The sequence below is a fragment of the Heptranchias perlo genome, chromosome 15 (assembly GCF_035084215.1).
Source record: "Heptranchias perlo isolate sHepPer1 chromosome 15, sHepPer1.hap1, whole genome shotgun sequence".
Taxonomy (NCBI): Eukaryota; Metazoa; Chordata; class Chondrichthyes; order Hexanchiformes; family Hexanchidae; genus Heptranchias; species Heptranchias perlo.
The window spans coordinates 16,493,265-16,565,353 of record NC_090339.1 but is presented as its reverse complement, the minus strand read 5'-3'; positions in this window follow the sequence as shown (position 1 = coordinate 16,565,353).

Below are 72,089 nucleotides of genomic sequence, written 5' to 3'. Positions count from 1 at the left end.
TGTGTCACTGCAGAGTGGGTGTAGATGTATTTGCAGGGCTCATCTGCGCAGACGACTGAGAGACACCAGGGATGTCCCCGGTTGCAGCCTGGAAGGCTGTGGAGGTGCCCTCACGGGCACCGAAACACAGGGGGCGTCGGCCCAAAGCATCTACCAGGTCAGGGCATGAACAGGAGCAACCTGCCACCACCTTTGCTGGAGCTACAGGGGTAGCACCAGGGTGTTTGTCTATTTGTTATATTTTTATTTCCAGTCTTTGAATGGCAACACGAAATAAAGTCACTTTTTCTCACCAATGCTGCCACTTCTTGTCCATAATTCTGCGGCTTGTGCAATATGTCCCTTCCGTGCGCCTCAGCATCATGACGACCACCCCGTCCCACCCATTGGGCATAATACAGTGGGTGCAGGTGTACAGGCACCACCCTTCTGTGGAGGGAGCCTGTATGGACCCTCGTCTGCGCACGTTATGACATGTGAACGCCTCACACAGTGTGATGTTAGGAGAACCGTTGGCATATGAGTGCCTCCCTGGACTGACGAGCACGCAGGTGAGCCGGTGTTCGGCCCATGGGTCATTCCTCCTCCTCTCGCTCGTACTCCTCCTCTTCCTCCTCCCCCTCCTCCTCCTCCTCATTGTCGTCCTCAATGTGGGTGGCGGGTGTGCATGGGGCCTCCTCCAGCGGCACCCCTCTCTGTAGTGCCATGTTGTGCAGGGCACAGCAGACAACTATGATTCGTCCCACTCTGAATGGCGTGTATTGGAGCGCTTCCCCGGAACGATCAAGGCACCTGAAGCGCATCTTGAGCAGCCCTATGGCCTGCTCAATTGTAGACCTGGTAGCAATGTGGCTGTCGTTATATCGACGTTGTGGCTCGGTAATGGGGTTCCTCAGAGGTGTCATAAGCCACGTGTGCAGGGGATATCCCTTGTCGCCGAGGAGCCAGCCGTTGCCGGTGTTGGGTGCGTGGAAGAGGGGCGGGACGGTGGACTCCCTGAGGACGAAGGCATCGTGGCAGCTGCCAGGGTATCTGGCGCACACGTGTAGGAATCTCTGGCGGTGGTCACAAATGCGCTGGGCGTTCATGGAGTGATACCCTTTCCTGTTGATGAACAGCCCTGGCTCATGCGGAGGTGCCCGTATTGCTATGTGGGTGCAATCGATTACACCCTGCACCCGTGGGAAGCCAGCCACATCATAGAATCCCACCACCCTCTCCGTCTGGCTGCGCTCATCCATGGCGAAGTTGATGTAGGTCGAGGCCCTGCGGAACAGCCCATCGGTGACCTGCCTTATGCACTTGTGTGCAGACGACTGAGAGACCCCGGTGATGTCCCCCATGGCATCCTGGAAGGATCCGGAGGCGAAGAAGTTGAGGACAGTGGTGACTTTGACGGCGACGGGTAAGAAGATGCTGCTTGGTCCATCCGGGAGCAGCTCGTCATTAAGGAGGCTGCAGATGTCGGCGACTACCTGGCGAGTGACTCTGAGCCTCCGTATGCACTGCTCCTCGGAGAGGTCCATGAAGCTGATCCTCGGTCTGTAGACCCTCTGCGGAGGGTAGTGCCTCCTGCGACGCATCTCTCTCTGCAGTTGCCCTCCCTCCTGCTGTGCAGGTTGTTGTGCCGCAGCAACGTGTTGGAGGGGCTCCACGTCGCTGAGGCGGACGGCGTGGACTGCGAGGCTGCTGGGGCTGGTCATCCTGTTCGTCCTCCGAGGATGTCGAAGCAGCCCCCATCTGGCAGGTGTTGGTCTGAGGGGTTGTGCACGGTAGGTAGGTGTTTCCTCGCACTGGGGCTGCGGTTCCACGTCGGGGTTCCCTCTGGCTTGGAGGGGGGTGGTGGAGGGCAGGCGTTGCCCTATGTGACGGAGTGGCCTCCTGCGTGGGTGAGGGGTCTCCCCCCCCGCTGTGGAGTGCACCTTGGCAGCTGCCACAGGCTGCTGGCTGCAACACGTCCGTTTGGAGTGAGACTGTTTCCCCCAGTGTGTGAAACAGTCTCGGTTGAAGGTAAAATCCCGCCCTTCCGAATAAGACAGCTGAATCAGGTCATTTAATGACCTCAACAAGCAAGGTAAATACACTCAAGTGGCATCCCGCTGGCTTTAATTGCCTGCAGGATTCCCACCAGCGGGGTCTGCGCACGCAGCCCCGCACGTCAGCGTGGAACCCGGCAGTGGCTGGGATCGAGGCGCGATCCGGTCACGCACCTGGATATCGCGATTTTCGACGTTCCCCTGCCGGGAACGCACCCGGAACCCGCTGGTAAAATCGAGCCCCTGATCTTAATTAATTTTCCCCCAGTAAAACCCTGATCTTAATTAATTTTCCTCCAGTAAAGCTCTGATCTTAATTAATTTTCCCCCTGTAAAGCCCTTATCTTAATTAATTTTCCCCCAGTAAATTCCTGATCTTAATAAATTTTCCCCCAGTAAAGTCCTGATCTTAATTAATTTTCCCCCAGTAAAGCCTTGATTTTAATTAATTTTCCCCCAGTAAAACCCTGATCGTAATTAATTTTCCTCCAGTAAAGCTCTGATCTTAATTAATTTTCCCCCAGTAAAACCCTGATCGTAATTAATTTTCCTCCAGTAAAGCTCTGATCTTAATTAATTTTCCCCCAGTAAAGCCCTGATCTTAATTAATTTTCCCCCAGTAAAGCCTTGATTTTAATTAATTTTCCCCCAGTAAAACCCTGATCGTAATTAATTTTCCTCCAGTAAAGCCCTGATCTTAATTACTTTTCCCCCAGTGAAGCTCTGATCTTTAATTATTTTCCCAGTGAAGCCCTGATCATTTATCAATTTCTCCAGTGAAGCCCTGATCTTTAATTAATTTCCCCAGTGAAGCCTGTCCTTTTATGAATTTTCCCAGTGAAGCCCTATGCTTAATTAGTTTCCCCAGTGAAACTTTAATATTTAATTATTTTTCCCAGTGAAGCCCTAATCTTTAATTATTTTCTCTAATGAAGCCTTGCTTTTTAATTAATTTCCCCATTGAAGGCCGGTCTTTAATTATTTTCCCCAGGGAAGCTTTGATCTTTAATTAATTTTCCCAGTGAAACTGTGATCTTTATTACTTTCCCCAGTGAAACCGTGATCTTTATTATTATTCCCAGTGAAGCCTTGATTTTTATTTATTTTCCCCAGTGAAGCCCAATCTTTTATTAATTTCCCCAATGAAGCCCTGATCTTCATTAATTTTTCCAATGAGGCCCTGATTTTTAATTCATTTCCCCAGTGAAGCTGGATCTTTAATTAATTTCCCACCAGTGAAGCCCTGATCTTTAATTCTTTTCTCCCAGTGAAGCATCAATCTTTAGTTAATTAATTTTCTGCTGTGAAGCCGTCATTTTGAATTAATTTTGATGTCTGAAACCCAGATGCTTATTTAATTAACGCTGTTGATTTGTAAGGGCCCTTTCAATTTATTAATCCTACAGCTTTATTTAGTTAATTGCGGCAACTTTCTCCCCAACTTATTTAATTAATTTATTCCCATCATTATCAACTTTCCTTAATTTTTTAATATATTTGTTCTGATTCTCCCCTTTCTGTGTAAAGCTGCTTTAAATTCATGAAGCAATCATCTTCATTTAATTCATTTTTATCAGTTCCATATTGATTTTTGACTACCTTGTCCTCTTCCTCTCCACTGACTTCTCCCCCTCCACCTCCCCATCTCTTCCCCCCCCATAAAACCATCAATTTCTTCCTCCCACCCCCCCCCCCAAATTACTTCAATTCTACGCTCCGAACCGTCAACTCCACCAACACCCCCCCCAACTCCCCCCCCAGCAGACCTTCAACTCTCCTTCTCTGGCCATTTCATTATACTCTGCGTCTTTGCTTCCCCCACTGTCTAACTCTGCTCTACCTCCTTCTTTCCCCAACCCTCCCACTTCACTCCACCTTCCCTTTCTTGACCCATCCTGCTGTGCCCTCATCCTCTACCCTATACTCATCTTCTATCTTTGCAGTCCTACCTCAGTCCCGATTAAATTTATTTTCCGTGATTTGCCATCTTGTGCTTTTAGCCTCCAAAAATAATGAGTATACTCAATATAACTTGGAATGCCTCCACGACACGCTGGCTGTGTTGGTGCATGCTGACTATTGTAATTGCACAGATATAGAATGAAAACTACAGCTCCATGATAAGTCACTCTTGTCTCACATACATGCACTGGAGGTGCCTACCCACTTGAAAGATCTTTTTCTACCTAGTTGTCATCTGACGTGGTTCGTTGTGAAGCACTTTGGTTGTTGTCGATTCAAAACAGCAGTGTGAGAACTACAACACCAATGATCCATCTCTCTCTCTCTCTCTCTTTTGTATGCAGAGAAATTTTCAACAGAAGCAGGAAATCCAGGTGAAATTTCCAACTTTGGGACAGAAACAGGCTGAAATCCAAGGCTGAAGAGAGAGGAGCAGGCCCAGAGGGGGGAAACATCTTGTAGGTACTTCTAACATCGATTGACCAATTTTATGGGTCAGTTTAGGGAGGTTTTATCAGTATTTAGCAATTTGTTACATTATGTTATTTAAAGCTGTATATAATGACTAAACAGGGAAGAAACAATTTTTGGGTCTGCCTTAGATATTCTCTCGGGTTCATTGCAACTGGGCACTCGTGCAAATGGATCCTCTTATTACATGAAAAAGATGTTGTAACCTTCGATTATGGCGAGTGGAGACTGGAGCTTCAGCTCTGACAACCAGCGGGATACTCACTTCCAGTCAGTGCAGGTGGCCCACCCCCTCATTGTGTGGGTTGTGGGAGTCCATAAAAGCCTCCCACCCTATTGGACTAACCACCCTATCAGCTGGTATAAAGATGGTTACGGTCATGGAAGGAGCACTCTGTGGACTGTTAATCAGCCCGTGAATCCTTCCACTACTTTATACTATTCTCCAAGGGAAGAGTGTAAAGAGGTGAACAACTATTTATAAGAATAATAAATTGTGCATTCCATGGTATAATGTCCCGTGCCTTCAGCTGCCTAGGTCCTAAACTCCGGAATTCCCTCCATAATCCTCCTTTAAGATGTTCCTTAAAACCTAACTCTTTGACCAAGCTTTTGGTCACCTGTCCTGATATCTGCTTATGTGACTCGGTGTCAAATTTCATTTGTTGGTGCTTGACCCATTTATTCACTTCTTTTTTATAAAGATTACGGGAAAGAAAGAAAGACAGAGAGACGTGCATTTATATAGAGCCTTTCACGACCTAAGGTCGTCCTAAAGTGCTTTACAGCCAATATAGTAATTTTGAAGTGTAGTCACTGTTACAATGTAGGAAATGTGGCAGCCGATTTTGCACGCAGCAATCTCCCACAAACAGCAATAAAGTAGATGACCAGATCATCTGTTTTTAGGTGTCAGTTGAGTGATAAATGTTGGCCTGTACACCCGGGAGAACTCCCACGTTCTTCAAATAGTGCCGTGGGATCTTTTACGTCCACCTGAGAGGGCAGACATTTTAACCTCTCATCCGAAAGACGGCACCTCTGACAGTGCTGCACTGGAGCGTCAGCCTGGATTATGTGCTCAAGTCTCTGGAGCTTGAACCCACAACCTTCTGACTCAGAGGTGAGCGTGCTACCACTGAGCCAAGGCTAGAAAAATATGGCTCCTGGGAGCTTATATTGTCTAGCTCTGCATTTACATTGACTGTAGTATATCAAGTGAACTCTGTTTTAAATATCAATACAGTGTTGGTGCAAACATCCAAACATTATACATTCTACAGTATCCTTGAATATTTAATTAAAGATGGCTGATTATTGTTTTATGAGAATAAACTGTTCGATCTTTAATTTTCTACAACATGCACACTGAAATATTTTATGCTACCAAAACTAATAACACAAACAACCTAGTAACATCAAATATTAAAGGACTTTTCTTCAGTGTGATCAAAAATAGAAGTGAAATCTGACATACCCTGCACTACTGACAAACTGGTTTGGGAGAAGTAAATAAAAAGCCTTCAAGCCTTTGGGGGTAAGGATTGTAGACAATTGAGCCTAGAAATTACTGTGAGTGAGATTAGTGGATGAACACAAATGTTCCTGTGTGACAGTCCTCTGTCCGCTATTTAATAGAGGTATTAACCCGTTTAAAATAAATGGGTTAATGCCTGTGTTACGACGGCTAATTGCTGGGTCTGATTGTCTATACGCACACTGTTACCGAATTGGCTTTTTTTTTAAGCAGATGTAACGAAGTAACAAAATCAGTTTTAAAATGTCTTACGAACAGATGAACATACAAAAATGGCAGGCAGGAAAAGACAACATCAGCCAGACTGAGAGGGCAGTGGGCTTCAACTCCCTTGCTGGCTTCCCAAAGGTGGAGGGCGCAATTGATTGCACACGTGTAGCAATCCGAGGACCTCCAGATGAGACAGGACTGTTCATCAACCAAAAGGGATATCACTCCATCAATGGGCAGCTGGTTTGCGACCTTGGGAAGAGGTTTCTGCAGGTGTGTGACAAATTCCCTGGCAGCTGCCATGATTCCTTCATTTTGCGCGTCCGACATACCGGCCCTCTTCCACGCACAAGTCATCTAACGGGCTGGTTCCTTGGAGACAAGGGATACCCCTTGCAGACATGGCTCATGACACCTATGAGAAACCCTACCAATGAGGCACAGCAGCATTACAACCAGAGCCACATCACCACCAGGTCTGTCATTGAACAAGCCATAGGGATGCTGAAGATGCGTTTCAGGTGCCTGGATAGATCTGGGGAGCCCTTCAGTACTCACTGGTGAGGGTGTGCAAAATAATAGTCTTGCACAACATCACTCAACAGAGAGGGTTACAGGTGGAGGAGGTCGAATGCGCTCATGAAACATCGTCATTTGCCGGCAACATTGAAGAAGAAGGAGGAGGAGGAGGACGAAGATGGGGAAACCCATCAGCAGACCAGTGGCGCACATGGCTGCTCGTGATGCCAGGGCGACCCTCATATCTAATAGTTTCTCATAATGAAATCTGAAAAATGAAGACAGTGAACGACTTAGACCACCTGGAACAACCACGACCATCATCAGCCCCTCCGCAGCCCCCCCCTTCTTTGCACAAAACAGTCCTTCAATCATGCATACACCCATGGCACATGCGCCCAATGGGTGGCATCAAGTATTGCAATTCATGATGAAGCAAATGAAAGGTCGCTTTCACAGAAGGGACTCAAGAATGGACAAGACATGGCAGTGGTGGTGAGAATCATAACATTTAATGTGCTTGTAAGAGAAAACAAATGTAAATGAAAAACATGACATTGCGTCAGATACCATTGTACATACCCTTGGTGATTACAAAACCTTCACTTTCCTCTTCTTAGCGTTTCTACGTGGTGCATCCCCTGTGGCTTCAGCAGAAGTAGTGGCAAGTTGCTCAGGTCCCTGCCCTGACTGCTAAGATGCTCTCAGCCTACGCTCTCAGGGTTTTGGAGCCCGTGAGGGCCGCACCAAAGACTGTTCCACCTGCACTAGTACAGAGGCAGACTCAGCCATCGGGAGAGGAGGCAGCTTTGCGGGTACTGATTGAAGGGGAAGGGCAATGGGTGAGACATGGGAGCACTTTGAGTGAAGTCCCCACTTCCATGTCCCCTTTTGCCATCATCCCTCTCCTAAGCCAGGGCCACATCACTCCTACCACTCTGCTGGATAACATCTTGGAGCAGATCTGTGATGCATTCGAAGGCCACGGCAAAAGCATCTGTGTGCCAGTTTACGGCGGCAGACATACTGGCATCCAGAGTCCACGTGGCCATTGATATAGTCTGAATGGACTCATTTGTGAGCCGTGCTTGAAGCTCAATGGAGGCGGCCATTCTGTCCACTGCAGACATTCCCACACTTACCTGCATCACCATTCCACTAATGCTGGAGGTGGACTCCTCCATCCTCTCCGCTATTGTGGAGAGTGTGTGTGGCACGTCTTCCAGTACCTCGCAAAGGTACAGCTGTACCTCTATCATTCTCAGTCTCAACGACAGCCCCCAAGGTTCAGCATCTGCGTACGGCTGAGCAGAGCTCGGAGATGAGTGTGCCCTCCGATGCAAACTCTCCACAGCTGCCCCTCCCACCAGTGTCTGCTCATGAACACTTGTGAGTGGTGAACCACCAGGAGACATACTCAACTATCTGCTTAACAGGACCCACCAAAATACGAGTATCTGCGCTGGTGCATGGCTCGATATGATGTGATGGTGCGCCCTCAGAGGCATGGATTTCCTCTGAGGAATCGCCCTCTTCCATGGTGCCTGCCTCGTCATCAATCCTTGAAAGCTCAGGAAGAGAATATAAAGCAATGTTAAGAATCATCGCAGAAGTTAGTTTGTAATGAGCGTGCTGAGGTGTGCAACAGGTCAATCATTGATAACATTAATTCATGATGTGTGTGAAGGATGTTAAAGTTCTGTCACCAGCTGTTTGCAGTTGCCAGTCTCGCCATCTCCCTCGGCCAGGCATACAACCATGCAGCTGAGCTTCAAGGCCTCATCCTCCGCCTTTTCCAGGGGCACTATTTGTGGAGGCCCCCCTCCAGTCCTACTCCTCTCCCATGCATTTTGCGCTCTCTTCTCCTACAAGGGGAGAAAGAACAGACCTGTGAGTGAGTGAGGGCGATGTGGTCACCCAATGGATGCATTGCTTTGGGTGAGGCTGACAATGAAAGAGATGCATCAGAGGGTGGGTATCAGACAGATTGATCACATTGCATCAGGATTGGGGTGAGTGGCAGTGGTGGGTTCACAAATGGGGAGGTGAGGAAGTGCACAGAAAGTGAAGGTAAATTGATAATGAGACTTAAGTGGGTGTGAGGAGTAATGTGATGGAGTAGGCTTGGCAAGACAGAGTGAGGGGGGGTAATGTACACCACAGGATGTAAGTGAATCAGTAACTGTACTCACTTTTCCTGATCTGGTTAAAGCGCTTCCTGCATTGCACCCATGTCCTTGCCACCGTGCTCCCGCTGCTCAGCTCCTCTGCCACCTCCAGCCAGGCCTTCTTGGTGGCAAAGGCAGGGCGCTTCCTCCGACCACCTGGGTACAGTATGTCCCTCCTGCTCCTCACACCGGCCAGTAGCAACTCAAAAGAAGAGTCATTAAAGCAGGGTGCTGTCTTGCTCCTTTGCTCCTTTGGTGTTTCATCTCCGCACATTCCTCCTTTCTCCCTCAAAATCCATGGTTGCAATAGCCCTTTAAATACTCCAGTTCCCAGCATGGCAGTCGGGTGCGCAGTACACCCGCTGCGCAGCCTGGAGACACAAAACCTGGAAGTTACATTAAGGGCCTTCAATTGAGTCACGATCACTTGAGCCGACGCACAGAAAATATTTCCGGGTTCCCCACACGATGATTCACACTCCGCAGGACTCCAGTCGCCATGTTAAAATTATGCCCCACGTTTTAGTAAATTAAATTTTTTCCAATCTCTGTTAATATACCAATATGAAGATATACTTGATGGCTCACTAGCTTAATAACACATCATGGGATCCATTTTGGAGGAAATGGTTCCAGATTATTGATGTAAAAGACCGAGGATTTTTAAAAATTTATGTCTGGTTCATTCCCTTGAGAGATTAAAATATATTAGAAATAAAGTACAAACCGTGCTTACAGGTCACTGTAAAGCTAATGGCTTCTGAAATATTTTGGAGATAAATAAGAGTTATGTATTTTACTTCTGCATGATTTTAATGTCTGAGCTTTCTGCCAACCAGGAAGAGTTATCATTCAGGATTTAGCTTTCAAGGGTTTAAGGAACAGAGCACAGTAATTTTTTTTGCAGCACTGGCTGCCGATCTTAATTACCTACAAATGAGTTGTCAGCTAGGAAAGGTGACACTTATTTCATGTTAAACAGCTAAAGCAACATTGGCATGAGCTTCAGGCTCGAGCCTCATTGAACCTAGAATCCATATGAACATAGACTGAAATCAACCTTGCAGAATCCAATCCTTTTTCTTTCAGCTAGAAGTACACTTGAATAATGCAACATATAGAAGCAAGAATACTAACTACCCACCTCTGTAGTTCAACTTATTCACTAACAACGCTGCCATTTGGAATCATTCCTGTTACAGTCCCTGGTCCTGAGAAGGTGCCACATTGCGCAATTAATCCGGCTGTGCAGAGGAGGTATGAGTTGTAGCAATCAACATCACGATGGTAGAATGTGATGGGTACGCTGAAGGCAAATTATAAATTCAACTGTAGTTACAACAATTGTGTATGGAATATCCACCTCAGTACTGTTATTACACAATGAGAACTTGCATTTCTAGAAAGAACTTGCATTTATAAAACGCCTTTCATGACCTCAGGATGTCCCAAAGTGCTTCACGGCCAATGAAGTACTTTTGAAGTGTAGTCACTGTTGTAATGTAGAAACGCAGCAGCCAATTAACGCTCAGCAAGGTCGCACAAACAGTAATGAGACAATAGTGATGTTGCTTGAGGGATATTGACCAGAACACTGGAGAGAACTCCCCTGCTCTTCTTCGAATAGAGCCACGAGATCTTTTACATCCTCCTGAGAGGTTTAATGTCTCATCTCCAACAGGTGGGAGGGGCAAAAGCACAGTCGAAGACAGGGTTTTGAAGTGGCTATTAAAAACAGGGAGGGAGGCGGAGATATCGAAGGATAGAGTTTCCCAGTGCAGGAGTACAGCAGCTGAAAACATATTCACCAGTGGTGGGGTTGAAGTAGCAGGGAACAGGGAATGACCCAGTCAGAAGAGCAGTGTGTGTGTCAGGGTGGGGGGGGGGGGGGTGGGGTGGAAAGGGGGGAGATGAATGGATGGATTTCCAGAGTAGGATGAGGTGTGGCCTTGGATGGATTTGAAACCAAGGGACTGTCAATTTGGTGGAGTAGGGAGACCGAGTAGAACTTGGAAAGGAATGAATGATGGGAGTATGGGTGAGGATGCAGACCGCAGTGTTCTGAAAGAGTTGTCACTTGTGGACGTGACCAGGCACACATGGATTATTCCTGCCCTGGAAATGTTATTTTACATAAAACAATCAAGGTCCAGGTGAGTCCACTGTTTTATGGAAAATATAAAACTGGGTAAGGATACTAATATAAGAAGTAATTTTATAAGTCTGCACTGCCTTCAGGGAGTTTTACCCGATAGCAGCTAATATCGCACATGCTCTGCCCATTGATTTCAAACCATTACAGATGGAAATTGATCGTATCAAGTCCCGTTCACCCATCACCCCTGTGTTCGCTGACCTACGTTGGTTTGTGGTCTGGCAATGCCTCGATTTTAATATTCTCATCCTCTTGTTCAAATCCCTCTATGGCCTCGCCCCTCCCCATCTCTCTAACCTCCTCCAACCCTACAACCCTCCAAGAACTCTGTGTTCCTCCACTATTGTCAGCCATGCCTTTAGCCATCTAGGCCCTAAGCTCTGGAATTCCCTGTGAAAACTCTCCGCCTCTCCACCTGTCTCATCCTTTAGGACCCTCCTTAAAACCTCTTTGACCAAGCTTTTAGTCACTTATCCTAATATCTCCTTCTTTAACTCTAGATATTTCATTGTATAGTATCGCAATATAGAAACTGAACACTCACTGAAAAGCAATAGGAGTTTCAACTTAATTGTTTTTCTTTTATTTTCTGATACACCAAGTTTTCTTTGTACAAATATTCAAAGACTATTATTTATGAAGTTTTAGTGATGCACTGTTACTTTGTTTTCCCTCCAGAAATGACATTGAAAAAACTGGGCCACCCTCAAGTATGAGACAAATGTTTGGAAAGATTTGTTCCGTCTCCTACCATCTACTTGATTATAGTAATCAAGTCGCCTTTTCGAGTAGCGCAATTGTCAGATGCCATAGTGAGCTCCCGTAGAGATAAAATAAAAGGTAACAAACCTTTTTATTTTTCGGCATTGGCGCCGTATATCTGAAGGATGAAAACTCAGGTTAACACACTTCAATCTGTTTGACATTGAGAAAAAAAGTCTGTGAAAAACTTTCACACATATATATTTATGTCCACTAGTCGATTTCTCGTGTTATTCATAGACAAAAGTATTAAGCATCATTTAAAAATATGTTTACTTATATAAAATTATATGTATCTTAGTAATTGTTGGTATGTATTTAAATATGTGCTTACCCCTTAACAGCATAAATTGTGATTAAATCCCTTCTGTGTATTTTATTAACGTAATCAACATGTTCATGGCATGGACCAGTTGGGCCGAATGGCCTGTTTCTGTGCTACACTTTCTATGTAATGTTAAAAAAGTAAGGAAGGGAAGAGAATTAGCGGTGAAGCCCAGGGCACGTGCGAGGCCAGGAGCTGGAGCAAAGCTCGAGGCTGGAGTGGGGAGCAGCAACACGCCAGAGTTAGTGGGAGATCTGGAGCTAAAGGCAAGGGGATGTCGGTACGAAGAGCAGCTTACATTGAAAGAGAGAGTGTGAGAGATAGAGAGAGAGAGAGAGAGAGTGAGAGTTCGTGATAGCAGCAAAGCTTACATGGGGTGCAAGGGTGCATTGAGTATGCCTGTAAATTGGAAGAGTAGGCTTGGGGATAGGAGGAAACTAGCTTTGGAGTTGAGGCGTGGAGGAAATGACGAAGTATGTGACTGGGGGCTGCTGTAGGATTAGAGGGAGCAGGGAAGTCCAGGGCCCAGAACTATATAAAGGCTTCTGTCAATTTTGTTGCAACAGGCTCATGGTACAATTGCACTCTTCGCACCTGCACTGCGATGAAGGCTGAGCTATTCAATGATTTGTGGGCATTGCTGTGTAGTTGGTTCGCTCATAATAGCTGGGTTGGTAGGATGTACACAAGGTCAGGGATGCTCACAAGATAATTACAGATGGGGAGGCCATTCGGCCCATCTCACTCTCATCCATCCTGAATGACCCCTCATTGTTGCATCCAATTGCTTCTTACACTATTGCAAGGTTTTCACTTCCACTACTCTATTGATGTATCAATCACTCTTGTGTGAAGAAAAGCTTCCTGATATCAGTCTTTAATTTGCCTTTTACTAGTTTAAATCTGTGACCCTTTGTTCTACTCTCACAGTTTAATTTAAAGTAATTTTCTAGATTACCTCTTTGATGTTTCATTTCAAGACTGAAGAGGTCAAGTTTCTTGTCTTTCCTTTTCACTGAGATCTCTAAGACCTAGGGTCTGGAGATCAACCTCATGGCTCTTTCCTGGGCTAAAAAGTGGCAGGTGGAATTCAATGTCAGTAAGTGTGAGGTGATACATTTTGGTTAAAAAAAGGGCAGTAATTATACTCCGAATGGAAGTAGACTCAGTGCTGTGAAAGGGCAGAGGGATTTGAGGGCACAGGTTCACAAGTCATTAAAGGCAGGGCACAGGTTCACAAGTCATTAAAGGCAGGGTACAGGTTCACAAGTCATTAAAGGCAGGGCACAGGTTCACAAGTCATTAAAGGCAGGGTACAGGTTCACAAGTCATTAAAGGCAGGGTACAGGTTCACAAGTCATTAAAGGCAGGGTACAGGTTCACAAGTCATTAAAGGCAGGGCACAGGTTCACAAGTCATTAAAGGCAGGGTACAGGTTCACAAGTCATTAAAGGCAGGGTACAGGTTCACAAGTCATTAAAGGCAGGGTACAGGTTCACAAGTCATTAAAGGCAGGGTACAGGTTCACAAGTCATTAAAGGCAGGGTACAGGTTCACAAGTCATTAAAGGCAGGGTACAGGTTCACAAGTCATTAAAGGCAGGGCACAGGTTCACAAGTCATTAAAGGCAGGGTACAGGTTCACAAGTCATTAAAGGCAGGGTACAGGTTCACAAGTCATTAAAGGCAGGGTACAGGTTCACAAGTCATTAAAGGCAGGGCACAGGTTCACAAGTCATTAAAGGCAGGGTACAGGTTCACAAGTCATTAAAGGCAGGGTACAGGTTCACAAGTCATTAAAGGCAGGGTACAGGTTCACAAGTCATTAAAGGCAGTACCTCAGGTTTATAAGGCTGTAAAAATAATAGAATTCTGTGTTTTATTTCAAGAGGTATAGAATATAAAAGTCAAGAAGTAATGATGAGCCTATATAAAACCTTAAGACCTCAGTCAGAGTACTGTGAGCAGAATTGGGCTCCATGCTATAGGAAGGATTTACAGAGAATACAAGGCATGTTCACTAGGATGTTGCCTGGTATAGGGAAATATAAATACAAAGAAAGATTTGAAAAGTTGAGCTTTTTTGCATTAGAACAATGCAGATTATGAGCCTATATAATAGAATTTTAATTTTAATTATGGAAGAATGGGATAGGATGGGTAGAAACGGACTGTTTCCAGTTGTTGAGGGGTCTGGTACGATAAACCATTGATATAAGATTAAATGTAAGAGATTTAGAACAGAAAGCAAGAGAAACTTCTTTAAACGGAGTAGTGGGGCTGTGTAATTCACTTTCAGGCTTAGTAGTTGAAGCAGAAACTGTCAACATTCAAGATTATATCGGATAGATAAATGAAGTAAAAGGGTTAAAAAAATATGGGAACAGGGTGGGTAAATGTTATTAGGACTAAACGTGGAGGATAATGATGTCATGGACTGATTGGGCCAAAAAATCTATTTCCACGTTGTAACTTCCATCTATTTCCACTCTCTGCCTCCGAGACTTGAATGTCTTCCTTGTGTTTCGATTTGGACACCATACTCAAGGTGTGGTCTGACCAGAGCACTGTACAGTTTGATCATAACTTCCTTGCACTTGTATTCTACTGTTTTGCCTATAGTTCAACATTCTATTGGCTTTGTTGATTGCCGCTCTGCATTGATTGGCCATTATGAGCACCAATCTATTAGATTTCGAGGTCTTTTTCAACTTCACCCTTGGCTATTTCAATATCATTCGTACAGTATGTACACTGCCCATTTTTCCTTACAATGTGCAGTACTTTACATTTATCTGTATTAAACTTCATCTGCCATTGATTTGTGCCTTTACATATTTTTTCCCGCTCATTCTGCAATTTTTTGAGCTGCCTCCTCCGATTCCACGGATCCTTCAAGTTTGGTATCATCTGCAAATTTGACCAGTTTGCACTGGGTTTGAAGGCAGTGGAAAGAAAAATCAGGCGGGGTTTATAATGGGCAGCCAGTTCGATATCATCCATTTCACACCATCGCCCAAAGTTAAAATGACCCTCTGTCACTTATAATGCTATCAATCAGATCGTCGATGGAGATGAGAAAAAGAGTGGAGCCAGGTATACTTTCCTGAGGGCCATGTTCCTAGGTCTTGTGGTGAACACCCAGTTTTCACAACCTATGTTTGTGTCCTCTCAGGAAATTAACTAACCATCTCGACAGCTCACTGATTACCAACGGAAACCCAGGTTCTTAATAATAGCGTGTGACATTCCACTACTGATGAACCTAGTAATGCACGTTGAAGGTTACGGCTAACTCAGCATTACCATTTCCACTTTAAATGCATGAGACTGACTACAGCCTTTAAGGCTTTTGTAGGCCAATGAAATTCCATTTTTTTTGAAGCTGACAGGAGGCAGTAGGTAAGCAAAAGATTTTAACGTTCTTTTCAAAGTTGGAAAAGGGGGTTAAACAGATAATTAAGCAGGGGAAAATAAAAGTTAAATTAATGAAGATCTGAAAGAGAAAGGGGAAGATGAGAGAATAGAGGGAACAGGGGGCAACCAGGCAGGCAGAAGTAAAGGATTATTGTTTCTTAAAACTCATGGGACAAATTTTAACATCCTGGCGGGATCTCAGCAGGGGGGTTCAATGCACGTTAGTGGTGAGTCACCACATACAAATGAGCATGAGCAGACACTGGTAGCAGGGGCAGCTGTGGAGAGTCCGTGTCAGTGGGCACACGGTGATGTTGAACCCTGGGGGCCATCCTTGAAAAGGAGAATGATAGAGGTACAGACTCACCTTTGCAATGTACTGGGAGACTTGTCACGCTCAGTTTCCACATTAGCGGAGAGGATGGAGGAGTTCAATTCCAGCATTAGTGGACTGGCGGTGCAGGTAAGTGCGGGAATGTCTGCGATGGAGGGAATGGCAGCCTCCATTGAGCGTCATACACGGCTCACAAATTAGTCCATTCAGGCCCTGACAATGGTCGTGTGGACTCAGGGTGAACAACATTCTGCTGCCTTAAACAGGCAGGCAGATACGTTAGCACTGGCCTTACAAAGCATCACACATGTCCTCCAAGCATGTCTGCCACTGTAAGCTGGCACACAGATTCTTTTGCTGTGGCCTTAAAATGCATCACAGATGCGCTTCAAGCTGTTGTCCAGCAGGGTGGTAGGAGTGATGTGGCCCTGGACCAGGAGAGGGATGATGGTGAAAGAGGACATGGAAGTGGGGACGCCACTCAAAGTGCTCCCATATCTCACCCGTTGCCCCCCCCCCACCCCCTCCCCGCCCTCAACCAGTAGCCACAATGCTGCCTCCTCTCCAGATGGCCGAGTCTGCCACTGCACAGCTGGAGGAGGAGCAGTCTTTGGAGGGGCCCTCATGGACTTCAAAACCCAGAGGGTGCAGGCCAAAAGCATCTAAGCAGTCCGGGCATGAATCTGAGCAATCTGACACTACTTCTGCTGAAGCCACAGGGGATACACCATGTAGAACTAGTAGGAAGAAGAAGTCAATGGTTATGTAATCACCAAGTGTATGTACAAGGGTGCCTGATGGAATGTCATGTTTTTCATTTATATTTTATTTTGTTAAATGTTCATTCAATTTTATAATTCTCACCACCACTGCCACATCTTGTCCATTCTTGAGTCCCTTTTGTGAAAGCACCCTTTCATGTGCTTCATCATGAACAGCAAGACTTGATGCCACCCATTGGGCATGTTTTCAATGGGTGTGTGTGTCGTTGTAGGACTGTTTTGTGCAACTTAGGGGGAGGTGTGGGGGGGGGTGCAGCTGTTGGTGTTGGTGGCGGTGATGGTGGTTGTTACAGGTGGTCTGAGTACTTCACTATCATCACTTTGCAGATCTCCTTATGAGAATCTATCAAATATGAGTGACTCCCTGGCATCACGAGCAGCCAGGTGAGCCATTGCTCTGACAATGAGTTGCCCATCATCCTCCTTCTCCTCGACTTCTTCAATGTTGATGGCAGATGTGGGTGCTTCATGAGCGCATGGGGCCTCATGCATCTGTGACCTTCTCTGTTGAGCGATGTTGTGCAGGATGCAACACATGACCATTATTCTACACACCCTCGCCGGTGAGTACTGAAGGGCTCCCCAGATCGATCCAGGCACCTGAAACGCATCTTCAACATTCCTATGGCTTGTTCAATGGCAGACCTGGTGGTAAGGTGACTGTTGTTGTACCGCTGCTGTGCCTCGTTGGTGGGGTTTCCCACTGGTGTCAGGAGCCATGTCTGCAGGGGGTATCCCTTGTGTCCAAGGAGACAGCCCTTAACATAAGAACATAAGAACAGAAGAAATAGGAGCAGGAGTAGGCCAATCGGCCCCTCGAGCCTGCTCCGCCATTCAATAAGATCATGGCTGATCTGATCCTAACCTCAAATCTAAATTCATGTCCGATTTCCTGCCCGCTCCCCGTAACCCCTAATTCCCTTTACTTCTAGGAAACTGTCTATTTCTGTTTTAAATTTATTTAATGATGTAGCTTCCACAGCTTCCTGGGGCAGCAAATTCCAAAGACCTACCACCCTCTGAGTGAAGAAGTTTCTCCTCATCTCAGTTTTGAAAGAGCAGTCCCTTATTCTAAGATTATGCCCCCTAGTTCCAGTTTCACCCATCCTTGGGAACATCCTTACCGCATCCACCTGATCAAGCCCCTTCACAATCTTATATGTTTCAATAAGATCGCCTCTCATTCTTCTGAACTCCAATGAGTAGAGTCCCAATCTACTCAACCTCTCCTCATATGTCCACCCCCTCATCCCCGGGATTAACCGAGTGAACCTTCTTTGTACTGCCTCGAGAGCAAGTATGTCTTTTCTTAAGTATGGACACCAAAACTGTATGCAGTATTCCAGGTGCGGTCTCACCAATACCTTATATAACTGCAGCAATACCTCCCTGTTTTTATATTCTATCCCCCTAGCAATAAAAGCCAACATTCCGTTGGCCCTCCCGATCACCTGCTGCACCTGCAAACCAACCTTTTGATTTTCTTGCACTAGGACCCCCAGATCCCTTTGTACTGCAGTACTTTCCAGTTTCTCGCCATTAAGATAATAACTTGCTCTCCGATTTTTCCTGCCAAAGTGCATAACCTCACATTTTCCAATATTGTATTGCATCTGCCAAATCTCCGCCCACTCACCCAGCCTGTCTATATCCCCTTGTAGGTTTTTTATGTCCTCCTCACTCTCTACTTTCCCTCCCATCTTTGTATCATCTGCAAACTTTGATATGATACACTCAGTCCCCTCCTCCAAATCGTTAATATAGATTGTAAAGAGTTGGGGACCCAGCACCGACCCCTGCGGAACACCACTGGCTACAGGTTGCCAGTCCGAGAATGTACCATTTATCCCAACTCTCTGCTTCCTGTTAGATAACCAATCCTCCACCCATGCCAGAATATTACCCCCAATCCAGTGATTCTTTATCTTGAGCAATAATCTTTTATGTGGCACCTTGTCGAATGCCTTCTGGAAGTCCAAATACACTACGTCCACTGGTTCCCCTTTATCCACCCTGTACGTTATATCCTCAAAGAACTCAAGCAAATTTGTCAGACATGACTTCCCCTTTGTAAAGCCATGCTGACTTTGTCCTATTAAATTATGTTTATCCAAATGTTCTGCTACTGTCTCCTTAATAATAGACTCCAAAATTTTACCCACCACAGATGTTAAGCTAACTGGTCTATAATTTCCAGCCTTCTGCCTACTACCCTTTTTAAATAATGGTGTTACATTGGCAGTTTTCCAAACTGCCGGGACCTTTGCCGAGTCCAGAGAATTTTGGAAAATTATTACCAAAGCATCCACAATCCCTACTGCCACTTCCCTCAAGACCCTAGGATGTAAGCCATCAGGCCCAGGGGATTTATCCGCCTTGAGTCCCATTAATTTAATGAGTACCAATTCCTTAGTGATTTTAATCGTATTTAGCTCCTCCCCACCTCGAGCCCCCTGTATGTCCAGTGTTGGGATATTCTTAGTGTCCTCTACCGTAAAGACTGAAACAAAATATTTGTTCAGCATTTTTGCCATCTCCATGTTTCCCACCATTAATTTCCCGGTCTCATCCTCTAAAGGACCTACGTTTGCCTCAGCCACCCTTTTTCTTTTTATATAACTGTAGAAACTCTTGCTATCTGTTTTTATATTTTTTGCTAATTTATTTTCATAATCTATCTTCCCTTTCTTAATCAATCCTTTCGTTACTTTTTGCTGTCTTTTGAAGACTTCCCAATCTTCTATCCTCCCACTAAGTTTGGCTACCTTATATGTCCTTGTTTTTAGTCGGATACTATCCTTAATTTCTTTACTTAGCCACGGATGGCTGTCATTTCTTTTACACCCTTTTTCCCTCAGTGGAATATATATTTCTTGAAATTTGTAAAATAACTCCTTAAATGAACACCACTGCTCATGTACCGTCTTACCCTTTAAACTATTTTCCCAGTCCACTTTAATCAATTCCGCTCTCATACCATCATAGTCTCCTTTATTCAAGCTCAGTACGCTTGTTTGAGAACCAACCTTCTCACCCTCTAATTGGATATGGAATGTAACCATGTTATGGTCACTCAGTCCAAGGGGATCCTTAACTAGGACATTATTAATTAATCCTGGCTCATTACACAGGACCAGGTTGCATGCCCCCTTATAGGTTCAGTTTCATACTGCTCAAGAAATCCATCCCTAATACACTCAATAAACTCTTCCTCAAGGCTACCCTGCCCAATTTGATTTGTCCAGTTAATATGATAGTTAAAATCCCCCATAATTATAGCTGTTCCCTTATTACATGCCCCGACTATTTCCTGATTAATACTTCTTCCAGCAGAGTTGCAACTATTAGGAGGCCTATATACTACGCCCATGAGTGTTTTTTACCCCTTATTATTCCTTATCTCTACCCAAACTGTTTCATTATCCTGATCCTTTGTCCCAATATCTTTTCTATGTATTACAGTGATTCCTTCCTTTATTAACATCTTCAGCCAGAAGTGCCGAGTGGAAAATCCATCTCAGCCTCCTCCCGATATCCCCACCATCACGGAAGCCAGTCTTCGGCCAATTCGATTCACTCCACGTGATATCAAGAAACGGCTGAGTGCACTGGACACAGCAAAGGCTATGGGCCCCGACAACATCCCAGCTGTCGTGCTGAAGACTTGTGCTCCAGAACTAGCTGCGCCTCTAGCCAAGCTGTTCCAGTACAGCTACAACACTGGCATCCACCCGACAATGTGGAAAATTGCCCAGGTATGTCCTGTCCACAAAAAGCAGGACAAATCCAATCCGGCCAATTACCGCCCCATCAGTCTACTCTCAATCATCAGCAAAGTGATGGAAGGTGTCGTCGACAGTGCTATCAAGCGGCACTTACTCACCAATAACCTGCTCACCGATGCTCAGTTTGGGTTCCGCCAGGACCACAGGCTCCAGACCTCATTACAGCCTTGGTCCAAACATGGACAAAAGAGCTGAATTCCAGAGGTGAGGTGAGAGTGACTGCCCTTGACATCAAGGCAGCATTTGACCGAGTGTGGCACCAAGGAGCCCTAGTAAAATTGAAGTCAATGGGAATCAGGGGGAAAGCTCTCCAGTGGCTGGAGTCATACCTAGCACAAAGGAAGATGGTAGTGGTTGTTGGAGGCCAAGCATCTCAGCCCCAGGGCATTGCTGCAGGAGTTCCTCAGGGCAGTGTCCTAGGCCCAACCATCTTCAGCTGCTTCATCAATGACCTTCCCTCCATCATAAGGTCAGAAATGGGGGTGTTCGCTGATGACTGCACAGTGTTCAGTTCCATTCGCAACCCCTCAGATAATGAAGCAGTCCGAGCCCGCATGCAGCAAGACCTGGACAACATCCAGGCTTGGGCTGATAAGTGGCAAGTAACATTCGCACCAGATAAGTGCCAGGCAATGACCATCTCCAACAAGAGAGAGTCTAACCACCTCCCCTTGACATTCAACGGCATTACCATCGCCGAATCCCCCACCATCAACATCCTGGGGTCACCATTGACCAGAAACTTAACTGGACCAGCCATATAAATACTGTGGCTACGAGAGCAGGTCAGAGGCTGGGTATTCTGCGGCGAGTGACTCACCTCCTGACTCCCCAAAGCCTTTCCACCATCTACAAGGCACAAGTCAGGAGTGTGATGGAATACTCTCCACTTGCCTGGATGAGTGCAGCTCCAACAACACTCAAGAAGCTCGACACCATCCAAGATAAAGCAGGCCGCTTGATTGGCACCCCATCCACCACCCTAAACATAAACTCCCTTCACCACCGGCGCACTGTGGCTGCAGTGTGCATCATCCACAGGATGCACTGCAGCAACTCGCCAAGGCTTCTTCGACAGCACCTCCCAAACCCGCGACCTCTACCACCTAGAAGGACAAGGGCAGCAGGCGCATGGGAACAACACCACCTGCACGTTCCCCTCCAAGTCACACACCATCCCGACTTGGAAATATATCGCCGTTCCTTCATTGTCGCTGGGTCAAAATCCTGGAACTCCCTTCCGAACAGCACTGTGGGAGAACCGTCACCACACGGACTGCAGTGGTTCAAGAAGGCGGCTCACCACCACCTTCTCAAGGGCAATTAGGGATGGGCAATAAATGCCGGCCTTGCCAGCGACGCCCACATCCCGTGAACGAATAATAAAAAAAAAACATAGCCACCCCACCTCCCCTTCCTTCCTGCCTGTCCTTCCTGATTGTTAAATACCCTGGCATATTTAATTCCCAGTCGTTGTCACCCTGCAGCCATGTTTCTGTAATGGCTACAAGATCATACCCATACGTCGTTATTTGTGCCGTTAACTTGTCCATTTTGTTATGATTGCTATGTACATTCAGATAAACAACTTTCAAATATGTTTTGTGACACTTAGTTCCTGCTTTTTCCTTTTTTAACACTTTACCTTTTACTCCATACCTTCTGTCCCTTCCTGATACGCTTTCCTCTGTCTCCCTGCTCAGGTTCCCAACCCCCTGCCACAGCTTTGATGCTGGGTTAATCGCCTTACGCCTTCTAGTTTTTATTTTATCTATCGTGCCTCAAGTATACTGTCTTTCCGCTGCTCTACGCTTTTCCCTTTCACTTGTTCTTGAACAACTGTTTGTACTATTTGTATTGTAGATTTCCCCTGGGTCTTCCCCTCTCTTGCTGCTCTCAACTTTATTCCCTTCTGACTCCCCGCTCAGGTTCCCATCCCCCTGCCACTCTAGTTTAAACCTTCCCCAACAGCAATAGCAAACACCCCCGCGAGGACATTTGTCCCGGTCCTGCTCGGGTGTAACCCGTCATGCTTGTACAGGTCCCACCTTCCCCAGAACCGGTCCCAATGTCCCAGGAATCTAAATCCCTCCCTCCTACACCATCCCTGCAGCCACGCATTCATCCTGTCTATTCTCCTGTTTCTATACTCACGAGCACGTGGCACCGGTAGTAATCCTGAGATCACTACCTTTGAAGTCCTGCTTTTTAATTTATCTCCTAACTCCTTAAATTCACCTTGCAGGACCTCATCCCTTTTTTTACCTATGTCATTGGTACCAATATGGACCACGACTACTGGCTGTTCACCCTCCCCCTCCAGAATGCCCTGCAGCCGCTCCGTGACATCCTTGACCCTAGCACCAGGGAGGCAACATATCATCCTGGAGTCACGTTTGCGGCCGCAGAAATGCCTATCTGTTCCCCTTACAATTGAATCCCCTATCACTATAGCCCTGCCACTCTTCTTCCTCCCCTCCTGTGCAGCAGAGCCACCCGTGGTGCCCCGAACCTGGCTCTTGCTGCTTTCCCCTGATAAGCCATCTCCCCCAACAGTATCCAAAGCAGAATATCTGTTTGAGAGGGAGATGGCCCCAGGGGACTCCGGCTCTACCTGCCTAGTCCTTTTACTCTGCCTGGCGGTCACCCATTTCCTTTCTGCCTGCGTATTCTTTACCTGTGGTGTGACCACCTCACTGAACGTGCTATCCACGATAGTCTCTGCATCGCGGATGCTCCACAGTGAGTCCACCTGCAGCTCCAGCTCCAAAAGACAGTTAGCCAGTAGCTGCAGCTGGACACACTTCCTGCACACATGGTCGCCAGGGACACTGGTAGTGTCCATGACTTCCCACATAGTGCAGGAGGAGCATATCACAGGTGCGAGCTGTGCTGCCATGACTTGCCTTGGACTCCTAGACTCTCTGCCCGCTCTCGGCCTCCCCTTTTATACTCTGCTCACCTCTCGGACTCTCCTGCCTCACCTGTGATGTCGCACAGTAGTTGTCTCTTGGTGCTGGTCTGCTGCTGCTTTTATTCCACAATCTCAGTCTTCTACGCTCAGGTCCACTGCCGCTCTGCGGGAAAAGTTAGGAAAAAGCAAGGCAAAGCAGCACCTCCTTCCCCCACTTCACCGAACTCCCACACTTACCGAACTCTCAGCACACTGTGTATCCGCACACCGTGCAGTTCGCATTGACAGGCCCCTGTATTTCTACAGTTGAGACTCAGATGAGTCAGGCCTGCCCCACCTTCAAGTACCAGTTGAATCTAGCTAACCAATTAACTTGCTACAGCAGCTCTCTGCTGAAGCCTGACAGAAACTTAAAAATTTAAACTTTTAAATTGACCTTAAACAGTTGAATCAATATGCACTAGATTTAAAGAGATTAACCCTTAAACTCCCACACTTACCGAACTCTCAGCACACTGTGTATCCGCACACCGTGCAGTTCGCATTGACAGGCCCCTGTATTGTCTGTTTTGTGCGTGGAAGAGGGCCGGGATGTTGGATTCACGCAGAATGAAGGAATCATGGCAGCTGCCAGGGAATTTGTCACCCACCTGCAGAAACCTCTTCCAGTGGTCGCAAAGCAGCTGCGCATTGATGAAGTGATATCCCTTTGGTTGATGAACAGTCCTGGCTCATGTGCAAGTCCATGGATTGCTACATGTTTGCGATCAATTGTGCCTTGTGCTCGTGGGAAGCCAGCCAGAGAGTGTAAACCCATTGCCCTCTCAGTCTGGCTGATATCGTCAATGGGGAAGTTGACATAGTTGGATGCCCTGGCAAAAAAGCCATCTGTGACCTGTCATATACACTTATGGTCAAATGACTGAGCAATCCTGGTGATGTCACCGGTGGCACCCTGGAAGGATCTGGAACTGAAGAAGTTGAGAACAGTGGTGATTTTAACTGCGACGGGCAATACTTGCCCACCAGGCCCAGCCGGGAGCAGCTCTGCATGAAGAAGCGCGCAGATTTCTGTGACCACCTGCCGACTCAGTCTGAGCCTTCATAGGCAGTGCTGCTCAGAGACGTCCAGGAAGCTCAACCTCTGCCTGTAGACTCTCTCATGTGGGTAGTGCCTCCTACAACCTCAACCCCTCCGTTAGTCCCCTCGCTGCTCTTCTGCAGGTCCTTGTGGCGCACCCCTGTCTTGTGGAGCTGCAACACCCAAAACTGCACACGTGCCTGGCATGGATCGTGATGTGCCTCCTCCTCATGATGTATTGTTGAATAAATCCTTTGTGCCCCCTATCCTGATGGTGTCAGTTTGAGGGGGTCCAAAATGTAGGTAAATATGCCTGAACACTAGAATTGTGAGTGTGAACAATGAAATCTCAGTAAACACAAAGAACTCCCAGCCAAAGGTTTGTCTGAGAGAACTGATTGCCCTGCTGCAAAAACTCAGCTTTTATTCACGTGTCAATTACTGGTTTAAATGTTCAAATGGCTGCCGGCTGTAACTCGCCTCTGTTTCCATGGCATCTTTCAGATGTCTACGACACGTCAAGGTAGAGTTAAAATCGTTTGTCTGCCTCAATACACTAAAATTTAATCTCCTTAACTACTTCAATTACCTTAATTGCACCTTTAAATATCAGCCCTCCGGCTTTAATTGCCAGCGGGTCTTTTAGGTTCCAAAAGCGTGCGCACCCAGATGCGTCTGGGTCAAACGCGGAAATCGGTGAGTTGGACCTGGGCTTCATTCCCAGTCCCAAATTCAACAATTTCTACTGCCTCTCCCCACTCCCAACCCACCCATTCTTCGGGGTTAAAATTTAAAGTAATAATAATAAAGCTACTCCTGTTTGACTTGCTGTTATTACTGTAATCAGTGTTTGTTTCAGCATCACTGATGAACTGAAAATTTAAGGAAGCTCAAGGAAATAGTCTTTCCTTGGATTTGCGAGCAGTCTAAGATTAAGGGATGAATTAACATTTAAGGCCTGTCGTGATCTTGCATCACCTTTTAAAGTGCTGATGGCCCATTTTAACTATGGTTTCATTCCTTCTCTGTATGAGTGCGTAGTCAAAAATCTGGGCACATATCTTCTGTTACATTTGAAAGATCAATGATTATTAAAACCTCTAGGGGATCTCCCATGACATTGCTTATGGGCATCAAACAGGAGCAATAGGCAAAGTGCATGCTTCAGGAAAAGAAATTGGAGATTTTTAATAACATGAGCGGGATTGGCCAGGGCCAGCACTTCACTGGGTACGGACATCGCACATGAGCAGAAGCGTGACATGTTATGTGGAAGGAAAAGGGACTTCAGTTTTTCAACCACAAAACTGAGCATCTGGCTTTCCATACAGATATTCTGCATTGTGTTTCGCAGCTCTTTTATTTTTTATTCTCACAAGCATGTCTTTCTTTCTTTCTCTCTCCCTCCATCAGGTACAAGAATGGTTGTGATTAAAACTTGTTTTATTCAGCGACACAGGTGGTTTAAGTGAGGCCAGGCCAACATTAACAGCTAGAATATTAGATTTTCATTTTTGTAGGCAAAAATCATAATACAAAAAGCTAAATTTACCTGACCTGTAAAATTAAACTAAAGCACACCAATCACATTACAGCTCCCTATTTTAACCAACAGTTCTGCTTTGGTCATTAATATTTTGTCTCACCCTTTCCTTTACATTTCCTTCATGAATATAGGTATAAAATGCTTTGTTTTCAGCATAAATATGTTTCCTTTCAAAAGATTTTTAGTGACTAATCATAGTAGCTGCTTTTCTACAAAATCACTTATTCAGACAAATCATTGAGCAAATGATTAATATATAGACGGAGAAATATAGGGGCTGAAGTTTGTCTTGGACACCAGCTCAAAATGGCAACATTTTACTTGTCACGTACACAGAAATGGCAGAGCCCAGGAGAAAGTGGGGCCCAGAACCACCCAGGCACAAAGCAGCCAGAGAAAGGGAACAGTCAGTGAGAAGGAGTGAGCCCAGAATCACCCACAACAAGCATGATGTGGACCAGGGGCTGAGAGATGCACTACACAGGGGGATCAGCAATGGGACCGGTCCCTGGCAACCATGTGATCAATAACACATTAACAATCACTTGGTTACAATGGACCAGTGAGATACCAAAAGGGCCTACATGCAACGCAGGACAAACAGACAAACAATTCTATTTTGAAATACGGACACATGGAAAAGATGGACAGAGAAAGATCAACTAGTCCATCAAGTCTGTCCCGTTCAGTCGTGTTGCAACTAAGCAATATGACCATCAATGCTCCCCGCTCACCAGCAGCTCTGTAATCTCCTGGGAGAGGCATAAAAAAAGTTATGTAGAGTTCCCAATGGAAGCACATAGTTTAGGATGCAGAAGTTATGAAAATTACTTTTCATTTAACAAGTGATCAACAGCAAAAAATAAATGAACATTCTTCATAGTTAGAAGAAGAAGAACTAGCTATAGCTGGGAAGCTACTTTGGGAGGAGCCACCAACACCAGAATCCTTCCTAAGGCCAAAATTTGAGAAAGGTTGCACATCAAACAAAGTGGCACTCAAGGCAGCCCCAACAGTCCCAGTGAGCTTGATCACAGAAGCCTCAAACAAAGTCTTAATGGCAATAATGCTAAGCTACACAATGGAGGGTTGTAGCTGGCCCAGTGTAATTGGAAGAGAAAGCCAACATGCTCAGCTAACTGTGCCCAGCCAACATGCTTTGATGTGAGAATGTAATGCCATTATAAATCTGGCTAAAGACACTCTGCAAAATGACACGGTGATGGGAAGGGTTTGGAAGGAGTAATCTATCATTGCTCTGGCTGGCATATCAGTTTTCAAGCCCCATTGAAGATCATACACGTGCGGTTTTCTTCTGTTATGCTGTGCGGTGGCCTATAAGATTGGATGAATGCCAGTGGTGTCATCCCTTCCTTTCTTGCACTTATTTTTCCCTCCTCAACTTCATCCTGTTCATCAGATATGACAATGATGGCTATTCACAGGTTGTCAGAGTAATAATGAAAGCAAATGAATTATCTATATTGATTCAGAATAAGATGTTTGAGTTATAGGCAGCAGGAAATTCTGATGTTACAAGGATTAGAGAGATGTGGCTCACTCCAAAAGTTGGAAATGCGTTCGTGAAGGAATTTAAATGGCAGGAGAAGAGGAGACTATATGTTCAAGAGAATTTGGAAATTAAAGAAAGTAAATTGATAGTCCAAGATGAAATAGTCTGGCTTGTGTTAACAAGTGAGCGGATGGCAGGATTAACAATAAGGGTGTGCTACAGATCCCTTGGGCAGATAGGGGTGATGACAACCCATTATATGATAAGATATGAAAGATTGCAATAATAAGTGCAATAAAGATGTTGCAATAATGATTCAATCCTTCAATCCATGGGGATCGGGTGGGAAAGTGGAGTTGAGGTCGAAGATCAGCCATGATCTTATTGAATGGCGGAGCAGGCTCAAGGGGCTGTCTGGCCTACTCCTGCTCCTATTTCTTATGTCCTTATGTTCATTTAGTCCTATTGTATAGAATTTTTGATCCAACAATACAGTTTACACATAAAATCTGATCCTGACATAGATCTTTAATTTGTTTGGTTGATGATAATTAACGTTAAAAGTAGCCAATTAACTGTTAAATGTCACAGGAGCACGTTTTTAGAAGCTTACTTGTTTTTATATGAATTGCTTGTTCATTATTTCCTATTGTTCACAGTGTACTGCTGAATGAATGCGCTGCAGAAGAAAAATTTGGCTAATCCAACCTCTGTTTATAGAAATTCCAGTCCAAGCATCACCTTGATTCAAGAAGCCAATTATGCATTCCTGTCACAGTGTTGGCAGGACCTTGATACATCACACACATTGTGCAAAAGTAGCTTCAACACTTCATAGTAATGATTAGAATCGCACTGATTGGTTGATGCAGGGGTTACGTGCTGAATTTGTGGACAGGATATCTGAATGAGTCAGCAGCTCCTAATGAGCTGCTGCTACCAATTAAAGCTGAGCTGCATGATAATTTGCTGATAGCAGTTTAGGATAGAAACAAGGGGGTACAAGAACAGGACTGCTCCATTTGAGAATGGGGCTTGAAAGTGTTACTCCAAAAGGTGCTGCAAAAGAGGATTGCCCTGTTTGCAGCTGGGAGGTATGCTCTGATCAGGAATATAGTTCAAAATACCTGGGGAAAGGCAACCAAGCAGCCCCCCCACCTTTACAGATCATGAAAGCAAGGACGCAAAAGGTTTTCTAGCCTTGTGAAGGTAGCCAAGATAAGAGTACCTACTTCTTCCATTTCTGACGAAAGGTCATCGACCTGAAACGTTAACTCTGTTTCTTTCTCCACAGATGCTGCCTCACATGCTGAGTATTTCCAGCATTTTCTGTTTTTATTCCTACTTTTAGTACATGGTTTTAACATGAATAAAAAGAAAGAAAGAACTTGCATTTATATAGTGCCTTTCATGACCAAAGGACTTTACAGCCAATGCAGCAGATTTAGTGTTCAAGTCTCTGGAGTGGGACTTGCACCCACAAACTTCTGACTCAGAGGCTGACACCTTAAAATACCAACAGGAATACCAATAGGAATACCTGAGTACCAACAGGAGTTCATTCTCACCTTGGGGGCTACTTCACAGAGACACCAGGCAAAGCACTCAAGAAACTGTTCAGCTCTTTCTCACATGCACATCCATGCCCATGTTGCTGGCACAGGAATATACTACTAATGTCACACATAAATCTTGCAAGTTAGGATCACAAAGTATAGCGCCAAAAACTAGAGACTTGCATGTTGCATGTTCATGAAATCACACAAGGTGGTATATTGACCGGGAACTTGGCCAACACTCTCTCTGCTTTTCTAAATCACAACAAATGTACATTTTAGGTTTAATTATACAGATGTGCACTAGCGATGGGGAGCATTCTGTCTATTGTGGATGGAAAATCATGGGCAACATGCCTGCAATTTCTCTATATACGCACTCGGTGAGCGAGGCTCCTTGCTGCTAGCGCACATTTGTAAAATTGTCCCTTACAGGAAAAGATTGTACATAACAGACAGGAACAAATGAAGACCAGAAGGCAATCTAACAACTATTGCTCATTGACTTCCTTTGAAGAGAGGATTCTGCGGCTGATGGTCATTGAGGGAGGGTAACAAGGGAGGCCAGAGGCCGTGCCAAGCTAAGGCCTAGAGTCACTCTCCTGCATTTTCTCATTCACTTATTGATAGACAAGCATACATGACACCTCAGCGACATAAGACACAATTGGGGGCAACATTTATCTTCAGAGAGGGCGGAAAACTGGCGGTATCGGATCGGTGGGGCCAGGCAAGTTGCCCAAGTATTTCTTCCAATGTATGGGCATTGATTGATACCCTGCCTTCAGGTGGGAGCTAAGGGAGAAGCAAAGGGCCTTCATGACATACTAAATGCCCTGATGGCTGAGAATATGAAGCAGTGCATTTCCAATATCACTGCAGTCATGCGTGAGGGAGTTAGTCAAATTCACAACACTGTGACTGCCACCATCAAGACTTTCAGCCACTTACAAGAGTGTTTCACTGCCCCGATTTGACAGGCTGGGGAATCGGCCAGAGAGACTTTTTTTTTAATTCGTTCATGGGATGTGGGCATCGCTGGCAAGGCAGCATTCATTGCCCATCCCTAATTGCCCTTGAGAAGGTGGTGGTGAGCCGCCTTCTTGAACCGTTGCAGTCCGTGTGGTGCAGTGCTGCAGGTCCAGCAGTGCTGTTAGGTAGGGAGTTCCAGTATTTTGACCCAGTGACGAAGAAGGAACGATGATATATTTCAAAGTCGGGATGGTGTGTGACTTGAAGGGGAACGTGCAGGTGGTGTTGTTCCCATGTGCCTGCTGCCCTTGTCCTTCTAGGTGGTAGAGGTCGCGGGTTTGGGAGGTGCTGTCGAAGAAGCCTTGGCGAGTTGCTGCAGTGCATCCTGTAGATGGTACACACTACAACCACGGTGCACTGATGGTGAAGGGAGTGAACGTTTAGGGTGGTGGATGGGATGCCAATCAAGCGGGCTGCTTTGTCCTGGATGGTGTCGAGTTTCTTGAGTGTTGTTGGAGCTGCACTCATCCAGGCAAGTGGAGAGTATTCCATCACACTCCTGACTTGTGCCTGACTTGTGCCTTGGCTATGATAGAGGGCTTCACCCACATCAGAGACAATATACTGACTCATGCAGATCAATGGTCATCCAGTTGGCATGCTCATCACCTGTAGCGTGATAGGAGAAACTGCAGATGAGGCAGCTTCCTTTCAGGATGTTTGACATCCATCCAATCCAGTCAGCCTCCTCAAATGAACTAGCAGACAGTCACTGGCAGCCGCTGCATTGTTGAATGTGGCTCCAACTGTTAAGGACCCTGCACCCGGCAGTTTAATGCTCCCTCCACCCCTCAACAATATCCAACAGCAGCTTGCCAGCATCAATGCTCGACCCACTCAGAGAGTACTTAGACCTAACACTAGATTATGCACCTTATAGAGTCATCAAGGGAAGCTCAATGCGAGTAATGAGCGGGTTTGTTGGGAAAAGACAGGGAAAAGTAATAAGAGATGGGAGAGTCTGAGAAATGGCAGTTCAATAGAGTGTAAAGTGCTGCATGTTCTTTGGAGAGAAGCGGAGGCGGGGGGGGGGGGGGGGGGGGTCAATGTTTGTGACTTAATTGCAATGACAAAGTTGTTCAGGGGCTAGGCATCTCGATTACTGGAATTAGTTCTTAATCTCACAGTCCCGCACCAATCTGCTGGCCTCACATCAGCTCCTGTTGGGTTGGTTTCCTGCTCTTCCTCACTTTCTATCTGTCGACTGGCAGCCCTCATGAGCCTTCTCTTCGTCCCGCTGCTGGCTTCCTCTTCACTACATTGCAAAATTGCTCAGCACGCAGCGGATGGTGGCGAATTTGGAATCCGTGGCTGGACCGCAGAGGAAGAGAATTATTGGATTAGCATCTCTACAGTGTGCTTACCAGTACTTTTGCTGGTGACGTGGGCCTCATTGTATTGTGCTCTGTTGCTGTGTGGTAGCTTCTAAGTATGGTCCTTGACCTTGAATGCAAAGTGTCGCCATTCAATTCATTCTCTCAGGACTTTCAAAGAATGCAGGCACCATAGACTGTTGTACAATGAAAGAATCGAATGAGCTCTCTGGGTAATGGCCATGAAACTACAGCATCATGTTTCTGTGTAAGATACCATTTGAACGTTTATGGAGTGGAATCTCCTCCTGTTCATACAGTGAATACAGGCCTCTTTTGACATCATTGTATAGGAGTGGAGCAGTCTATAAATACATATTCTTGGGTATTATTAAGTGCATACATATCACCTGAGATTGTACCCGAAGATTTTACCCGCTTACGAAATCATGCTTCATATCAAATTCATGCAGCAGAATGGGAATGTGACAAAGATTATATGTATATATATATATATCTTTCTCGTTTTGGCTTGGCGGCTGCCCCTTCTAAATCCAGTCACAATGCACGAGGGGGTCAATTATGGTGTTGAGCGCTGATTGTGCAGGCGGTGCGTCCACCCTGCCTGTCTGATGGTGTTGGCAGGAGGCCCAATCCAGTTTTGTGGTCGGGTTTCTGTCTAAATGTAAACAGCAAGCTGTTGGCACTGATCACACTCCATATAGGCAGCTCATGATTGGGAGTGCAGGAAATCTGACTCAGTTGCTTTAAAGGCAGCCTCCTCCTCTTAAAGGGGAGGTGTATTTTCAATGCTGGTTATTGGCAACCAATTTTCAGAATCTGCTGGAAAAGTGACTTTGACTAGGGCCCCCAGATTTTCTGATAGTGATGTGGAGGTGCCATTTGAGCCAGTGAGTAGCAGGCTCTTTCCTTTTCATGGGCACCAGGTGCCCAGGCAAGTTTGCCAACAACAATGGAGAGAGGTGGCAGAGCACATCAATGCCATAAGCATTGTACCCAGAACCTGGCAGCACTGCAGGAAGAAATTTAACAACCTCACCAGAACTGCAAAGGTAAGACTTCCCAACTCTATCACTCTCTGCATAGCTCTGCACCACCTTACTTTAGTGGCAGCACTAGCAATCCTTCCCTTCCCCCGCTTCCCATGCCTCTCCTCCAATCACAACCAACACTTTACTGCCGAGGTCACAGGAGGCATTACCCACGTGAGAGGGGGTAGAGGCAAAGGCTGAGCTTCCTGGACCTCTCTGAGGAGCAGTGCCTACGCAGGCTCAGAGTGAGTTGGTAGGCAGTCGCAGACATCTGCAGGCTCCTTCATGCAGAGCTGCTCTAGGCTGGGCCTGGTGGCCACACATTGCCCGTCGCAGTTAAAGTCACCACTGCCCTCAATTTCATCATCTCCGGATCCTTCCAGGTCACCACCAGTGACATCACCAGGATATCTCAGTCATTTGCACATAAGTGTATCTGACAGGTCACGGATGGCTTGTTTGCCAGGGCATCTGACTATGTCAACTTCCCCCGCGACAACATAGGAACATAGGAACATAGGAACAGGAGTAGGCCATTCAGCCCCTCATGCCTGCTCCACCATTTGATAAGATCATGGCTGATCTGTGATCTAACCCCATATACCTGCCTTTGGCCCATATCCCTTAATAACTTTGGTTGCCAAAAAGCTATCTATCTCAGATTTAAATTTAGCAATTGAGCTAGTATCAATTGCGGAAGAGAGTTCCAAACTTCTACAACCCAGGTTGCCAGGTTGCTCAGATTCATGCCCTGACTGCTTAGATGCTTTCGGCCAAGACCTCTGGGTTTTTGGAACCCATGAGAATCCCGTCAAAGACTGCTCCACCTGCACCTGTGCAGGGGCAGACTTGGCCACATGGAGGGGAGGCAGCATTCCGGGTACTGGTTGAGAGGGGGGTAACAGGTGAGACGTGGGTGCGCTTTGAGTGGCGGTCCAACTTCCATGTCCCCTTTCGCCATCATCCCTCTTCCAGGCTGGTGCAACATCACTCCCACCACTCTGCTGGACAGCAGGCTGGTGAGGAGGTGTGGCACTTCCTAAGGCCACGGATGAAGTTTCTGTCAGCCTGTTTAAGGCGGCAGACATGTTGGCATCCAGAATCTCACGGCCATTATCATGGCCTGCATGGACTCATTTGTGAGCCGTGCTTGAAGCTCAATGGAGGCTGTCACTCTCTCCATAGCAGACATTCCCACACTTACCTGAGCCACCAATCCACTAGCGATGGAGTTGGACTCCTCCATCCTATCCGGTATTGTGGAGAATGTGCGTGATACCTTTTCCATTACCTCGTAAATGTGGAGCTGTACCTCGATCATTCTCACTTTCAGCATCGGTGTTCAACTGATCAGAGCTTCCCCACACGTCATGTCCACAGCTGCCCCTGCCACCAGTGTCAGCTTGTGTTCACTTGTGAGTGGTGAATCACCAGGTGACAGCCCAACTATCTGTCTAACAGGACCCACCGAAGTTCCAGTATCTGCGCTGGTGCATGGCTGGATGTGATGTGACGGTGCACCCTCAGAGGAATTGAGCTCCTCTGAGGAATCACCTTCTTCCATGGCGCTTGCCATGTCATCAATCCATGAAATCCCAGGAAGAGAACAGAAAGCCATATTAAAAAATCATTGCTGAAATTACAATGTTTCCAATGACCATACTGAGGTGTGGAACAAGTCAATCATTGTTAACATCAATTCATGATGTGTGTGAAGGATGTTAAAGTTTTGTCACCATCCAGTCTCACCATCTCTGACGCCCAGGCACACAACCGTGCGACTTATGTCCATCGCCTCCTCATCCGCATCTGCCAGGGGTACTATTTGTGGAGGCCCCTCCAGTCCTACTCCCCTCCCATGCATTTTATGCTCTCTTCTCTTACAAGGGGAGAAAGAACAGACATGTGAGTGAGTGAAGGTGATGTGTTCACCCGATGGATGCATTGCTTTGGGTGAGGCTAACAATGAGAGTGAGTATCAGACAGATTGATCACATTGCATCAGGATTGGGGTGAGTGGCAGTGGTGGGTTCACAAATGGGGAGGTGAGGAAGTGCACAGAAAGTGAAGGTAAGTTGATAATGAGACTTAAGTGAGTGTGAGGAGTGATGTGGTAGAGTAGGCTTGGCAAGACAGAGTGCGGGGGAGGGGGGGGTCTTGTACACCACAGAACGTAAGTGAATCAGTTACTGTACTCACTTTTCCGGACCTGTTTAGGTCATTAAATCGCTTCCCGCATTGCACCCAGGAACTGGGCACCGTGCTTGTGCTGCTCAGCTCCTCTGCCACCTCCAGCCAGGCCTTCTTGGTGGCAGAAGCAGGGCACTTCCTCCGATCATCCGGGTATGGCTTTTCCCTCCTGCTCTTGACACTAGCCAGTAGCAACTCAAGAGAGGAGTCACTGAAACGGAGTGCTGACTTTGCCTTATGATGCTGCATTTTGGAATTTTCCTCCTTTCTCCTTCAAAATCCACAGTTGTAATGGTCCTTTAAATATCCAGTTCACAGCACGTCATTTGGCTGTTCAGTACGCCCGCTGCCCAGCTTGGAGACGCGAAACCCGGAAGTAAAATTAAGAGTCTTCAATTTAGTCGCAATCACTCAAACCGATGCACAGAAAAATTTTCCGGGTTTCCCATGTGACTATTCACCCACCCGCTGACTTCCCGCCGTCATGTTAAAATCATGCCCTTCAACTCTGTAACCCACTGCCACTCCTTGCAGGGAAGCAAGCACACAACAGAAGACCAGGAGGGGGTTCTGCCTTGATGCCAGTGCTCTCACCAATGGAGCTCAAGCACAGCAGTGTGTTTGGGCGCCTTCTCTTCCTTCTCGCTTTAAGAACCCAAGAACATAAGAAATAGGAGCAGGAGTAGGCCATACAGCCCCTTGAGCCTGCTTCGCCATTCAATAAGATCATGGCTGATCTTCTACCTCAACTCCACTTTCCCGCCCGATCCTCATATCCCTTGATTCCCTTGGCATCCAAAAATATATCGATCTCAATCTTGAATATACTCAACGACTGAGCATCCAATGTCCTCTGGGGTAGAGAATTCAAAGATTCACAACCAGTTGAGTGAAGAAATTTTTCCTCATCTCGGTCCTAAATGGCCGACCCCTTCTCTTAAGACTATGACCTCTAGTTCCAGACTCTCCAGCCAGGGGAAACAGCCTCTCAGCATCCACTCTGTCAAGCCCTCTTAGAATTTTATACTTTTCAATGAGTTCACCTCTCATTCTTCTAAACTCCAGAGGACATAGCCCCATTCTATTCAATAGTTAATTTTCTCACTTACACACTCAGCATGACAACCTGGTGGTGCAATGCGCTGCCTCTCTCCAGTCTGCTCTTCCGCAGATCAGTGGAACACCTGAGCTGCAGCCCGATACTAGGGGCAGTCCTGTAATGGGACGTGAACGTGTTGCCACCTATCAAAATGACAGCATGTGTGGACCCTTGTGACCACCTCAACCAATGCCTGTGCTCGTGCCGCAAAGCCAGCTGTGCTCCGATAGGTGCCGTGTTGCTGCCGTCTGCGTCTGGGCCCTCTCAGGCCTGAGCTCCTTGATGTTGCTGATCACCAGTATTTCATGAACCCTTGACTGAGCCACAGCAGCCTTCCACCTTCCATGGTGTAGCCTTTGTGGGAGCACCTCATAGAAGCACCAGAGGTAAGAGATAGGTAAAAGATCCCTTAAGGCAGGCACTGGGGGCTCTCACTAATAATCATAGAATCATAGAAATTTACGGCACAGAAGGACGTAATTTAGCCCATCATGTCTATGCCGGCCCCGAAAAAGAGCTATTCAGCCTAATCACACTTTCCAGCTCTTAGTCTCTAGCATTGTAGTTTACGGCACTTCTGGTGCACATCCAAAAAATGAGTTGAGGGTTTCTGCCTCTACTACCTTCTCAGGCTGTGAGTTCCAGATCCCTACTATCCTCTGGGCGAAAAAAATTCTCCTCAACTCCCCTCTAATCCTTCTACCAATTACTTTAAATTTATGCCCCCTGGTTATTGACCTCTCTGCTAAAGGAAATAGGTCCTTCCTAGCCAATCTATCTAGGGCCCTCATAATTAGATACACCTCAATTAAATCTCCCCTCAGCCTCCTTTTATCCAAAGAAAACAACCCCAGCCTATCCAATCTTTCCTCATAACTAAAATTCTCCTGTCCTGGCAACAACCTCGTAGATCTCCTCTGTACTCTCTCAAGTGCACTCACATCTTTCCTGTAATGTGGAGACCAGAACTGTATGCAGTACTCTAGCTGTGGTCTAACTCGTGTTTTATACAGTTCCAGCATAACCTCCCAGCTCTTATATTCTATGCTTCGGTAATAAAGGAAAGTATCTTGTATGCCTTCTTAATGATAATAATAATGATAATGAAGCAGTCCGTGCCCACATGCAGCAAGACCTGGACAACATCCAGGCTTGGGCTGATAAGTGGCAAGTAATCTTCGAGCCAGACAAGTGCCAGGCAATGACCATCTCCAACAAGAGAGAGTCTAAACACCTCCCCTTGACATTCAACGGTATTACCATCGCCAAATCCCCCGCCATCAACAATAGGGTCACCATTAACCAGAAACTTAACTGGATCAGCCATATAAATACTGTGGCTACAAGATCAGGTCAGAGGCTGGGTATTCTGTGGCAAGTGACTCACCTCCTGACTCCCCAAAGCCTTTCCACCATCTACACGGCAAAAATCAGGAGTGTGATGGAATACTCTCCACTTGCCTGGATGACTGCAGCTCCAACAACACTCAAGAAGCTCGATACCATCCAGGACAAAGCAGCCCGCTTGTTTGGCATCCCATCCACCACCCTAAACATTCACTCCCTTCACCACCGGTGCACTGTGGCTGCAGTGTGTACCATCTACAGGATGCACTGCAGCAAGGCTTCTTTGACAGCACCTCCCAAACCCGCGACCTCTACCACCTAGAAGGACAAGAGCAGCAGGCACATGGGAACAACACCACCTGCACGTTCCCCTCCAAGTCACACACCATCCCGACTTGGAAATATATCGCCGTTGCTTCATCGTCGCTGGGTCAAAATCCTGGAACTCCCTTCCTAACAGCACAGTGGGAGAACCTTCACCACACGGACTGCAGCGGTTCAAGAAAGCGGCTCACCACCACCTTCTCAAGGGCAATTGGGAATGGGCAATAAATGCTGGCCTCGCCAGTGATGCCCACATCCCATGAACGAATGAAAAAAACACCTTATCTACCTGTCCTGCTACCTTCAGGGATCTGTGGACATGCACTCCAAGGTCCCTCTGTTCCTCTACACTTCTCATTATCCTCCCATTTATTGTGTATTCCCTTGCCTTTTGTTTGCCCTCCCCAAATGCATTACCTCACACTTCTCTGGATTGAATTCTATTTGCCACTTTCCTGCCCACCTGACCAATCCATTGATGTCTTCCTGCAGTGTACAGCTTTCCTCCTCATTATCAACCTCACAGCCAATTGTTGTATCATCTGCAAACTTCTTAATCATGCCCCCTACATTGAAGTCGAAATCATTGATTTATATCATAAAAAGCAAGGGACCTAGTACTGAGCCCTGCAGAACCTCACTGGAAACAGCCTTCCAGTCACAAAAACACCCTTCAACCATTACCAAATTAGTATTAGGAATTGTTATCAGCCATGAAAATTATAATCTTTTTTGAAATCTTTGTGTGCAGAATGTTCCTGTAGTAGCTGGTGACCATGTAATGTTTGTTGACATGAATAGCAATGTGGATGGAGTTTACTTGAGTGTGGATGGACTGGGAGAGATATTGGACATGACTGTTACTGCAGGGAAGCAGGGACTGTTTATCTGAAGCACTCTTCAATACAAGCATGAACTGCAGGCTGACTGATGCGGTAGCCTAGAAGGAGCCAGAGGCAAAGTTCAGGGCTGCAGTGATCTTGACTGTAACAGGCAATTGCTGTACTAGCTGTGGCAGTGGGTTGCAGGTCTTGTTGTAGGAGGCAACACAACTCTGCGACAGACTCCCTAGTTTAGAGCAGCCTCCTTATGCACTGCTCCTCAGAGAACTGCAGGTATGTTGTCCTGGGCCTATAAACTCTATCGGGAAGGTAAGGATTCCTGCGAGCATGCCTCCTTCTATTTGCTCTCTTTGCAGCTGCAGCTCTGTGTGCTCCTTCCCCCTGATCCTAAACCTCCTCCTCCTGTTCCTCTAGCCAGAGTGGATTTGCCAGAAGGACCTCATGATGAAAAAAACTGTGTTGCCACCAACTCCTCAAGAGTTCAGAACATTCTCAGGTACAATACACCACACTACTGGCAGGAGGGTTGGTAACCAGAGGAAACAGATAGAAGGTAATTGCCATAAGAACCAGGCGGGAGATAAGGAGCATTTTTTTTTAAACACAGCGAGTTGTTATGATATGGAATGTACCACCTGAAAAGGTGGTGGAAGCAGATTCAATAGTAACTTTCAAAAGGGAATTGGATATATTCTTGAAAAGGGAAAAATTGCAGGAATGTAGGGAAAGAGCAAGGGAGTGGGACTAATTGGATAGCTCTTTCAAAGAGCTGGCACGATGGGACAAATGGCCTTCTTCTGTGCTGTATCTGAGTCAGACAGTTGTGGGTTCAAGTGCCACTCCAGGGGCTTGAGCACATAATCTAGGTTGATAATCCAGTGCAGTAATGAGGAAGTGCTGCACTGTTGGAGGTGCTGTCTTTTGGATAAGATGTTAAATCGAGGCCTCAATTGCTGGAAATGACCTGCTCCCAACTTGTACCGCCCTTGGTTTGCGAGCTTGTTGAGGAAGTGCCGTTCGCAACATGGGTAGAGACCAAGATGGCGTCCGAGTCCTAATCCTGATAGAAGCACGGGCCATCTAAATCAAGGCCTGCTCGAAAATTGCCATCAGACACACACGCAAAGGTGAATTTTTTTTCTAATTTTGTCTCATTACCTCCCCGTTCATGCTGAAAAATGGGACAAAAATTGCCCTGAGGAGTTTAAAAGCCAGCTGCCATACAAGCCTCCATGGGGCCTAAATCTTTACAAATATTTCCAAGTTTCATTCAGTGGTCCATAAAGTTTGAGGGAGGACCCAAACACAAAGAAACACAGACTGTATGATTTATTCAGTTATATGTAGAACAGACAGTTATTTTCAAATGTGTTGACAGTTATTAAAAATCCAAAAGTCCCAGTAATTATTTCCAAGGATATTTAAGGAATGTACCTGTAGGAATCTTGGATTCAGTTTGGGATTCTCAAAAGAATACTTTAAGTCAGAGTTAATTCCTGCAGTGATGATACAAGAATCAAATAAACACTGCATATAAAAATAATTCTGCAAAAGAACAGCTTCACATTAGATTATGCCTTTTATTGTTTTCCTTTTGAAGAGCTAGATAAAAGGATTTCTTGCTTTCTATTTCTCTCTCTATATTTAATATATATTGAGAGAGAGAGAGAAATCCTCAAATATATATATATTACTATTAATTGTTCACTTGTTCATTTTTTGGAAAGTAAATTTACTTAAATGAAACTTAAAATGAGGTCCTGAATTTGTGATGCTTTATCACTCATCAAAGATGGAAGAGATCCTACTGAAGCCCAGGACAATTCTAGCAGCTAAAAATAATGTACAAAAAGGTTTCTCTGTTTGTTAGCCTGTGGCATGTTATCAAAAGCTTACCTAGATATCAAGGCCAGTGAGCGAGGTGGGACTCACCTGTGAGAGTGAGCTGAAGTACGGAGGGTATGAAGAGCAGAAAAGGTCCAAAATCAGAACATGCTACCTAGAGGGATTCCCACCCTCATAACTTTATTGTCTGCAATTTGTTAAGCAGCAGCTATTGGAAAGAAAACTGCAAGAATTTCTCGGCTGACAAAGCGAGGGGTTTGCCAATAATGCAGAAAGACACAGGCAGAAAATAGTAATGCTACATGTATAAGTGGATAAGTGTTCACTTCCAGAAAAATGTTCACCAGCAATTCCAACAACAGAAACCTGGCTTTATTAATTATACAAAAGCAATCCAGGCCAGTGGGACAGTCATGTGCCCATATTATATTGCTGAGGTGTACACAGAGGGTGGAGAGGGGGGGGGTGGGGGCAGAGATTAGATAGAACTCAACAAGCAACCTCATTCAATGAATTCATTAATTTAATTGGGCTTGTGCTTGCCTGAGCCTGATCTTGCCCAGTAAATTCACAGGTTGTAAAATTTGGCATGATGCGATTTGGGTTCATTAGGCCATGTGCCTGAATCCATGTCCCATGTCTGCCCCCAGCAAGGCTTCACGACATTGGTCAGATCTCATTAATTCAGAGTTTCTGTCTGCATAAAGGAAGAAACAAGCTTAAGGCCCACCCGTCCGATTATACACACCCCTTCCCCAGCTTTCTTGATTGGCACCAAGATACCTCGCCTTCAAACTACATGTCTACCAGAGTCCAGTTCCAGAACCCCTGGCTGCAATTTGAAAGATGAAAAGGCCATTCAGTACTCAGAGCAGAGAAAAGCTGTTTGGCATTGGAATATACATCTGCAGTAATTAATATCAATGCTTCGTATTTGATAAAAGGTTTGGCCACCTTCCATTAGCGAGAATAATCCGATGAATTTCTGCAGTTTTAATAAACCGCATTTCCCATTGTGACATCTTGAGTCCCTAAAGTCATCAAGAGATACAATAAGTAGCTAAAAGCTTCAGGTGCACATATTCCAGCTTTATAAGCGTTAGCAAAAAATTGGGTTTGTGCAACAATTTTGCAGCTTATTTAGCTTCAAATTACTCTGGGTAGCCTCAGTGGAGCCAGAGGCACAAATGACATCCACAGAACATTCATATGATTGACACAGGTATGAAAATTGTGTAATTTAGATCAAATGAAAAAAGCACAAAACAACCCCCATAACACCCAGCGTATATGTCAACCTGTGTAAAGCTCCATCACAATGCTTACATATGTTGCATCGGTGATATGGATGTAAGATTATAATGGAGTATATACCCATTTCAATGCTAATAAATGAACATCAAATAGACCAGATTTTACAGTACCTAGTAATCTTAGTCAAATTGTTTCATGTTTTTAATTTGAAAACAATGACACTTATTGGGGTTGATTTTCATCTGTACCATCTGGGCATAAAGTGTCACCTGGGCAGAGCACAGAGATGAAAATCAGGTGTGGATGCCCACAATGGAGTTCTGCCAACTTTCCTTCCATTAATCTAAATGCTCTGTTATGGGTGTGTGTTCCTCCCCACCCAATTTTCCCCAGACAATACTTTATGCCCAGGCGGCACAGACGAAAATTTAATTCGGCACTGAAGGGTTTTCATCAAGTTGGACACACCACATTTGCTGAATAAGTAACGTGATGTTAACATTTAGAGGGCGTATCTGTTTGTTTGCTCAACATACTGTGAGAAAAACACAAGAAGGTAGAAAAGCCATTTTGTGCACTGCTGGTTTTACTATTCATGACATCCACTGCAGTTTGGGAGGTTGTGCTTGCTATTAGAATCTGTTGAATTTTAGGAAGTCCCAGCAGTATTCATTTTACAGCTACAGTACTGGTTACTGTGACTGGAATACAATATTTCTGCATGGAATTGTTAAGCTCCTTGTCAGCTATGGAGTGTGAACTTTGAAACTGTTGAAAGCTCAAAAACCCAACTAGCAAGTGTTGATGGCAAAAGAAAGTATCACACTAAGTAAAGTATGTGCTTTTCAAGTGGAATAAATAATATTCATTAACTTTTACTTCTTGTTTTTTAACTATTAATAATAACTATTCCTTCTCTCATGTATCTAAAATCCTCATTATTGTTGTATCAACAGCCTAACAAGTGATACCAGAATATTTATCTCCTGTGCCTTCTCTCCTCCTCACTTCCATGAATTTTAGCATGGAGTGTCTGACATCAAAAGCACATCTGAGATAAATTTTTCACAACTTACATAAGGCAGATTATATCAAAGCCTTGTGTCCTTGTATGAAACTGCAAAGTCTTGTCGTAATAACCTCTATCCCCACAGCAATCTATATTACTATGCTTCGGTTACAAGTGAAGCTTTATATTGAAACTTTGCGTTGCTTGTTTAGTTTGTAATATTCTGAGCAGCTGATTTCTGTTTTTACATGTTTATACGAGAGAGAACACAAAATTAAGAACAGCAGAGAAAGGGTTAACTTAAAGGCAGGACGGCCTGTGCCATTGTTCAAAATAGGACATGATAATATCAGTAAGCACTCTTTAATAACAATAAGTCCCATTGTAGATATATTTAGTGGAGAAGGAAAGATGCAAGTTACTTCAATATTTTCTATGTTTTGGGTATTTGGTTTTGACTGTAAAACCCCTCCTAGCCCAATGGAATACTCTGCTTATTTCATAATTGTAGGGAAGGCCTGCTGGTTTGAATTTTTTCTCTCCACAAAGTGTTAACGTTTATATTAATTTTATTCAGAACATTGTATTTTATGCCTCTAAACATGTGGAAACCATGGAAGGAATTGTAAGGAAGATCATTTAATATTAATTCTACTTATTTGATAAATGTAATGTGCCTGATTCGTTGAAACCACTTCAGCAGCGAATAAAACTTGTTTTTAACTACACTGAGCTGACTGCTGTGCCTAATTGAGATGGATAGAGAGAGAGAGACTGCAGAAGGGGGAAAGATAGCCAATACAGAAACACAGTGCATCCATTAAAGCTAGCCAGATCTGTAGTGGAAAGTCAAAGTGCCTAATTCCCTTGTGACACTGTGGTGTTGATCACAAGTCCTTCCAATTTTTGACATGGAAAATTTCTTCATGGTGAGTACCATACTCATTTGTTTTAGATCCCTGAACTGCCAGCTTGTGATATGTCCTATGTGTTTCTTAATATAGCTGTTCCTTTTCTTAACACTGTAGGCTCATAAACCCTCAGGTTGAAGCAGTAGTCAATGGTCTCTGAAGTATCCAAAGCAGCAGTGCTGTGAGTTAGAACTTAATGCCATGAAATATAACTAGGTTCAGGTCATCATTAGACAGAACATATGCAGCCTTTCAGAATAAAGGGTTTTCTCCCAATTTCAAAGAAATTCAAGAAGTTTTTTTTATTGGTAAGTTTTAAATGACCATAAATATAAGATCACCACCAATAAATCCAGTAGGGAATTCATGAGGAACTTCTTCACCCAGAGAGTGGTTAGAATGTGGAATTCCCTACCACAAGGAGTAGTTAAGGTGAACAGCATTGATGCATATAAGGGAAAGCTAGATAAACACATGAGAGAGAAAGGGTCAAATGAAGAGGGGTGGGAGGAGGCTCACGTGGAGCATAAACACTGGCGTTGGGCCATTTGGGCTGAATTACCTGTTTCTGTGGTTTAAATTCTATGCAATTCTATATAATCTATGTAAATTGAGAAGAAGACTACTCAATCCAGCCTTTCATTCAGAATGCTTGTATAGTTTCTTCATCTGCATCATGACAGGTAGCAGAATGTGCAAATTCTCAATGCAAACGAGAACTGAACTTTTCCCTACCAAGGTAAACAACACACAAAATCCCGTAGCCAACTAGCTGATAGAAAGTGATCAGCTCCAGAGAAAATATTCCTGGATTAGTAAAATTGCAAATTCTCCGATGTCAGGGAATTCTCAGATAGAAACAAGCAGCCTCAAATCTTTATAATATTGTGCCGGAGACACTTCAGCATCACTGGGGTGGGAGGATGTAATTACAGAGTGATATATTTACAGAGGCAATTTGCATTATAAATGTGCACATAGGAATTTATAATGGGAAAAGTTGATAGGAAGTGTGCGCAGATGTAAGATTTTTAATATTTTATATAAATTTTGTTGAATTGTATTTGCTTGATATCTTTGCTTCTGTAAATTGTTCTAAATGTAAATAAATTTGATAATTATTAATTACGTTGGGTTGTGGAAATGGATCTAAAGTCTAGTATTTTCAAACTTTCAGATTGATAGGAGACACATTGGGTGCTTATGTTGGTTCCTGTCCCTTAAAGTGGAGTCTTCATGGTTGCTTATATTAAGCAGCTGCATGTTGGCCCATGGATTTCATTTTTCTTTCACGTGTCCTTGGGTTTAATTAAAGCCGCACCGCATTTGCTATTCTCGGGTATTAATTGAGGGAATAGTAACTGAGGTCTGCTAAGTAGGACCTATAGGTATTCCACTGACTGTCCCTCTCTAGTTGCTGGTTCTGGGAGAGGGAGGGCAGGATCAAAGGAGCCTGAGGCCTTTGACAGAATATCCCACACATACACGATGGGCGTGCTCTCCAAAATGGGTTTTGGGGAGGGAATCCGCGATTGGATCTGACTGCTCTACACAGACATCCGTAGCGCAGTCCTAATCAACGGGTGGGAGTCAGGCAGGGCTGTCCTCTCTCTGCGGTCTTGTTCGTATGCTGTAGCAAGCCGTTTGCAGCGTCCATCAGGAAGGACGCAGGCATCAGAGGTTGGTGACGACCCCAGGCAGTGGAGGCTCTCAGGTTAAGGCCTTCCTGTACATGGACAACGTCACCGTCTTCTGCTCAGATCAGCAGTCAGTCCACACACTGATGGGCATTTGCGACCGTTTCGAGCTGGCCTCGGGAGCCAGAGTGAACCAAAGTAAAAGTGAGGCCATGTTCTTTGGCAGGCGGGGGAACCTGGTCCCTCGTCCCCTTCACCATCAGGTCCGACTACCTGAAGGTGCTGGGGATCTGGTTCGGGGGGCTCCTGGGCTGCACAAAGAACCAGGAGGAGCGGAACGCCAAGGCCAAACTGAAGCTTGGTATGTTGTGGGGTGATCCCTCTCCATAACCGACAGGAACCTGGTGACAAGGTGTGAGGTACTCACGGAGTTACTCTATGTGGCCAGGGTCTGGCCCATTCCCCACAATTCCACTGTCACAGTCACCCGAGCTATCTTCCACTTTGTCTGGAGGACCAAGGTAGAACGCGTCCGCAGGGCCACCATGTACAAGATCTTAGACAAAGGGGAGAAGAACGCCCCTAACGCCGCTCTGATCCTGGTGGCCACTTTGTGTGTGGCTGTCTCAGGATGTGTGTAGAGCCCCAGTATGCAAACACCAAGTGTCACTATGGCTGGGGTTCTACCTGACTAATACACTGAGAAAGCTGGGTCTGGACACGCTGGCCGAGCAGGCACAGGACATCCCGACCAGCTGGACCATTCCCCCCCACCACTTGTCCCAGGTGGAGAAGTTCCTGATGAGGAACCCCTTCAACCACAAGGCCGTCAGACAGTGGTCAACACAAAACGTTCTGCGAGGAACGGAGACGGTGGACTCGATTGGTTTCTTCCCCAACCAGACGGTCGATGCCATTTGGCAGAACGTCTCGTCGCCGGAACTGACCAACAGGCACCAGGATGTAGCCTGGATGGTGGTGAGAAAGGCCTTCCCAGTGCGGACCTTCCAACACGCACAGAACCTCAGCGCCATCATGAGCTGCCCTCGAGGCTACGGAGGAGAGGAGACCGTTAGCCACCTCCTGATGGGTTGCCCCTTTGCACAGAGGGTGTGGAGAGAGATGCGTTGGTATCTGTCCCAGTTCATCCCAAACAGTTCGGTAACACAGGACGCTGTGCTCTACGGACTATTCCCCAGGATGCACACCGTTGACATACCATCTGCCTTCCTAATTGCTTGTTTTACCTGCACGTTAACTTTCTGTGATTCATGTACAAGGACACCCAAATCCCTCTGACTACCAGCATTTCTTAGTCTCTCACCTTTTAAAAATTATTCTGCTTTTCTATTCTTCCTACCAAAGTGGATAATTTCACATTTCCCCAGATTATACTGTATCTGCCACCTTCTCACCCACTCACTTAACCTATCTATATACCTTTGAAGCCTCTTTGCATCCTCCTCATTGCTTATTTTCCTACCTCGCTTTGTACCGTCAGCAAACTTGGATACATTGCACTCAGTCCCCCAATCTAGGTCGTTGATATATATTGTAAACCGCTGAGGCCCAAGCACTGCTCCTTGTGGCACCCCACTAGTTACAACCTGCCAACCCGAAAATGACCCGTTTATTCCTACTCTCTGTTTTCTGACTGTTAACCAATCCTCAATCCATGCTAATATATTACCCCCAATCCCATGAGCTCCAATCTTGTGTAACAACCTCTTGTTTGGCACCTTACCGAATGCTTTTTGAAAATCTAAATATGCTATATCCACTGATTTACCCCTTATCTACCCTGCTAGTTACACCCTCAAAAAACTCTAGTAGATTTGTCAAGCATGTTTTCCCTTTCATGAAACCGTGGTAACTCTGCCTAATCATTTTATGATTTTCTAAATGCCCTGTTACCATGTCTTTAGTAATAGATACTAGCATTTTCTCTACTAATGTGGTCAAGCTAACTGGCCAATAATTCTGTTTTCTATCTCCCTCCTTTCTTGAATAATGGGGTTACATTTGCTACCTTCCAATCCACGGGGACCGTTCTAGAATCTAGGGAATTTTGGAAGATCACAACCAATGCCTCCACTATCTCTGCAGCCACCTCTTTTAAAACCCTAGGATGCAGACTATCAGGTCCAGGGGATTTGTCATCTTTTAGTCCCATTAATTTCTCCTGTACTTTTTTTCTTACTAATCTTAATTACTTTAAGTTCCTCACTCTCTATTAGACCCTTGGCTCCCCATTATTTCTGGTATGTTTAACAAATCTGGAATGTATTGAACTCAAAGTCGGAAGAAGTTATACTGACATGGTACAGATCAATAGTGAGGCTTGAAATGTTGGTCACCCTCCCTCAAAAAGGATATAGATGCATTAGAAAGGCTTAAGAGAAAAGTAACCAGGATGATCCCAGGTCTTAGCGAACTAAATTATGAGAAAAAGCTCACTGGAAAAAGACTGAGAGGAGCTTTAGAGTACAGAGTCTTTAAAATAATGAAAGGTACAGATGAAGTTGAAATAAACAAGCTATTTATCTTGGAACAATGAGCATTGGATAGAGCACAAGTACAAAATCCACAAGCCTCGAGCAAGGTTAAAGATTGGAAAAATGCTTTTTCCCACAGGGTAGTAGATCTTCCAGTAAAGATAGTTGATTACAGGTCAATTGGCCACATTAAAAGATCTCGATCATTATAGGTTGAGGAGGGGAATTGAGTGTATAGAGATATTTAACAGCACTGTCAGAGAACAGTGGAGAAGGAGATGAGTGTTTCCTAAAGTAGGGGATGAACAGGTGATGTGGCAGGGAGCCTAAACAAAATAGACATGGGCCTGGTTGCCCTCCTCTCCCAGTCGCCCCCCTCTCCCAATCACCCTCCTCTCCCAATCGCCCCCCTCTCCCGATTGCAAACCTCCGCTGTTTGCCCCCCTGTCCCAATTGCATCCAGCCCCAATCATCACCCCCTTCCGATCACCCTCCCTCTCCTGATCGCCCCCTCTAGCAAGACTTACCCTTTTCACTGACAACGGGCCAAAATTCAAATGGTTTTTGCCGGCAAGTTGCCTGAGGCCCAATATCAGTTCCTGCAAACCAATTTCCAGGCCATAGGCTCTGGATGGAGCAGCCTTGATGGGCTGAATGTCCTTTTCTGGATTTTCCTTTGGTCTTATGTTCCACCGTGCACAGTACTTTTATGTACCAAGCCATCAAGAGACTTTATTCTTGTAATTATTTAAAATTTGATTTTGAATAGCATAACATGTGTGTGTCATAGAGTAATGGTTGCCTGACTGTAGATATTCTTAACCTTGATCCAGTTGCCTGACTGTCCACCCTATTAACCATGAACAGGATACCTGACTGTCCATCCTATTAACCATGAACAAGATACCTGACTGTCCACCCTATTAACCATGAACAGGATACCTGAATACCCACCCTATTAACCATGAACAGGATACCTGAATACCCACCCTATTAACCATGAACAGGATACCTGAATACCCACCCTATTAACCATGAACAGGATACCTGAATACCCACCCTATTAACCATGAACAAGATACCTGAATACCCACCCTATTAACCATGAACAGGATACCTGACTGTCCACCCTATTAACCATGAACAGGATACCTGACTGTCCACCCTATTAACCATGAACAGGATACCTGACTGTCCATCCTATTGACAAAACCAACATGGTGCCCATTTTCTAAGAAAAGGATCTAAACAAACCATGATAAACACAAACCTATTTGTTTTACATCAATAGCTGGCAAGGAAAAAATGGAAACAACCTTTAAGAAAAAACTGGATTACTTGTATGAAAATAACCTTATAAGTTGTGAAACACAGTTACAGAATGGCAAGATTCTGCCTGACTAACATTGATTTTTTTTTGAGGAAGTTGCTTCCTAAGTGGATGTTGAAAAGCCCTAAGGGTTCCTAGATTTGCAAAAAGCCTTTGATACAGTCCACATGAAAGGCTGCTATACAAGCTTAAGGCAGTGGATATCCAAGGTAAAACTTGGACATATATAAGAATTGGCTGAAAGAGATGAAGCAGTGTACTCGTTAGGAGAATGATATCAGACTCTGGGCAGATGTACACAATGCTGAGGGCCCATCTGTATTTAATCTACATAAACAAAGTAGGTTCAGAAATGCAATGGAAGTTGGTCAAATTCATGGTGGATACTAACTAGAGATCAGGGGTGCGGGGGGGGGGGGGGCAGGGGGTTAATAGAGAAGCAGCAGCCAAGGAATTACAAAAAGACCTAGATAAACTTTGCAACTAGGGAAAACTATGAGAAATGAAATTCAATACTAATAAGTACAAGATGTTACACAGTGGAAGAAAAAAAATCAGGAGCCATACATACTCAATGAGTGGTGTCAAACTTGATCTGGGAGAGGCCAAAAGAGATATAAGAGTAATAGTAAACTCAGCATTTACAAATCCAATCATTGCACAGCAGCAATCACCAAACGAACAGAATAGTGAGCTAGATTACCAAACCAGTAAAGAATATGTTTGACGGCATCCTACTGCAACTGTATATTAACAAATGGAATTAAGAAGATTAATCTTGAGCAGTATTTTAAGTTAAACCACAACTGCAGGATAAGGGCTCATAGGTACAAACTGTTAAAAGGCAAGTTCAGAACTGAATTGAGGAAGCACCTCTTCATGCAATGATTGATTAATACCTGGGATAGTCTTTCAGTGGTGGCAAAAACTCCAGAATCGTTCAAGGGGCAGTTAAATGCCGTGATGGGGAACTGTAGATTTCTATGGAAAGATGAGCTCGATAGGTCAAATAGCTACTTCCTCTGTACTTATCTTAGTGATGTTTGTGTGGAAACAGTATATGGACTAGGAAGACTAGGGAGAAGAAAAAAAGATAAAATAATGAGAGGATCTTGGAATGCAAAAATCAATTAAAAAGAATCTTTTTCCATCAAAGCACTATAGTACTGTATACTTTGAAGGGTGACATCCTTGTTCCTGAGAATCCCTGAGAATTACTGAACTTAAATGAAGGAGGTAATTTGGCTTAAAATAAAGTTGAAACCAATTTAATTTGATTTAACAGCATGTAAACAGATGCTTGACAAAAACTGACATGCTAAAATAATTTAATTCATTTTGCTGGATCATCTTGGATTTATTATATATTATCCCTACATGTAACGACGCGAATGTATGCCATCAATTGATTTTTGTGACCTGTGCATTGGTTGAACGTTGCATCTATAACATATTACTTCATAAAAAAGCACAGTAAAAGCACTCAAATTTAAGTTGGTATACCTGTGGTCTACCAGACAATAACAGATTCCTAGAGGTTGGATTTGTGTCAGTCATGGCTTAGTTCACCATAGTTCCACTTTTTACCTCTGTAGAGCTTTTCGAAAGAATGGTCAGTTCAGATCAGATTCTAAAGCTAACCTTTCAATACCACACCAAATTCATTACTTCTGGCTATGGCATTAGCCTGGAAGTGAATAAGTGTCATCTTCCTTTAACTTCCCTAACACCCAACCCTCTTGGAAAGACACTTTGGGGGTGATTTTAACCTTACCCGCCTGGCAGAAACTGTGCGGGTGGGTATTTAAAATCCCCGGACCACTTTCCTGCCTTGGAGCCAGCGGGAGCTGACCTCCTCAGATTTTTACCTGCCCCACTGAGCAGGCGGCCAGGAGACCTGCCTAAAGCTGGCGGGGTCCTTTTTAGCACATGAATGTTAAGTCCTGGTGACATCATCAAGATCCGACTGCAATATTTACTAGCAGGCCTAAGCGCGAAGTTTCCCGCTGGGTCAATCCAGCGCAGCAGTAGGTCAGTTCCAGAAGAGATCTGTAAAGGTAAGTTTGACATTTTTTAAATTTCCTTTGGGGTGTGGGGCAGTAGGGGGCAGGAGTGCTCCTCTAGGTCCCAATAAGGAAAGCTTAAGCCTCTCCTGATGTAACCTGAGGGCAGAACTTCTGTCCGGCCCTTACAAGACAACTGATGTCCAGGGGTTGGGACTCCCTAAGCTGGGGACCCGCTCCTGATCCATGGTCGGTACCTACAGTGGTAGGAAGCTTAGACCTCCGTAGACTTAAAATTTAGGGAAAGAAAAAATTCCACCAGATTAGCCCTCTTGCTCAGCGGGCTGATAGGATCATTCCTAGGGTGGGTGGGGGGGGTGGGTAAGGTTACTGCCCAAAAGCTGAATAAGGCCACAGTTTCTGTAGCCATGGGACAGGCGAGCGCCAGAAATGGTGTCGTAACTGCCAGGATTGCAATCCAAGGGATTTTGGGGGCCTTGAAATCTTTGCCTTTAAGACTGAATCACAGAATTCAGACAATTTTCCTCTCCATATTTCACACTATTGTTCCAGAGGTTAGAATGTCTAAGCAGTACTCAGTAGAAGGAGACAGCATGCCTTATGAGAAATTCCAATCATATTTTACATTTTCTTGTTGATACCTTTCTTTGATGTTCAAAAATGTTTTCACCATTAAATGAAAATCTCTTTTTCTTTTTCTAATTTAGTTATTTGTAAAACACCCGAGCTTCTCACAGGGCTACAATGGCTCATTTTCAATTATGGAAAAATAAAAGGTTTCGCTCATGTTTTTAAAAAAAATTGTTTTCAGTTGAAAGTCTGGATATTCACTACAGGACTTGAGTACATAATCCCGGTTGGCACTTCAACGCAGTACTGAGGCAGTGCTGGATGTCTTTTGGATAATATTGCAAACCGAGGCCTCGTCTGCCTGCTCAGGTGGACGTAAAAGATGATGGCGCTATTTGAAGAAGAGCAGGGACGTTCGCCGCTATTCTAGCCAACCGACTAATTTGTTATTTATCTCATTTGTTGTTTGTGGGCCCTTGCTGTTGGAAAATTGGCTGCCATGTTTCCTACATAACAACAGTGACTACACTTCAAAGGTACTTCATTGGCTACAAAGGGCTTTGAGACTTCCTGAAGATGTGAAAGACATTATATAAATGCAAGCTCTTATGGCGTTTTTTTCTTTCTATACTGCGGTGACCATAAGCGCCCAACCACAAGAACGGAGATCCAAAAACAACTTGACCAATTTTGGAACGTAAGTCATTTTAAAGTTTTATTTTATTCATTATTTAGACATCAAATGCTGAGTATTGCTCTTTCACAATGTCAGAGCAATCACTGTTTTACATGGCTCTTTCAAGAGAAGACGCCAGTTACAGGCACAGATGTAGCTCCAACTTTTATCAGTTGGATAACATTTGTTTTGAATGTGTTGACTTTAAAAAAAAAATCAATTTTTACCAATATGCAGGACTACAGCTTCTAGACATCAATCTTTAGCAAGAAAGATTGGTAATCTAAAAGTAGTAATCCTGCTTATGAGAGTTGTTGTTGGAAAGTAATTCTCTCTGTAGATTTGAATCAGTCACTTGATTATCTGGCAGAAATTGACAACCACACAGTTTTAGTGACAGAAGCAACAACGAAAGTCATCAGTCTCTGGCTGGCTATGCTGACCTTGGAAATAACATTCTCCCACACAGAAAACAATGATATGTAAAATATATTCCAGATATATCAAATCATATTTTATTTATATCCCTATCTGTGCACTAGGGACAAGAGAATGGACACGAGTTCCAAGGTTTAGTTTGAAATGAGTTGATCCCACTCTGACCCATTAAACAGAGAGAATTAGAAATATCTATTTTCACCTCCAACCTTAAATCCTGAGAGAACGTTTGCCGCTTAAACTCCAGAACTTGGTGTCCACTTAACTCTCAATGCATGGCCTTCCAACGAGAATAGCTCACATGCAGGTTGCTCTAAAGAACTTTGGTTTGATGACTTCTTCCGACATTTTAATCCATAGCACTACTTTAACTAGGCTTCACATGGCTGCAGAAGTCTGCTTGTGGCTCCGCTCTTGGATACAAACATCAAAACATGACAAGGAACATCTAAAGATAACTGCACCAACTCTAGATCATAGGTCATTCATCCTTAAACTCATCATCTCCCTTACTTTTAGCAACGTTTTCAGCCTTGATGTCGATACTATATGGTTTAAAACAAGATAAAAAATAAGGAGCTTTATTTAAATTTTCAGAACCATTGAAAAAGTCAGAACCAAACTTTTAAGCGAGAGCTCAGAATGAGTCCCATTAAACTGGTTAGTTTTACTTTATTTCTTAGACCTACAGTTTTAACATTAATATTTATTTGGCAGTGTATCAGATGTTAAATAAATGAATCAGCATCAAATCTACATTTTATTTTACAAGTACAAAGGCTTTCCACATAGGTAAAATTAAATCTGATTCGAGGTTTTGCAGCTAGTAATCTTTAATTTCGTTTTTAAAATCCTTGCAGCTTTTGCTTGCCTTCTTCTTACTCCTGAGAAGTCAATCTTAATAACGTTTGAGAGTCAGTTCAAACCCAACCCAGAAATCTTCTCTCAGACTGATATTACCAGCGAATTTAGTTTCAACCATCAATATCCAGTTCTTAGATCAGCACAAGAGACTGCCATATTTAACAAGGCCACGGATAGAATGTGGAAAATGGACATATCTTCTGATACTGTAACAGAACTCTTATGATATAAGAACAGAAGGACATAAGAAATAGGAACAGAACAGGAGTAGACCATACGGCCCCTCGAGCCTGCTCTGCTATTCAATAAGATCATGGCTGATCTTCTGCTGCAACTGCACTTTTCCACCCTATTCCCATATCCCTTGATTTCCAAAAATCTATCGATCTCAGTCTTAAATATATTCAATGACTGAGCATCTACAGCCCTCTGGGATTGAGAATTCCAAAGATTCACAACCCTCTGAGTGAAGAATTTTTTCCTTATCTCAGCCCTAAATGTCCAACCCCTTATCTTGAGACCATGACCCTTACTTCTAAACTCTCCAGCCAGGGGAAACAGCCTCTCAGCATCTACCCTGTCAAGCCTTCTAAGAATTTTATAGGTTTCAATGAGGTCACCTCCCATTCTTCTAAACTCCAGAGGATATAGGCCATTCTACTCAATCTCTCCTCATAGGACAACCTTCTCTTCCCAGGAATCAATCTAATGATCCTTCGTTGCACCCCCTGTAAGGCAAGTATATCCTTCCTTAGGTAAGGAGACCAAAACTGTACATAGTACCCCAGGTGTGGTCTCACCAGAGCCCTATATAATTGTAGCAAGACTGTCTTATTCTTATACTCCAACCCCCTTGCAATAAAGGCTATCATACCATTTGCCTTCCTAATTGCTTGCTGTACCTGCACGTTAACTTTTTGTGATTCGTGTACAAGGACACCCAATTCCCCTTGAATACCAACATTTCTTAGTCTCTCACCTTTTAAAAAATGTTCTGCTTTTCTGTGCTTCCTACCAAAATGAATAATTTCATATTTCCCCACATTATACTGTATCTGCCAACTTCTCGCCCACTCACTTAACCTGTCTATATCCCATTACAGCCTCTTTACATCCTCCTCACAGCATACTTTCCTACCTAGCTTTGTATCGTCAGCAAAGTTGGATACACTACACTCGGTCCCCTCATCTAATTGATATAGATTGTAAACAGCTGAGGCCCAAGCACTGACCCTTGTGGCACCCCATGCTAACATATTACCCCCGATCTCATGAGCCCTAATCTTGTGTAACAACCTCTTGTGTGGCACCTTATCGAATGCCTTTTGAAAATCCAAATATACTACATCGACTGGTTCCCCCTTATCTACCCTGCTAGTTAGACTCCCAAAAAATTCTAATCGATTTGTCAAACATGATTTCCCTTTCATAAAACCTTATTGATTATGCCTAATCATATTATGATTTTCTAAGTGCCCTGTCACTACGTCCTTAATGATAGATTCTAGCATTTTCTTTACTACTGATGTCAGGCTATCTGGCCTGTTTTCTCTCTCCCACATTTCTTGAATATCGGGGTTACATTTGCTACCTTCCAATCCACGGGGACCATTCTAGAATCGAGGGAATTCTGGAGATCAAAACCAATGCATCCACTATCTCTGCAGCTACCTCTTTTAAACCCCTAGGATGAAGACCATCAGGTCCAGGGGATTTATTGGCTTTTACTCCCATCAATTTCTCCAGTACTTTTTCTTTACTAATCTTAATTATTTTAAGTTCCTCACTCTCATTAGACCCTTGGTTCCCCACTACTTCCTATATGTTTTTGGTGTCTTCTACTGTGAAGACAGATACAAAATATTTAACATCTCTACCATTTCCTCATTCCCCATTATAATTTCTCCTCTGTACCTAGGGGACCCACATTTACTTTCGCTAATCTCTTCCTTTTTACATACTTGTAGAAGCACTTACAATCTGTTTTTATATTTCTTGCTAGTTTACTCTCATATTCAATTTTCTCCCTCTTTATCAATTTCTTGGTCATCCTTTGCTGATTGTTATAACCCTCCCAATCCTCAGGCTTACTACTCTTTTTGGCAACATTGTAAGCCTCTTTTAATCTAATACTATCCTTAACTTTTCTGGTTAGCCATGGATGGATCACTTTTCTCATGGAGTTTTTATTCCTCAAGGGAATGTATATTCGTTGAGAATTATGAATTATTTCTTTAAATGTTTGCCATTGCTTCTCTACCGTCATATCTTTTAATCCAATTTCCCAATCTACCTTAGCCAACTCGCCCCTCATACCTATGTAATTGGCTTTGTTTAAATTTAAGAACCTAGTTTCGGACTTAACAACATCACTCTCAAACTCAATATGAAATTCAATCATATTATGATCACTCTACCCCAGAGGATCCTCAACTATAAGATTACTAATTAACCCTGTCTCATTACATAATACTAGACATAAAATAGCCTGTTCCCCAGTTGGTTCCTTGACATAATTTCTAGAAAATTTTCTTGAATGTATTCCATGAACTCATCCTCCAAACTACTTTGCCATTTTGGTTTGCCTAGTCTATGTGAAGATTAAAGTGTCCCCCCCCCGCCATCCCGATTATCACGTTACCCTTGTTACATGCTCCTCTAATTTCCTGATTTATACTCTGTCCAACACTATAATGACTGTTAGGGGGCCTATAATCTACTCCCACCAGTGTTTTCTGCCCCTTGTTATTTCTTAGCTCCACCCATACTGATTGTACATCCTGATTTTCTGAGCTAAGAGCCTTTCTCATTAATGCCTTTATCTTATCCTTTTCCATTTTGCTTATCTTTTCTAAAAGTCAAGTACCCTGGAATATTTAGTTCCCAACCTTTGTCACCCTGCAACCACGTCTCAGTAATGGCTACTAGATCAAACCCATTTGTCTCTATTTGTGCCATTAATTCATCTTTCTCGTTACGAATGCTTTGTGCATTCGGATATATGGTCATAATGAGATTACAGAGAGAGCTCTGTAAGAGAGCACAACATTGCAACTGCTTGATGGTGCTACTGCAAATGAAACATAGCAACATGCTTTGTCATTGTGGTGTCTCTAACTGTAGTTTTCTCCCAGTTGACAGGATCGTGGAAACATAGGAATAGGGGTAGGCCATTTGGCCCCTTGAGCCAGTTCCGGTATTCAGTTAGATCATGGCTGATCTGTATCTCAACTCCATTTACCCGCCTTGGTTCCGCATCCCTTAATATCCTTACCTAACAAGAATCCATCAATCTCAGTTTTGAAATTTTCAATTGACCCAGCCTCAATGGCTTTTTCGGGGAGAGATGTTCCAGATTTCCACTACTCTTTGTGTGAAGAAGTGCTTCCTGACATCACCTCTGAACGGCCTAGTTCTAATTTTCAGGTTATGCTCCCTTGTTCATGAGTTCAAATTTTAGACTCAATTGCCATTTAAAGCTCCCTGTCCTCGCTGTACAATTTTTCCTGGTTCTTGAAAGAACCAGGGAGTAGGGGTTAAAGGTAGCTACTCAGACTTGCAAAAGGTGGGAAGAGATGTTCCACAGAGATTGGTGCTGGGATCACTGTTCACAATTTACATTAACGATTTGGATTCAGGATTCAGAAGTACATTTTCAAAATTTGCAGATGACACGAAGTTGAGGGGCTTAGTTAATACAAAGGAAGAATGCGTCAAAATGGAAGAGAACATTAATAATCTTGAAGAATGGGTGTGTAATTGGCAAGTGAATTTCAATCTAGATAATTGTGAGGTGGTGCATTTTGGTAGAAAGAATAAGGAGGCCACATACTGCTTGGATAATAAGGGCTAGAAATTGGGCCGTGTAGTGCCTGTTGTTTCGGCGCTATGTAGCCTCCCGAACATCCAAGATGGCATCTTGGCTGCGCATGCACGGTTCCAGCGTGACGTGTGCCGGACGCCATCTTGGTTATAGGTATTAGCGCATGCGCAAATACCGAACACCAGCAGCATGTAAAGTAAGGAGAAAATGAATACAGTGTGCAACGCTGATTTAAAGTGATAGACACTATTTTGGGACTCAACGCACAGTCTTAACCACGACCATCTGAACATGTCTTGGAGTGCCTGCAGGACACCCTACCACTGCTATTTAAAGGGGCTATGCAGGATTTACAGTTTAGTGGCTAGATTATTGTTTCTGGCTGCTCATGCAATTGTAACTGTTTTTGGAGGTCTCCGAGACTTGAATACTAGGGCACGGGGACATAGTCTAAAATTTAGAGCCAGGACATGCAGGAATGAAGTTAGGAAACACTTCTACATGCAAAGGGTGGGCGAAGTTTGGAACTTCCTTCTGTAACAGCTGCTCAATTGTGAATTCTAAATCTGAGATTGATGAATTTCTGTTAACCAAGTGTATTAAGGGATATGGAGCTAAGGTGGGGATATGGAGTTAGGTCACAGGTCCAGCATGATCTCATTGAATGGCGAACAGGCTCGAGGGGCTAAATGCCACTGCCACTTGCTGCCTCCTGATATGCGCCACTTTCTCCTGCAAGCAAGTGGGACTGGGTGATGTGTCCGTCATGGTTGAATAGATGCCAGTGTGTGTGGCCTGTGAGTTGTGGATGGGTGGCTTGCAACTGTGGTAATGTGTAACAGTAAGAGGAAGCATCTGATTGGAAGAGCTGAGTATTGATGGAAAGAGTTTATTGGTATGTGGGTGATGGGGGTGTAGTGCGTGGAGCAGTTGGTAGGAGTTGCCACTTGACAGTTGACCTCACTCACCTTGACCACTCATGTCAAAGCATTGAACTTCTTCCTGCACTGCATCCGCATTCGTGGTGCTGTGCGCCTGGCATTGACTTCATCCCCCGCAGCCTCCCACTGCCTTTTGGCCATATGTCTGGAGGGCCTCTTGCCCACCCTCCCACCGTGGATATAGGATGTCCCACCTTCTGTCCACCTCTTGCATCAAGGTCTCTAGTGCATCAGTAGAGAACTTTGGTGCACGAACTCTCGCAGGCCTGGTACAAACTCAGATCGGCAGATTGGAGGATGTGGGATTTAGTAGTGCACAACCTTTATTCAATGTTTTAACATAGCTCACCAGTTTGTAAACATTGGGACGGGATCTACATCTGTGCTTTACATGTGCAATGTCTGATCTCTGTTCAGACTCAGTGCAGATAGCAGACTGTTATTTTTAGCAAATAACAGGTACTGGCTACCTTTAAGAGATTTTAATAGATATCCTCCCTTTAAGAGATCGGGGCTTCCCCCTGCTGATGGAAAGTGCGAATTGCATTGAATCCTCACGTCAACGCTGATTTCCAACGCTGCTTGAAGATAAGTCCTCAGGCTGGACAAAAGTCTCTCTTGTTGGAGATGGTCATAGCCTGGCACTTGTCTGACGTGAATGTTACTTGCCACTTGTGAGCCCAAGCCTGGATGTTGTCCAGGTCTTGCTGCATGCGGACACGACTGCTTCATTATCTGAGGGGTTGCGAATGGCACTGAACACTGTGCAATCATCAGCGAACATCCCCATTTCTGATCTTATGATGGAGGGAAGGTCATTGATGAAGCAGCTGAAGATGGTTGGGCCTAGGACACTGCCCTGAGGAACTCCTGCAGCTGGAAAGGCTGAACAGGCTGAGGCATTTTTCTCTAGAAAAGAGAAGACTAAAGGGTGACCTGATAGAGGTCTTTAAGATAATGAAAGGGTTTGATAGGGTAGACGTTTCCACTTGTGGGGGAGTCCAAAACTAGAGGTCATAATTATAATATAGTTGCTAATAAATCCAATGGGGAATTCAGGAGAAACTTCTTTTCCCAAAGAATGGTAAGATTGTGGAATGCACCACCACAAGGAGTAGTTCAGGCAAATAGCATAGATGCATTTAAGGTGAAGCTAGATAAGCACATGAGGGAGAAAGGAATAGAAGGGTTAGATGAAGTAGGAAGGGAGGAGGCTCGTGTGGAGCATAAATACCGGTACAGACCAGTTGGGCCAAATGGCTGGACTTTCGATGTAACTCAATGTAACTTTTAGAAGAAGCACCTTTGAAAGATGAATATTTCAGTTGATGAGGAAGGAGACATTGCCTGCAACAGCAACACACATCCTATTAGTTGTTTGTGGAATATATTGACGGGAGCCAAGAATTAAACAGTTGCGACCATCTCAACCTTCCTAGTCGAAGGGATACTCACTGGAAAAAGCAGCTTAAGGAATGAAAGTGTGGGTAAAGAATATTTATAAAAAGAAGTTTCATTCTGGCCTACTGCGCCATACATAGAAGCAAGCTCCCACAGCTCACTTCCCAATCTGTGCAGAATAAAATGCTCTCAATCCATGATCGATTAGCCTGCTGAAGCTCGTTGTCTATGTTCAGACATGAAAGCTTAGATTTTGCTTGCTGGCAAGATTATGGGTGGGAGTATGGCAGGTGAAGATTTTTACCTGCTTTACGCACTCAGCACTCTGCACTAACCCCAATGAATTTTCTTGGATCAGCTTCACTAAAACATTCTTGGCAGATTCCAGGTGATGTTGTGCCTGTGATTGGTAGGGGGGTAGGAACTGACTGCTGCTGCAGGATATAAATACTTTACGAAGTTTAAAGGCCAGGCATCTTGGCCAGCCATTTTAATTCCAGGGGAGAGAATTCCTCCACAGAATGATAGCGAGGGCAGCTTCAGAACGCAGAGATTACACATTTTTGGATCCTGCCATCGAAGTTTTGCTGCAACAAATCAGGATAAGGAAGGATACCCTGTTCAGGACACAGAGGAGCAGGCCATCCGATAGAACTACCCAGGCATGGAGAGGAGGGAGGTGGCCTTGACTACTGAATGTCGGAAGAAGCTTAATGACCTCGCCAGGTCAGGCAAGTTAAGAAGGAGCAGCCACATCTTCCAAGGATGCACTGCACTAAGTGCGTTTACAGCTTACAACCAGTTTATCCCCCTGTTGAAGAGCTTACCGTTAATGGCAGGAGGTTCCTTACCCCCTGATTTCACCTGCCAGAGGCTCTTGATTTATATCCTGATATGAATGACCCCACTAAATATTTCAAATGTTATGTAATTACTTGTTTCATGCACCTGTCATCACTCATGATGGTCTGCCCGTTGACACCTGGGTTGGACTGTAACTCTTGGCATCCAGAGGACATTTTGTCGCATTGTCCTTAAAAAGGAAAACAGTCCATAGCTCAAAGAAGAGATTGGCCATGCATCATCTTTACCCAGAGAGTTGTGATGCTGTGGAATTCACGTCCAGGGTGAGTGGTTGAAGCAGAAGCTATGGCAACATTTAAGATTAGATTGGATAGGTAGATGAAGGAAATTGGTTGAAGGGATATGGGAACTGGGTGGGTAAATGTAATTAGAACTATATGCTCACGCAGCGAGTAAACGCCGATGAGGACTGGTTGGGCCAAATGGTCTGTTTCTGTGTTGTAACTTCTATGTATTTCTATGTGGTGCCCCACCACCCTTAACCTCTCACTCCCTATGGAGATCTAGGGGAGCAGGCAGGAGAGGGCTTCTGAGACAGAGAAGTCAGAGGGCAGGTGTGGTTCATCATGACATTCTGCTTCTCTTCTCATACCACATGTAACCTATTAGAAAGCTACCTCTGAAACCCTCATTTAACCACTTCTGCTGCAAGTCAGATGTGAACTCTGCCCCAGTGCAATCCATTTTAACTCTCTTCTTCTCACCCTCTAGATATCACACAGCAATAAGAATTTTACAACACCAAGTTATAGTCCAGCAATTTTATTTTAAATTCACAAGCTTTCGGAGGCTTCCTCCTTCCTCAGGTGAATGTTGTCCACAACATTCACCTGAGGAAGGAGGAAGCCTCCGAAAGCTTGTGAATTTAAAATAAAATTGCTGGACTATAACTTGGTGTTGTAAAATTGTTTACAATTGTCAACCCCAGTCCATCACCGGCATCTCCACATCACAGCAATAAGAGGCAGAGGAGGAAGATTATGATCTGCCAGGCTCCTCTGCCTGCACAGCATCACACACACTGTCATTCACCCTCTCCATCAAGCCCTAGAAACGTGAAGCCAAGGAACATTAGATAGAAAGACAAAGGGAAGCACACATGATGACGCACAGAGAACGAATGACCAGGAAAAGCTAGAGGCTAAAGATGAGGAGGGATGTATTTGCCCAGAAGATCAGGAGTCATCTACCCTCAGCTGGAAGCCCATAAGACAAAAATCTCACTAGTCCCGCTTTTAAAAGAAAGATGCTTGCAGAACATTACATATGTATAGGCAATGGAGAGAGTCTCCCACATTGTGTTGCCAGTGGCAGGGCAAGTGGAGGAGTCTACTGCCAGCACGTGCAGTATCATGGCTTCACATCATTGCATGCCATTCTAGAGTAGGTTGACAACTCCAGGGCAATCTATAGTGGATGCTTCCACCATAGAGGCCCTACTAACAATCTGTGCTTCTGTCACGGAGCTCAGGCTACTGCCATAAAGGTCTTGGGTGACAGAGTGGAAAGGTCTGTCTATTCTGGCTTTGACGGGCTTAACAATCAGATACAGTCGATCATTTCTCAGGGTGATCTGATTGGAAGCAATACTTTGTGGAATTGTGCAACTCAGTAAAATGGCAGTGCTTCCACAAGAAAGGTGATGCACTAAATTGATCTAGCAGACAATGCATCAGTCGCTTGTTTGATGCATCTGAACACAGCTGATTGAGTAAAGTTACTGATGTCCCCCGAGACAGCCTAGGCTGAACTTGTAGTGTAAAAATTCACGGTGGTGATGGTGCTTATAATGTGGTGCCTAGAATGAAGGTGGACTGCAGTTCAGATTGCAGCATTTGGGAACTCACCAATGACTTTCCTTATGAATTGCAGCCTCTGCAAGTATAACTCCTGAGTCAACTGGAGATAAGAATATCTTCTGGATTCCAGGTACTGGCAGGTGAGGGTGTCTGACCAGCCTGGCTTCCCTCCATTCCTCCTCCTCATCTTCTTCATCCAAAGACCATAGACAGAGAGCTATTCCCAATGGAAATACCATAATGGCTTCAGTAGAATGGGCGAGGGAATAAAAAATGGAAGCCACTCAGCAGAATGCGCTGAAGTAGACATTGAAGCAGCAGTCAGAAAGAAACCCAAAAACATGTTAAACAGTTGGAATGTAAGGATTGGCTCTTTAAAAGTATTTCCACCTTTTCAGTAGTGCCTAGCAACGCTGGACACCTATTTTATATGGTCATTCGTTATGCCCTTCAGAAATTAGATGGTAATGACTGGGCTTAGATGGTTAAATCATGAGGACGGGTTGCATCAACTTGGCTTGTACACCCTTGAGTTTAAAAGATTGGGGCGTGATCTAACTGAGATGTTTAAAATGTTAAAAGGATTCGCTAGGGTAAATACAGAGAAACTATTTCCTCTGTGGGGTGGGGGGAAGGAACATCAAGAACAAGGGGATATAATCTTAAAATTAGAGCTAGGCCATTCAGGAGTGAAATCAGGAAACAATTTTTCATATAAAGAGCAATGGGAATCTGGAATTCTCTATCTCAAAATGCTGCGGATGCTGGGATAATTGGAACTTTCAAGACTGAGATCAATAGATTTTTGTTGGGTAAGGGTATCAAGGGATATGGAGCTAAGGCGGGTGAATGGAGTTGAGGTACAGATCAGCATTACCTAGTTGAATGGCGGAGCAGGCGCGAGGGGCTTACTGCTGTTCCCATGATCCTATGACAAATAGTGGGATGGATGATGGCACCACATCATTATGCCTCATTTAAATCCACCCATCCGTATTCAAGAGGGAGCTTTTGGTATCTGACTCACCTGCTCTCCTTCAGAATAGTGCCATGGGATCTTTTACGTCCACCTGAGATGTCACATGGGGCCTCGGTTTAACGTCTCATCCGGAAGACGGCACCTCCGACAGTGCGCAGTGCCGCCCACCCTCGCTGGAGCATCAGCCCAGATTTTGTGCTCAAGTCTCTGGGACTTGAACCCACAACCTTCTGACTCCGAAGCTAGAGTGGTATCACTCAGCTATGGCTGACACTTGTTCGTGTGTGATGTGTGGGCATGTGCGTGTGTGCTTGTAGTGTAATTTTGTACAACACCGTAAACATCGATGGATAAAATAGAACAAAGATAACTTTTGAAGATCGTTTCGATATCTTTCAAATTATTAGTCATTTTCCGCACGAGTTGTGCAGATGTGCCATGATTAGTGATCCCCTCCCCTTCCTGCCCACATACACAGCTGGAAATTGCCCCTTCATTAATGAGCATCCTGATTGGTGCCAGTATTAATGGTGTTAAACAAAATAATCCTTTTTTTCCCTTTACTTAATGTTATTCATTTCCCTCCAACAAGGCCATTTAATTGTTAATATAACATTTGTCAATAGAGAGAACCATATATATTTTTAAAAACTCAAGAATGAAACTCACTTTGATTCCACATCTATATTATTTTTCTATCTTAGTTGGGCTTATTATCCAACAATTGTAAACCTTTATCAGATATAGTTAGATAACCAAGTTAACATTATTCTGTAATGGTCCAAAATATCTTCTGTAATGTTCAGAGCTATCCCAGAACCCATGTAACACTTCTACAAACGTAACTTTCCATACTCCTCCCTCAAGGCAAATAGAATGCAGAACTATAAATGTCTGGCTGGAGCTAACCTCACTTAAAATGCATAATATTGCTGTCATTATATAGATGTTTATGCTGAATTCATGATATATGCCGAAAGAAATTTGCAGCCCACACCCCCAGCTAATGTAATTCTTTCCTGAATCTCACAGCATTACAGCGACACTGAGATTTCTCAAAGCACTTTCATGTCAATAACCCAAAGGGCAGGTATTTAGAAAAATGACTGTTATTTGTAAGACAATCATTCGCTGTTTTTTTCTCTCTATTCATACTTTTGCTATCCATATGCTATAATCGCTTTAGGACAGTCTTATCATTCAAATCTGAACACACTGAAAATTAACATCTGCTTGATATTTTGACTGTTATGTTCCCCTAGCGGCTTAGTAAAATTTCCTTCCCAGTGTGGGCCTGAGCCACAGGGACCAGGAAAGGTCCTAGGTTAGATCTTTGATCCGTGTTGGGTCAGCTGATCTCTGCAGGGGTAATGGTTGGGGCACCATGGCAGGCCTGGCCTGACCTCAGCAACCTTGGATTAGGGAACGGGGGAAAATAGATTGGATTAAGTTTTTACTCCAGATTGCTCTCCAGTATTGCGAGGCATGTGTGTGTGTGTGTTTGTATGTGCGCGTGTGTGTGTGTGTGTGTGGATGTCGGGTGAGTACAGGATTAGACTTGGATATGATGTCCCCTCCCCACACATTCATGTACTATACTGTACACTCCCACATGAAGAATTGCCGCTTGGATGGAATTGCCGCTGGAAGGTGATCAGATTCAGAGGAACTGTATCACAGCAAGAGATAGTGCCTTTCACAGAGGAAGGAAGAAAATTGAGGGTGGAGGGAGTATTTTCACTTGTTGCTTGGTGCGATTTTAACAAAACAAACAAAATCCTAGATTTTCCAAACTACATTATTTTAATACGGTCGATAACCCTTGCGTAACTAAAAGGATTAACGCCAGGTACGGACCCTGGATGCCTATTTCGTGGTGTGTACCAATATAGCATGCAGCATGTTTTGGAGGATTAGACGACTGTTTAGTGCACGAAAACAGGCGTGGTGCCATCGAACTTCGAGGCCTATATCCCTTTCTTTAAACTTCATCTCTAGGTATCACAGTCTAGATTTATGGTAAACCCTACGAATGGAACTAAGTGGCTATGGAAGCAACTGCTGCTTAAGAGAAAATGCACTAGTTCTGCTTCAAGGAATCATTTAAAAATATTCAGACCATCTCAGTTAATAAGAGTCTTTTTTTCCTTTTCAAAGTGGAAGAATGTAGCTTTAAACCTTTAAAGCTTCAACACACACCAAAGATTTGCTTTCTCTTTATATATCTGTACATTAAAATATAATCAGAAATCTAATATCAGTGCATCTCACCCTTTGCCTGAGATATGTTAATACCCCATGATATTTGAGAAAACTTTTGAGATTCCTTGGCACCTATTTTTCATCTTAGAAAATATTATTTTTTTTGACTGCTGCTGGGGAGATTTAATAAAATACATTTTTTGCCAACTGGACTGTGACACACAAAATTAAATTGAATTTATTCCTTCTGTACTGTAGGTTGGGTCTAAGATTATACAGTTATAACTAACAATCATATGGACTATGTGCCTGGGATATGAGCAGCTGAAATAAAAGCAGCCCATTTAAAGGAATTGAGGAGATGTACTATTGGTTGGCAATATTGTGTTTGAAGTACAGCAGCTGTAAACCGTGAAGCATAAAATAAACATTTTCTGTTCTTTATCAGAAATAATATTTAACATATATATATATATAAAACTTATAATAGAAGTAAATAGATAATTATTTAAAAAAAACTCAGCATAAACCTACTTAAAATTATATGGGGCAAGGTCTAAATCGTAATTTGCCCGGCGGGAATGGGTGGGGACCCCATTTTACCCTCCATTGACTTTGAGGGAGAGTATAAATGGGTAAAACGGGTGTACAACCCAAACTCGTCCTGTTCCCGCCTGGCGGGTCAGGTTATGATCAGGGCCCTAATTCAGGTCAGTCTTCCATCCTTTTCAGCATTTCAGTTCTTTGCGTAAAACTCCTCATGAATATGATATTATCCGTTATGATATTTTTGATTCTAGTTTTCTCTCCTCGTTTCTTGAAGGTGCTGCTTATGCTGGGATATGGCTCAATGGGTGGACTCACTTCTCTGGCTCTTCCTCAGCTGGCTCAGCACAGATGCAGTATTAGACACTGGAACCTTCTTAGTCTGTATGGTCCAGGACTACTCCTGGGTTATAGAATTACCAACTGAGCTACCAGGGATGCTCCAGTTTGGGAGTTTTTATGATCAGCTTAATGCCTGTAGCAGCCTGGATCATCCTCCCTGGTTTGCTTGACAACAAGAATTGTGTAAAATAGTTTTTGACTGGTTTTGTCCATTTCCGGGACTGTTTTTAACAGATAGGGGGAGAAATTCAACTCACGGCTGTCCAGTTTGCACCTGAAAATCGTGGGGAGGGAGTGGGGGGGAGCACCTCGCTCCATTGATGCCCAAGGCTCGCCTGATGCCATATTCAGGCCGGGCTTGTAAATGGGTGAGCAGGCTGCCCACCTGAAACAAGTAAATAAAGGCTACTTTACTATGCAAATTGGGGTCCTACGGCAGTTGTCGGACCCCAATGCAAAATTCGGGTGCAAATGCATCAGGCAAGCTCCACCTAGTTGTGCAAGGTCTTGATTCGAATGGACCGCTGGAGGCTGCTCAAAAACCGGACACAAAACTTTTTCAAAATAATATGTCTGTGATGCTCGAAGGAGCAGAAGCAGGAATGGTCCTCCTGCCTCTCTGAAAATACTGCGGGCTAGTGCTGGCCCGGGCTCACTCCCCCCTCGGCTACGCCTCCCCCCCACCCCAGGACTTACCTGCAGGCCAACTCAAAGTTGGAGCCAGATGGAATTGGTCAGGTCCCAACCGGCGAGCTGCATTGGTATGCCCGTTTGGTGCCCGTAGCTTGCCGCTTCCATTCAAATAAGGCCCGATGCCGAATTAAGCTCAGGCCTGAGGCCAGCACGAACCGACCCATTTTGGGCGGGAGTCAAATTTCTCCCCCATAAATTTGTGGTGTCCTTGTATTACCCATAGTATCAACATTTCTGTATGTTCACACATGGAAATGTCTTGCATGAAAATTTAAGCAGAGTATAGTTCCCCTTCAGAATCACTTCTAATCAAAAAGTCTGGCTTCAGTTGATTGTATTATCGGTTCCTTAGTTGCACAGATCCCTGTCCCTACTACCCATTCCTTATTCCCTTTGTGCTGAATTGATCCACAAGCTTTTATTTCACTCAAACAGTTCCTCGGACTTATTGCAATCTTTTAAAATCACTAATCCCAATAACGGATTGCCTATCAGAAGCTGCTATATTGAGGAAAGTAGTTTGGGGATTTAATTTATTTTTATTTAATTCATTAATATTTTATTGCATACACGTGTGTAATAAACTGTACTAAGCATTGCACTGAAGTGGAAGCTATCTATGAAGTAAACAGAGAGGAGTTAAGGAGTCAGGGACTTGACAAAGCAAGGAAGCTCTGAATGGTACTTGACTGGAGTGCAGTTAGACATTTGTTTTGAGATAGACAGATCAATTCCAGGATTATTAGTACATTCCATATTTTGTGACACAAGTTATCACCTTGGCAGTTGAGACAGGAAGGATTCAGAGAGCCTTTGAGATAGGTTGAGAATGACAGAGCACAAGCACAATATATTTGAACATTTTTAAACAGGCTCATGTTCTATCTATGTTATTATGTGCATTAATGATGAGAATATTGAGCCCATCAACAACCTATGGAAACTGAGTTTCAGGAACAAAAAAAAGACAAAAGAGAAGCAGGGAAAATTCAGCACACTCTGTGTAGTGTGGTTGAAATACAAAATACCGAATGGCAGTATATTTCATATCGCTGGTGACTGAAATTCATGTGGATTCACATGGAAACAAGTGAATTCAAAAGTTTGAAGAGTATCTGGTTGCTTCACAGGTAACAAACAAATGGAATGACCCAATGTTGAACAAATAGACATAATATTACATGATGTTGGTAAACAGCTCAATGTTATTACATGCTATACTCATGATAGTTTTGATATTCTACAAAAAGTCAAGGCAATACACTATGAAACAGACATAGGAAACTCAAGGATTAATTTGTGTCAAAAACACCACATATGAATAATTATATAAAACCTAGAATTAAACTGAGTGAGCAGCTATATCAGAAATGACACATGAGAATAAAGAGAATGTTGTCCTTAGTTGCATCTCTTCCCACCCAATGAGATGAGCTCTTAGGGATCTAAACATGGCTCTGGAACATTTGATGGATGTGAGTAAAATAACCAATGTGTCACAATTCCAAATGTCAGTCAAACACAGCCTTGTAACAGTGGCAGCACACAGGCAAATAGCCTGTACCACGAAAAATACTAACAAAGGCAAACACAGCCACAAATAGCATCTTGTTATATATTTGGGTTTTCACACTAGATATTTGCTGGGCCACTCTCGTAAGAGAACCTCACATCCCCTATCAACCAGAGTCTGTCTCTCCCTGCCTAGTATCTAGGTAAACATAGCAAGATCCCAGGGATCAAACATAGAATCTTTGTCACTGTACTCCAGCTTATTGGACTGCACCCCATGTCAGCCTTGGCTCAGTGGTAGTACTCTCACCTCTAAGTCAGATAGATCACGGGTTCAAGTCCCACTCCAGAGACTTGAGTACATAGTCTAGGCCGTCACCAGTACAGAGGGAGTGCTGCACTATTGGAGGTGCTGTCTTTTGGATGAGACATTAAACTGAATCTGCCTTCTCAGTTGAATATAAAAGATCCCATGGTACTATTTTGAAGACGAGCAGGGGAGTTCTTCCCAGTGTCCTGGCTAATGTTTATCCTTCAATCAACACCTAAAAAAAACAAATTATCTGGTCATTACAACGTTGGTGTTTGTGGGACCTTGCTTTGTGCAAATTGGCTGCCGCAGATCCAACATTGACAACAGTGATTACACTTTTAAAAAAAGTACTTAATTGGCTGGAAGGCACTTTGGGAAGTCCTGAGGTCTTGAAAAGCGCTGTATAAATGCAAGTTCTTTCTTTTATGTCACCACATTAATTCCTCATCCTTGATAGGTGGAAGGATATACATGCAATCAGATTGTGGCTCAGGCTATAAACCACTAAACAAATTTATTGAGCATTAAACAGCTAAATGAACAGTACCCAGTACAAACAGTATATATGCAGTGTTCACAAATTTTACTAATTTCCTTGAAATGTCAAAAACAACAGAAAAACAACTTCGCCTGCACGAATGGTCAACGTCAAACTGACCCTTAAAGCACAGTTCCTTTCCAAAGTTTATCTATTAACACAGAGTCCTCTGATTAATCCTGTCTCTATTGGTTTGGAAACGACTGTTGAGCTGAGTGCAGGTGCCCAAATATAAGTCCACAACTAGAAGCTCTAGGCTATAGAGCAATCCATCAAAGGGATTACAAAGAATTACGGCCCTGCCACTCTGCTGATTGGACTCGGGTCTCCACCTTAGATACAGCTGTCAATCAAACCTATTGCTTTTTTAAAAAATCCCCAGGATGTCAATCATATGGGCTGTTTGAATTGAATGGCTTGACCCCTTTCTGAGAAATTTGTTGATCTGATCCAGCCAATGTAATCAACCACTATGATCACAACAACAACAACAACAACAACAACAACTCACATTTATATAGCACCTTTAACATAGTAAAACATCCCAAGGTGCTTCACAAGAGCGATTATCAAACAAAATTTAACAAATTACAAGAAATTATCAATTGTCCGGACAGCGATCAGGGAATCTGCTGAACATAATAACACTTGTACTCTGCATTCAGCATATATTAGCATAGTTAACTATCCTTTGTCCCACAGGAACAAGCTAGAGATGCATATTAGTGCCTTGGGCATCCCATTCTCTACTGTACATTCCACGTAACTTGAAGAAACGGCTAGCAGCAACCAATTTTAATCCTGTGTGTATTGTGACCATCAAGAAAGAATCTAAATAAATAATCCATCATAAACAAAAATGCTTCATTTTTGCCACAACCCATATATAGAACAGCAGGCTAGTATTCTGATTTTTCGGAGCTGGATAATGCAAATTTGGCAGAAATCAAAACCACTTTACAAAGTCTCCTCATTCTAAACCACAGGGTAGCAGGATGGATGGAAGACAAATGAAGTCTCAGGGATGGTACACAAAGCAGCATGGAAATAGGAAGGTGCAGTCAATCAATCAAAAAGGATCTTAATACAACCACAAACGATGGTCAATATGTTCAAGCTATATGTCATGTAATAGTTCACAATAGAGGCGTGGAAGCCTACTGGTTATAGTATCAGAGTAGGTACAGCGCAGGAGGAGGCCATTCGACCCATCGTGCCTGTGCCGGCTCTTTGAAAAAACTATCCAATTAGTCCCATTCCCCTGCTCTTTCCCCATAGCCCTGTAAATTTTTTCCCTTCAAGTATTTGTCTCATTCCCTTTTGAAAGTTACTATTGAATCTGCTTCCACTCCCCTTTCAGGCAGTGCATTCCAGATCATTATAACTCACTGCGTAAAGAAATGTTTCCTCATGTCGCCTCTGGCACTTTTGCTGATCACCTTAAATCTGTGTCTTCTGGTTACTGACCCTTCTGCCACTGGAAACAGTTTCTCCTTATTTACTCTATCAAAACCGTTGATGATTTTGAACACCTCTATCAAATCTCCGCTTAACTTTCTCTGTTCTAAGGAGAACAACCCCAGCTTCTCCAATCTCCCCACATAATTGAAGTCCCTCATCCCCGGTACCGTTCTAGTAAATCTCTTCTGCACCCTCTCTTAGGCCTGGACATCCTTCCTAAAGTGTGGTGCCCAGAATTGAACACAAAACTCCTGTTGTGTTTTGTAAGGATTTAGCATAACTTCCTTGCTTTTGTACTCTATGTCTCTAGTTATAAAGCCCAGGATCCCATATGCTTTTTTAACAGCCTTCTCAAATTGTCCTGCCACCTTCAAAGATTTGTGTATGTGCACCCCCAGGTCTCTCTGTTCCTGCACCCCCTTTAAAATTGTACCATTTAGTTTATATTGCCTCTCCTTGTTCTTCCTACCAAAATGCATCACTTCACACTTCTCTGCGTTAAATTTCATCTGCCACGTGTCTGGCCATTTCACCAGTCTGGCTATGTCCTCCTGAAGTCTGATGCTATCCTCCACATTGTTTACTACATTTCTGGGTTTCGTGTCATCTGCAAACTTTGAAATTATACTCTCTATACCCAAGTCCAGGTCATTAATATATATCAAAAAGAGCAGTGGTCCTAATATTGACCACTGGGGAATACCACTGTCTACTTCCCTCCAGTCAGAAAAACAACCATTCTCTGCTTTATATTCCTTAGCCAAATTTGTATCCATGCTGCCACTGTCCCTTTAATCCAATGGACTTTAATTTTGCTAACAAGTCTATTATGTGGTACTTTATCAAATGCCTTTCGAAAGTCTAAATACACAACATCAAACGGATTACCCCCATCAACCCTTTCCATTACTTCATCAAACAACTCAATCAGGTTAGTCAAACACAATTTTCCTTTAACAAATCCGTGCTGACTTTCATTTATTAGCCCATACTTTTCCAAGTGCCAATTAACTTTGTCCTGGATTATTGTCTCAAAGTTTCCCCACCACCGATGTTAGGCTGACTAGCCAATAATTGCATGTTTTATCCCTCTCCCCTTTTTGAACAGGGGTGTAACATTTGCAATCCTCCAGTCCTCCTGCACCATCCCCATGTATAAGGAGGATTGGAAGATTGTGGCCAGAGCCTCCGCAATTTCCACCCTTACCACCCTCTGTAACCTAGGATGCATCCCATCCGGACTGGGTGACTTTTCTACTTTGAGTACTGCCAATCTAAGTACCCCCTCTTTATCTATTTTTATCCTATCCAATATTGCTACTACCTCCTTCTTTACCGCTACTGGACTAGC